A 66142-nucleotide genomic window follows, 5' to 3' on the forward strand; every position below is an offset into this window, starting at 1 on the left:
GAAACTTCTGGCATGGCAATTGAAGAAGAGACAAAAACTAAATATGGTTACAAGCTTAGAGGTTGAAGGAAAGAATATTTACAGACCAAATGAGATTAGAAACTGTTTTCAGAGTTATTTCAGAAGACTTTACGCACAAGGGCCGGTGAATGAAAAAGAGATAGAAGAATTTCTTAAAAAACATGGATTACAAAAAATCTCAGAACAAAGTAAAGTGATTTTGAACCAGAAAATAACTGAGCAAGAAATAGAGGGAGCCATTCAAAATATGCAATTGGGAAAATCTCCAGGACCAGATGGATTGACTTCCAGATACTACAAAGCTTTGAAAGAATGGCTGGTACAACTGCTGAAGGAAGTCTGTAATGAAATTCTAGAGGGGAAGAAGGCACCCGAATTGTGGAAAGAAGCGTATATTACACTTATACCAAAATCTGAGACTGAGAAGAACCAGATTAAGAACTACCGCCCTATATCATTAATGTGGATTACAAAATTTTTGCAGACATTTTGGCAAAAAGACTGAAGAGAGTTTTGGTGGGAGAGATTCACAAAGACCAGGCTGGCTTTCTTCCAGGAAGACATTTATCTGACAATGTGAGAAACATAATAGATATTATGGAATTATTAGAAGCCAATATTAATACTAAGGCAGTATTAATATTTGTGGACGCAGAGAAAGCCTTTGACAATATCTCTTGGAGTTTTATGAAAAAGAATCTCAAAGGAATGGGGGTAGGCCAAGGTTTTGAGAATGGTATAGGTGCAATTTATTCTGAACAAAAAGCAAAATTAATTGTAAATAATGTGGTTACTGAAGAATTTGCTATTGAAAAAGGGACACGACAGGGGTGCCCAATATCCCCATTACTTTTTATATCTGTCTTGGAGGTTTTATTAAACATGATCAGAGGAGACCAGCTGATCAAAGGGATTCAGGTCGGAGCTAAACAATATAAATTGAGAGCGTTTGCAGATGACCTAGTATTAACTTTACAAGAGCCAGACACTAGTACGAAAAGAGTTTTAGAGCTAATACAAATATTTGGTCAAGTAGCAGGTTTTAAGCTGAACAAACAGAAAACGAAAGTATTGGAGAAAAATCTAACAGTTGATGAAAGAGAGAGGTTTCATAGTGAAACCGGATTAATGGTAGCAAAGAAAGTGAAATATCTGGGGATTAATTTGACATCTAAGAATGTGAACTTATTTAAAGACAATTATGAGAAATGCTGGACAGAAGTTAAGAAAGATTTAGAAATATGGTCAAATTTGAGGCTTTCATTGTTAGGCCGAATTGCTGTCATTAAGATGAATGTTTTGCCGAGAATGTTGTTTTTGTTTCAAACATTGCAGATTGTGGATAAAATGGACTGTTTCAAGAGGTGGCAGAAAGATATATCTAGATTTGTCTGGCAGGGCAAAAAGCCCAGAATAAAATTTAAGATATTAACTGATGCAAAAGAAAGAGGGGGGTTTGCCCTGCCAGACTTAAAACTGTATTTTGAATCAGCGGCTTTTTGCTGGCTGAAAAACTGGCTACTTCTTGAGAACACAGACATTTTGGATCTGGAAGGGTTTAACAATAGGTTTGGTTGGCATGCATATATATGGTATGACAAGGTAAAAACTCACAAAGGTTTCAAAAACCATATTGTTAGGAAAGCACTATATAATGTTTGGATTCGGTCTAAAGATTTGTTGGAAAATAAAACCCCTAGGTGGCTGTCACCAATGGAAGCTAAGGAAGTGAGAAAACTTAATATGGAATCTAAATGGCCAAAATACTGGGAAATTATAGAACAAGAGGGGGGGGGAGTGAAACTACAGAGTTATGAGAAATTGAAGTCTAAAGTAAGAGATTGGCTTCATTATTACCAGATAAATGAAGTATTCAAACAAGACAGGAAAATTGGCTTTCAGGTGGAGAGATCAAAATTAGAAACAGAATTGTTAGAACCCAATACTAAGAATTTGTCAAGAATGTACAACTTGCTGCTGAAATGGAATACACAAGATGAAACGGTTAAATCAGCTATGATTAAATGGGCACAAGACATTGGTCATGACATTACGTTTGCTGACTGGGAAGAGTTATGGACCACCGGTATAAAGTTTACGGAATGTAATGCCTTAAGAGAGAATATTATGAAAATGATTTATAGGTGGTACATGACCCCAGTCAAGCTTGCAAAAATCTATCATTTGCCCAATAATAAATGCTGGAAATGCAATGAAACGGAAGGTACTTTCTACCACCTTTGGTGGACATGCCCAAGGATTAAGGTCTTCTGAGAAATGATCTATAATGAAATTAAGAAGGTTCTTAAGTGTACCTTTCATAAGAAACCAGAAGCTTTTCTCCTGGGCATGGTAGGCCAACTGGTGTCAAAGAAAGATAGGACGTTTTTTATGTATGCTACAACAGCAGCAAGAGTTCTTTTAGCAAAGTATTGGAAGACACAGGAACTACCCACTCTGGAAGAGTGGCAGACGAAGGTGATTGACTATATGGGACTGGCTGAGATGACGGGCAGAATCCGTGACCAAGGAAAAGAGACGGTGGAAGAAGACTGGAAGAAATACAAAGTTTATCTTAAGAACTGTTGTAAAATTAATGAGTGCTAAAATGTCATGGGTAAGGTAAAACAGAATTGCAGTGGTAAATGATTGGGTAAGAGAAGAAGAATTAAAGAAAGTGAATTATAAGTTAATTGAAATCAGGGGTTGCTGGAAAATTTTAAAACAGGGATGCAGAAAAGGGAGGCATGGGGAAGTCGGTGAAATAAGGCTTAAGAAAAAGAGGTTATGAAATTATACGTGTCTATATGTTTGTTTGTCTATGTAATGTGTTTAATTCATGTTGGAAAACTAATAAAAAATTTATTTAAAAAAATGAAATTGTGACCGCGCGGCTTAGGGATTTTTTCAAAGAAAGGTTGTTCAAACGTCAAGGGCTAATTCTGTTTCTGATGATAAAAAGCCATCTGTTTCCACCGAAAAAACCTTTCAGGGGATCGTTTGCAACACTTTGGCAGCATTTTTTAGTGATTTGCAGAAAGTCAGATTTTTGCTGAAATTGTGACCGCGCGGCTTAGGGTTTTTTTCAAAAAAAAGTTGTTCAGACGTCGAGGGCTAATTCTGTTTCCGATGATAAAAACCCATCTGTTTACACCGAAAAAGCTTTCAGGAGAACGTTTGCAACAGTTTGGCAGCATTTTTGAGTGAATTGCAGAACGTCAGATTTTTGCTGAAATTGTGACCTCGCGGCTTAGGGATTTTTTCAAAAAAAAGTTGTTCAGACGTCGAGGGCTAATTCTGTTTCCGATGATAAAAACCCATCTGTTTCCACCGAAAAACCTTTCAGGAGATCGTTTGCAACACTTTGGCAGCATTTTTTAGTGATTTTCAGAAAGTCAGATTTTTGCTGAAATTGTGACCGCGCGGATTAGTGATTTTTTCAAAAAAAATTCTTCAGACGTCAAGGGCTAATTCTGTTTCCGATGATAAAAACCCATCTGTTTCCACCAAAAAAGCTTTCGGGGAGCATTTGCAACAGTCTGGCAGCATTTTTGAGAGAATTGCAGAACGTCAGATTTTTGCTGAAATTGTGACCGCGCGGCTTCGGGATTTTTTGAAAAAGATTTTCGGCAAGTTCAGACGTCGAGGGCAAATTCTGTTTCCGATGGAAAAAAACCATCTGTTTCCACCGAAAAAGCTTTCAGGGGAGCATTTGCAACAGTTTGCCAGCATTTTTGAGTGAATTGCAGAATGTCAGATTTATGCTGAAATTGTGACCGCGCGCCTTAGGGATTTTTTTAAAAAAAGTTGTTCAGACGTCAAGGGTTAATTCTGTTTCCGATGAAAAAATACCATCTGTTTCCTCTGAAAAAACTTTCAGGGGAGCATTTGCAACAGTCGGGCACCATTTTTGAGAGAATTGCAGAATGTCAGATTTTTGCTGAAATTGTGACCGCGCGGATTAGGGATTTTTTCCCAAAAAAATTCTTCAGACGTTGAGGGCTAATTCTGTTTCTGATGATAAAAACCCATCTGTTTCCACCGAAAAAGCTTCCATGGGAGCATTTGCAACAGTTTGGCACCATTTTTTAGAAAATTGCAGAATGTCAGATTTTTGCTTAAATTGTGACTGCGTGGCTTAGGGATTTCTTTTCAAAAAAAAGTTGTTCAGACATCGAGGGCTAATTCTGTCTCCAATGAAAAAAATCCATCTGTTTTCACCGAAAAACCTTTCAGGGGAGCATTTGCAACAGTTTGGCAACGTTTTTGAGAGAATTGCAGAACGTTAGATTTTGCTGAAATTGTAACCGCGTGGATTAGGGATTTATTCAAAAAGAAAGTTCTTCAGACGTTGAGGGCTAATTCTGTTTCCGATGATAAAAACCAATCTATTTCCACCGAAAAAGCTATCAGGGGAGCATTTGCAACAGTCTAGCACCATTTTTGAGAGAATTGCAGAATGTCAGATTTTTGCTGAAATTGTGACCGCGCGCCTTAGGGATTTTTTTTTAAAAAAGTTGTTCAGACGTCGAGGGTTAATTCTGTTTCCGATGGAAAAAAACCATCTGTTTCCTCCAAAAAACCTTTCAGGGGAGCATTTGCAACAGCCTGGAAGCATTTTTGAGTGAATTGCAGAATGTCAGATTTATGCTGAAATTGTGACCACGTGCCTGAGGGATTTTTTTTAAAAAAAGTTGTTCAGACGTCAAGGGTTAATTCTGTTTCCGAAGAAAAAAAACCATCTGTTTCCACCGAAAAACCTTTCAGGGGAGCATTTGCAACAGTTTGGCAACGTTTTTGAGAGAATTGCAGAACGTTAGATTTTGATGAAATTGTGACCGCGCGGCTTAGGGATTTTTTGAAGAAAAAGTTTTTCCGCAAGTTCAGACGTCGAGGGCTAATTCTGTTTCCGATGAAAAAAAACCATCTGTTTCCCCCCAAAAAACCTTTCAGGGGAGCATTTGCAACAGTCTGGCACCGTTTTTGAGAGAATTGCAGAACGTCATATTTTTGCTGAAATTGTGACCGCGCGGCTTAGGGATTTCTTTTTTAAAAAAGTTGTTCTCCAAGTTCAGACATCGAGGGCTAATTCTGTTTCCGATGATAAAAACCCATCTGTTTCCACCGAAAAACCTTTCAGGGGATCGTTTGCTACAGTTTGGCATCATTTTTGAGTGAATTGCAGAATGTCAGATTTTAGTTGAAATTGTGACCGCGCTTATTAGAGATTTTTTCAAAAAAAAGTTGTTCAGACGTTGTCAGGGAACTGACATCGGAGCCAGAAGTGGAGGCATGTCTCCAAAGCGATGCCGGAGAAGGGCCAAGCAGGGAGAGTTGGGACTCATCAGCTGGGGAAGGAAATCAGCGTAACACCATGGATAAAGGGGGGCGGATGTGGGAATCAGAGAGAGGGCTCCAGGACTCTTCACTGGAGACCAGCAGGGAGAGCACAGGTCCTCCGCTACCCACACCCACCCTGCGCAGAAGACTTCCGCGCAGGGAAAGTAGGCGTAGGCTTGGCGTCAAATAACTTCTTTGCTGGAAGAAGTTCAAGAAACGCCCACTGACGGATTCTGCCAGCGACTGAACAGCCACGAAGTGAAGGGCTGTCCAGCCAGGAAAGGTTTAACCAGGTTACCTAGCCAGGAGTGGCGGCAACTTCGAATCCTTCGAAAGGCTGAAGAAGGCATTCGCTTCAGAAGAGCAGCTCCTGCATGTGGATCTGCAGAAGCCAATGAGGCTGGAGACCAACGCGTCAGACCGGGCCATCGGAGCAGTACTGTTGCAGCCGGGGCCCCAGCAGAGCTGGAGGCCGTGCGCCTTTTTCTCGAGGAAGCTGAGCAAGTCGGAGCAAAACTACACGGTGTATGACCGCAAACTACTTGCAATTTATGCAGCATTTCGACGATGGAGACATCTGCTAATAGGGGCGCAGCACAAGATCCAGGTGTGTACGGATCACAAGAACTTGGAATACGGGAGGACTGCGCGAGTACTCAACCAGAGACAGATTTGATGGGCACAGGAGTTCTCCAAGTTTTTCTTCGAGATCCGGTACGTGCCGGGAGAGAACGTAAGAGCAGATGCTCTCTCTCGGAAGCCGGAGTACATGGAAGGAGAGGGACCGCCGGAAGTCAGACACGTGTTCCCCGAGAACCGATGGGTGTGTGGGGGAGTGTTGGTTGGGAAACAAGAACTAGCCGGGCTTACTAGAAACGATGAATTCGCTCAAACAAAAATCAGGGAGCTCCGGAACGGAAGGGAAAACCAGGGAGGGTTTGAGGAAAAGGAAGGGGTACTGTACTACAAGGGAGCGCTGTACGTACCGGGGGAGACCTTGAGGGGAAGGGTACTCAAACAACTCCACGACAACCCAACAGCGGGGCATTTTGGTCAACACAAAACCATGTTGCTTGTCACCAGGCAGTTCTGGTGGCCAAGGGTAAGGGAAGATGTACGGGAATATGTACGGGGGTGCGACCGCTGCCAGAGGGCAAAGGGGGAGAGGGCTGCACCCGCAGGGTTACTGGAACCCTTACCCACGCCAGGAAGACCCTGGGAGGTGGTATCCATAGATTTTATGACAGATTTGCCCAAGTCAAGGGGGAAGACAGCAGTCATGGTAGTAGTCGATCTGCTAACAAAAATGTGCCATTTCATAGCTTGCTCGCATGCGGTAACGGCAGAGGAAACAGCCAGGTTGTTTGTAGATCACATCTTCAGGCTGCATGGGGCTCCCTCGAGGGTCATCTCGGATCGCGGGAAACAATTTACTTCCCGGTTCTGGAGGAAGCTCATGGGCTTGCTGCAGGTTGAGGTGGGCTTCTCGACGGTGAGACACCCGGAAACCAACGGGCAAGCAGAAAGAGCGAACAGTATACTCCAGCAATACCTACGCTGCTACGTCAGCGAGAGACAGAACGATTGGGTAGAGAAACTAGCACTGGTCGAATTTGCGTACAATAACGCTGAACATGTGTCCACGGGAATGAGCCCGTTCATGGCCAATTATGGGTGTCACCCCAGGGCCTTCCCGGGGAGGGGGGAGGAAGGGTGGAGCGTACCTGCGGCAGAGCAGTTTGTGGAAGAAATGGAGGGCTTGCACCAGCAACTTAAGATGAACTTGGAATGGGCCAAGGAATTTTACAAGAGGCAGGCGGACAAGCACCGTCGGGAAGGGGAGACCATACGGGTGGGAGACCGGGTGTGGTTGTCAACCCAAGAGTTACCATTTAAGGGAGGGTGTAAGAAGTTGCGGCCAAGGTGGCTGGGACCTTTTGAGGTAACACAGCAGGTGAACCCCGTGGCATTCAAGCTCAAGTTGCCTGACAGCATGAAAATACACCCGGTGTTCCATAGGTTCCTACTCTCACCGTACAGGGAGGGGCGGGAATTCCTGGGGCGAGAGGGAGAAGTCACCACACACCCGCAGGTAGAGTAGAGGGAACACCACAACCAAGCCACGGAAATACTCGATTCAAGGTGGAAAGGGCGCCAGGTGGAGTACTTGGTAGCTTGGGAGGGAGAACCCGAGTCAGAAAACACGTGGGTTCCAGCGGAGGCTATCAATGATGGGTATCTTGTGGAGGAGTTCCACAGCCTGTTCCCAGATAAACCTAAACCACTAGTGAGATTCTGGGAGGAGCAATTTGGAACCACAGATGATGAAGAGGATTTTGTGGGTTTTCCTGCCTCTGAAGAGGAGGGAGGAGAGGCGTCAGAGGAAGAGGAATTGGACTGGGAGGGCCACCCCGCGGGAAGAGATTGGAGCGGGTGGGAAGCGGAGTTTGAATCCTCAGGGGATGGCGACAGCTCCTTCCGGGGATTCCCCACATCGTCGGCCGAGGAAAGGGACGAAGTTGGGTCAAAAGGTCGGGCCGGGGGTGGAGGGGGTCCTGGGGGGGGGGAGGTGGATGTCAGGGAACTGACATCGGTGCCAGAAGTGGAGGCAGGTCTCCCAAGCGATGCCGGAGAAGGGCCAAGCAGGGAGAGAGGGGACTCATCAGCTGGGGAAGGAAATCAGCGTAACACCAGGGATAAAGGGGGGCGGAGGGGGGAATCGGAGAGAGGGCTCCAGGACTCTTCGCCAGAGACCAGCGGGGAGAGCACAGGTCCTCCGCTACCCACACCCACCCTGCGCAGAAGACTTCCGCGCAGGGAAAGTAGGCGTAGACTTGGCGTCAAAGAACTTCTTTGCTGGAAGAAGTTCAAGAAACGCCCACTGACAAATTCTGCTAGCGACTGAACAGCCACGAAGTGAAGGGCTGTCCAGCCAGGAAAGGTTTAACCAGGCTACCTAGCCAGGAGTGGCGGCAACTTACGCACGAGCAACCCCATATAACCATTACAGACGTCGAGGGGTAATTCTGTTTCCGATGATAAAAACCCATCTGTTTCCACCGAAAAAGCTTTCAGGGGAGCATTTGCAACAGTTTGGACCCATTTTTGAGAGAATTGCAGAACGTCAGATTTTTGCTGAAATTGTGACCGCGCGGCTTAGGGATTTTTTGAAAAAAAAGGTTTTCCGCAAGTTCAGACCTCGAGGGCTAATTCTGTTTCCCCAAAAAAAACCTTTCAGGGGAGCATTTGCAACAGTTTGGCAGCATTTTTGAGTGAATTGCAGAACGTCAGATTTTTGCTGAAATTGTGACCGCGCGGCTTAGGGATTTTTTCAAAAAAAAGTTGTTCAGACATCGAGGGCTAATTCTGTTTCCGATGAAAAAAACCCATCTGTTTCCACCGAAAAAGCTTTCAGGGGAGCATTTGCAACAGTTTAGCACCATTTTTGAGAGAATTGCAGAACGTCAGATTTTTGCTGAAATTGTGACCGCGCGGCTTAGGGATTTTTGCAAAAAAAAGTTTTTCCGCAAGTTCAGACCTCGAGGGCTAATTCTGTTTCCCATGAAAAAAGACCATCTGTTTCCCCCAAAAAAACCTTTCAGGGGAGCATTTGCAACAGTTTGGCACCATTTTTGAGAGAATTGCAGAATGTCAGATTTTTGCTGAAATTGTGACCGCGCGGCTTAGGGATTTTTTTTCAAAAAAATGTATTTCCACAAGTTCAGACATCGAGGGCTAATTCTGTTTCTGATGGAAAAAAAATCTGTTTCCACCGAAAAAACTTTCAGGGGATAATTTGCAACAGTTTAGCACCATTTTTGTGAGAATTGCAGACCGTCAGATTTTTACTGAAATTGTGACTGCGCGGCTTCCTTCTTTCACTCTCTTCCAGATTGTGCAAAGTTTCCTCTTTCCTTCCAACTCCTTTTGTCTCATGCTTTTACAATTGTGAGCCCAAAAGGAGGAGGAGGATTTGTATATGGTAAGTGCTTCCAAGTGGGGACTTCGTCTGTGGTAAATCACAAATGGGACCTGCAGTGCGTTCCCACACTTGACCTTCTTTCTCCCAGTCCAGATTTTTTCATACCCTTTCCTTTTTGAAATATACCTAGCATGCCCCCCAACATTTCTCTGAGGACAATAGGGACGCCCCATTCCATAATGGTCATTTTATTCTTTATACCCCACACATCTGACTGGGTTGCCCCAGCCACTCTGGGCGGCATCCAACATATATGAAAACAGAACAAAACATTAAACGTTGTAAAAAACCCTTCACTGTACAGGTTTGCCTTCAGACGCCTCGGGAGTCGGATAACTCCATACCCCCCAACATTTCTCCGTTGAAAGTAGCGAGGCCCTAAGGAAAAGAGATTGACCGTAATCCTTCTAGTTGGTTGATGGGTTTGGCCTAGAGTTGGTTAATTGCTTAATTGGTGAGCTGTGAAATGAAGGGGAGGGTCAGATGCCTTGTCAATCCCAGAATGCCTTGTCAACCAATCAGAGGCAGCTTTGTCAATCCCACCAGCAGGTATAAAAATGGACGACCAGGCCTGCCCAGGCCATAGGCCTGCCCATAGCTGCTGCCGCTCTGCCATGAGTTTGTGGGGAGGACCGCTCCCCCTTGAAGCCCATTTTCCGTCTTGGGCTTGGGGACGGGCCCCATACTCCACCACAGCATATAAGGTTCCAAGGAGGCCTCGGGACATTGCTGCTGCCGCTCTGCCGGTGAGTCTTGGGGAGGACCGTGTTGGAATTCAAGTCTCTATCAGGAGAAGCTGGCAACTCTCCCAGGCACCCGGCTTGATCTCCTGTTGATCTACTCTGGCTGCCCACGTCCCGGCAGTCCCGGCAGACCTTGATAAGCGACCCTCCCCAGCGTGGGAAGAGCAAACCCACTCTTTCCTGCTCCCCGGCAGGGGACAGAGATGGTCAGAAACGTTTTTACATGGCTTTATTTCTGACTCTTCAGCATTACAAAAATCATGTCTGCTCTCTTCCAGCATTGGCAAACAAGTGGCAAAGACTTCCTGTACTTCCTGTACAAGAGCAAGAGGAAGGTCTCAAATTACACTGAGCTAATTCCGGTGCATTGCCCTGTGAACTGACTGTCCCACTGTTTCCCACAGACAGTCCCAACATTCCCATCATGTGATGTTTTCAAGCTAGCAGTTTGCAGCTGCATTGCATCCATATCGTAACAGACCGCTCCCCCTGCAAGCCCATTTTCCACCTTGGGCTTGGGGGCGGGCCCCATACTCCACCACAGCAGATAAGGCTCCAAGGAGGCCTCAGGACATTGCTGCTGCTGCTCTGCCGGTGAGTCTTGGGGAGGACCGCTCCCCCTTGAAGCCCATTTTCCATCTTGGGCCTGGGGACGGGCCCCATACTCACCAGCGCAGCTTATAAAGCTTCAAGGAGGCCTCGGGTGTGTGGGGTGGGGTGGGTGTTTACTTGGGTGTGGGAATTTGTTTAATTTAATTTAATTATGTTGTGTTTGTAACTTTCTGTTTTTTGTTTTTATTGTTTTATTGTTCTGTTGGTTTGTTTTTTGTATAGTTTAATTTTGATTTTAAGAGGTGGGGTCAGGGCTGCCTGGGAGTGGGTCCCAGCAAACAAAATGGCTGGGGCATGTTCCACAGGGGGGGATGCACTGGGACAACCGATCTCAGTGATCATGGGTAGGAGGAGGAGTTAAGCTAAGACCAGACCATGTCATTACCGAGGAGGCAGGTTTAGTCGTTGCTTGAGGACTATCCCTGCCTCCAGGTCTGGTCCTGACCAGATGGATACTGGAATCAGCAAGGGATACCCACACAACCTGAAGGTGCTGCTGTGCAATGCCAGGTCAATGATCCATAAAACCACTGTGATCCATGACTTGATCGTGGATGGAGGATTTGACCTGGCATGTGTAACAGAGACTTGGTTGGATGAAGCAGATGGGCCTGTCCTTGCCGCTGCTTGTCCCCCAGGTTTCTCTTACGTACTGCAACCCAGGCCTTGTGGGCGGGGGGGGGGGGTTGCAGTGATTTTTAGGAAATCATTAGTCTGCACCAGGCATCCTATTGGGAAAACCCAGTTTTCTGAGTGCATGTTCTGGAAGTTGGGCAATAGGGGCAGTACAGGATTCTTATTGGTGTACCGACCTCCCTGCTGCACCAAGGATTCCCTGCCCGAGCTGCTTCAGGTCGTGTCAGATGTTCTCCTGGAGACACCTAGTTTGGTTGTCCTAGGAGATTTTAACATCCATGCCGACACGACCTTACAAGGGGCAGCTCGGGACTTCGTGGAAAGCATGGCCTCCATGGGGCTGTCCCTGAATAAGTTTGGCCCAACTCATGGACATGCCTTGGACCTGGTGTTTACCTCTATGGATGTTGGTGATCTGACACTAAGTAAAAGCGAAATGAAAGAAGTGCCATGGTCAGATCACTTCCTGGTGCAACTGGACTTCTCCGTGACCTTTCCCCTCTGCAGGGAGGTGGGACCGATTCAGATGGTCCGCCCCCGCCACTTAATGGATCCAAATGGTTTCCAAAGAGTGGTAGGGGATGTTTTATCCCATGTTGATGGCCTTTCAGTTCATTCCCTGGTGGCCCGCTGGAATGTGGAGTTAACCAGGGCTATTGACTATTTGGCTCCGAAGCGCCCTCTCCGATTGCATGGAGCCTGGACAGCCCCGTGGTTTTCCCCGGAGCTGAGGGCGATGAAACAATCGTTGAGACGGCTAGAGCGCCGGTGGCGGATAACTCATTCTGAAGCTGACCGGACACGGGTTAGAGCTAACAGTTTGAGGTTGAATTCTGACAAGACAGAAGTACTGTTCTTGGGGGACAGGAGACGGGCAGGTGTGGAGGATTACCTGGTCCTGAATGGGGTAACTGTGCCCCTGAAGGGCCAGGTGCGCAGCCTGGGAGTCATTTTGGACTCGCAGCTGTCCATGGAGGCACATGTCAAATCTGTGTCCAGGGCAGCTGTTTACCAGCTCCATCTGGTACGCAGGCTGAGACCCTACCTGCCTGCGGACTGTCTCGCCAGAGTGGTGCATGGTATCTCCCGCTTGGACTACTGCAATGCGCTCTACGTGGGGCTACCTTTGAAGGTGACCCGGAAACTACAACTAATCCAGAACACGGCAGCTAGATTGCGAGAAGCAAAGCTACAGGGAACCAGGCAGAGGGCCTTCTCAGTAGTGGCGCCCACCCTGTGAAACGCCCTCCCTTCAGATGTCAAAGCGATCAACAATTACCTGACATTCAGAAGACATCTTAAGGCAGCCCTGTCCAGGGAAGTTTTTAATGTGTGATTTTAGTGTATTTTTGGTTTCTATGGAAGCTGCCCAGAGTGGCTGGGGAAACCCAGCCAGATGGGCGGGGTACAAATGAGGGAACCGCCAGAAGGCCCTCGGCGCTGGACCTCAGCGTCCGGGCAGAATGATGGGGGTGGAGACGCTCCTTCAGGTATACTGGGCCGAGGCCGTTTAGGGCTTTAAAGGTCAGCACCAACACTTTGAATTGTGCTCGGAAACGTACTGGGAGCCAATGTAGGTCTTTCAAGACCGGTGTCATATGGTCTCGGCGGCCGCCCCCAGTCACCATGAACTTGAGACAATGATAGGAGACCAAGGGTAGACTTGAGACCTCACAGGCTGAGTCTCTTATTTCAAGGGATTCCTACTGAGATGAAGGGCACTACAACTCCCATCATCTCTGCAGACCCTCCAAGTGTCCCTATTTTCCAGGGACAGTCCCAGACTTACAGAAGCCATCCCGGTTTCTGATTTGATCCCGGAATGTCCCGCTTTTCCTTAGGATGTCCCTATTTTCATCGGAGAAACGTTGAAAGGTATGGAGTTATCTGCCCCAAACCAAGGAGATACGGAAGTATACAAGCTTTAGAATCATAGAATCATAGAATCATAGAGTTGGAAGAGACCACAAGGGCCATCGAGTCCAACCCCCTGCCAAGCAGGAAACACCATCAGAGCACTCCTGACATATGGTTGTCAAGCCTCTGCTTAAAGACCTCCAAAGAAGGAGACTCCACCACACTCCTTGGCAGCAAATTCCACTGTCGAACAGCTCTTACTGTCAGGAAGTTCTTCCTAATGTTTAAGTGGAACCTTCTTTCTTGTAGTTTGGAACCATTGCTCTGTGTCCGCTTCTCTGGAGCAGCAGAAAACAACCTTTCTCCCTCCTCTATGTGACATCCTTTTATATATTTGAACGTGGCTATCATATCACCCCTTAACCTCCTCTTCTCCAGGCTAAACATGCCCAGCTCCCTTAGCCATTCCTCATAAGGCATCGTTTCCAGGCCTTTGACCATTTTGGTTACCCTCCTCTGGACACGTTCCAGTTTGTCAGTGTCCTTCCTGAACTGTGGTGCCCAGAACTGGACACAGTACTCCAGGTGAGGTCTGACCAGAGCAGAATACAGTGGCACTATTACTTCCCTTGATCTAGATGCTATACTCCTATTGATGCAGCCCAGAATTGCATTGGCTTTCTTAGCTGCCGCGTCACACTGTTGGCTCATGTCAAGTTTGTGGTCAACCAAGACTCCTAGATCCTTTTCACATGTACTGTGAAAAGATGGGGGCTTTCCCCAGATTTAGCCGATTTAGAAAAAAAACCCACCTGAACGCTATTTTTATGAGTGATACCTGGACGTATGGCAGTTCAGTACATCTTGAATGGTAAAGGGCCTGAATCTCTGCTGAGGTATTAGCTTATTGGGTCAACACAAGCAATTCTTCTTCTCATCTCTCTGTAAAATGGACCCAGTAGTGACCAACACGAAGGGGTTGATTTAGTATGAACATTCAGCCATCTCCGCCACTAATGAAATGACGTTTTCTTTACTCCTTTATTATATTGCATGTGAAATTGGTAAGGCTGTTATCGTTGGTCCACTTTCCTGGGAGTAAGCCCCACTAAATTCAATAGGACTTCTTTTTTCCCCTTTTTCAAGGCTTTGAGCATTTTTATTTCAGATACAGCTTTTGGAGAGTCCACCAGATTGCTTTACCAGTACTGACCGTACAAATTTACACTAATGTTAAATCATAAAGGGTAAAGGGACCCCTGACAATTTAGGCCAGTCGTGAACGACTCTGGGGTTGTGGCGCTCATCTCGCTTTATTGGCCGAGGGACCTGGTGTTCGTCCTCTTCCGCAGACAGTTTTTCCAGGTCATGTGGCCAGCATGACTAAGCCGCTTCTGGCGAAACCAGAGCAGTGCACGGAAACGCCATTTACCTTCCCGCCTTAGCGGTACCTATTTATCTACTTTCACTTCGTGCTTTCGAACTGCTAGGTTGGCAGGAGCTGGGACCAAGCAACAGCAGCTCACCCTGTCGCGGGGATTCGAACCGCCAACCTTTTGATCGGCAAGCCCAAACGGCACAGTGGTTTAACCCATAGCGCCACCAGCATCCCTCTGTTAAAGCATAATAGCAGCCAATAGAATTTTAGGCTGAATTCAATAGGACTTCTGTTTGAACTGAGCTGAAAATAAATAAGAAATTGTTCTTTTAGAGATAGGGCTAGCTGTGCATTTGATTCCCCCAGTCTTCCTGCTGTTCCGTTTCCAGTCATTGTGGTAGCAGCGAAAATTGCAAGGCAGCGGAATATAACCGGAATACATTTCTGTGTTGTGGTGGTGTGTTTGTTTAACCTATTTTTGAAATAAATTCCATAGGCTAGGATCTTGAAGGCCCCCAGGGAGAGGGGGGGCACACAGGCTAGTGGGCCCCTAGTACCTTTGAGATTCTCTTTTTCAGATCCCTACTTTCCCATCGCCCTCTTCCTGATGTGGATTCAGAAGGGAAGAGGATGGGTGGGTTGCCTGCATCAGTTCCTTCCTGCCATTGAGCCCAGGCAAGGAAAGGAAAGCTGGACTTAACAAACATGTGTTTATATGTGGCTTGCTGTAATTATATATTCTCCCTAATTTTGTGCGCTGCTGCTGGCTACCCTGAGGTCTTCTTTTTTTAAAAAAAGAAAACATTACGGGATTGACTTTGAGAAAGTGAAAGAAATAAACAAACGCTGTAGTCTTCCTCACTGTAGACCTGGGTCCTTGAGGGTGGGAGGAATTGTCTAAATGTCCTCAATCTTTTCCACAGCTCGGTAGGATCTTAAAGTTAAAGCAAAGGTCCGAAACAGCGTTGTCCAGGAGAGCAGGAAAAATATAATACTCTATGCTGTTTCCTCTCCCTGCTGAGATTTAAAAAATGAGAAACAGCAAAACCTGACGTTGTGCAAACAAACGGGTATCTTTGTTTTTTTCAGGAGGGCATTCTTTATAGCGAAGGTAGTCCGAACCCCTCCAGTCGTCTTGGCTTATCAACCAAGGGAGATGCATTCCAGAGAGCTGCTCCCTTTTTATGTCACAGCTGGCTGAATGCCTGCGCTTGCAATTCCGCAGCTTGCAAAAGAACAGCCCCTTTGGCCGCTGCCGCAGCTGCTGGAATGAGAGAATTCCTTCTCCCCTGAGCAAGAACTCCTGCCTCCATTCCTTTGGGACTAGGGTGAGAAAACAAAACATGTGAGTCTCTCTCTCCCCCTCCCTGTTCTTCCTGGGAGCCCAAAGATGACAGGCTGGGCTTGCGAAGCCCACCCTGCACTCTGCTGCTACACCCTCTGGGGACTTTGGAATATCCTCCTCCTGGAAGCATGATTCTTTTGGCCACCAGCGTTCCCACATGTCTCTGAAGGGCTTCAACTCATGGGCCTGCGCTTCCATCGGCCAGATGTTTAGCTCCTCCAAGATGTTCAGCTGGCACCAGTCGTTTTCCATCAGCGCTCCGTGGAAGAAAGGTAAGCGGCTGGAACCAACGGGAGCGTTTTTGTGGGCTTTTGGAGACCGGGGAGAATTTGGGCCAGCAAGTTAGGATGGCAGCGGAAATGTAAGAGGCAGGATTTGGGGCAGAGTGTACTTGGACTTGTGGAGACCATCAACCCTTCGGTGGGTTTCATGGGATTCCAGATGTTGGGCAAACACCACCTGTTCTGAATGCTAAATCTGAATGCAGGAAAACAGAAGAACATAGAAACATAGAATGCAAGCACTATCTTAGGTGGCAGAGCTAAAACCCTCAAATGGTTTACCCAATAAAAGGTGTGGTCTGAAGCACGTTGGGTCTCCTCTTTGGTCATGATCCCTGATTTCAGACCGTGATCTCCCCTTTAAAAATGTTTCACCTGGATTTTCGAATGCTGAGGAAAGTGAAATTCCCGGATTGTTCCCTCGTTGCTTTCCTAGTCACCACAAATTACTCTGACTTTTCCACAGCCCAAGGCTGCCTGCTGGGACATTTCAAACTTGTGTTCAGGGCTTATAACTTGGTCATGAAATCATAAATATACGTGTAAGCAGAAAACTGAGCTAGCGTACCTGGGATCAAGTTTTATTTTAGAATAGAGAGTGGGTTAGAAAAAACAAAATAATTGGAAAAGGAAAAACACACAAACAGATATACTTCATAGTATATATAAGGAGAATATTATAGTTTAGAGGGAAACGTGAGATTCCCAATCCCTTCTTCTGATAGCAACAATGCAGTGTGAAGGAGAATTCTGCAAAGGAGAATCAGTGGGCAGGAACCCCACAATAAACTGGCATCAGTTGTTCAGTTTATTTTAGTTTCTTATAGGACAGCAGCTCTTTCTGCCTGTGAATGGTCTCAGGACCAGAATGTTTTTCCCCCTAGTTTACGGCACAATTCTGAAATCCCGTGGTGATGACATTGGCCACGGCTAGAAAAAATGGTACATTTCCAACTGACTACAGGATACGAGTTAACTCAACTCAATGAACCTTTAAGAATTTAGCAGGGACCAGAGTAAGTGAAGGTACAACTTCGGCCTTCTCATCAGCCTGGGTGTGGGGCACAAATCATTTTTTCCAAATGGGAAAAAAAACACTGAGTCCCAGAGCATTGAGGAGGTCCAGCATAAATGTGTAGATACAACTCGGTCGGCCAGTTGGTGGTACATGGATGTGTTGAGTCATCTATGCATGGGGAGGCAAATTCTGGGTAGAAAGTTTCCTGCATTGCTGAGGGTTAGACTACATGACCCTTGTTGTCCTTTCCAAGTCCACAATGTTATGATTCTGTGAAGGGTGCCACAACCATAGCTGTGCATTTCGTAAATACTCTGGGGCCATGGCCAGTCCAGAGAGGAAGAATCTGAACGGGAAGCAGTATTGCAAGGACCAGATAGCTATTTGAAAATAAAGTCTCCTTCGAGGCTGTGGAGGTGAACTAATCCCCAGTGTAGAAGGCTGTTGGCAAAAGTTAGCATTCTAAACTCCCTTCACGTAATAAGGGCACGCCAGACTGAAGAAATGATGTCCAGCTCTGAGAAGTTCTGGAGGTTGTTTTACACAGGGACAGAAACCGAAATGTGGGGCTGTACTGAGACCAAGAAGAAGAAGGCATGGCTTTCCCCTGTTGCCTCTGCCTCCTTCCTTCTCCTTTTCCTGACGTCTCTCTGGACTGAATAAATCATACCCCCTCTATTCTGCTTTGTTCAGACAGCACCTGGAACCCATTGTATGAGATCCCTTCCAGTTCTTCAATTTTGACAGGGACCTGGCTTCTTTTGCTGTGTAAAGTACCATGCATATTGGCGGCGCTTTATAAATAAGTGGGTAATATTTTCTGTTCCACTTGTCATCCAGATTTAGCGTATTTGTCTTCCATCACATCACATGAATGAAACACAGACCCTCCAAGTGTCCCTATTTTCCAGTGACAGGTCCCATATTTACAGAAGCCGTCTCGGTTTTTGATTCAATCCCAGAATGTCCCGCTTTTCCTTAGGACATCCATATTTTCATCAGAAAAATGTTGGAGGGTGTGGAGTTATGCGACCCCCGAGCCAAGGAGATAAGGGACTCTACAACCTTTAGAAGACATCTGAAGACAGCCCTGTATAGGGAAGCTTTTTAATGTTTAATGTTTTGTTATGTTTTTATATATGTTGGAAGCCACCCAGAGTGGCTGGGCCAACCCTGTCAGATGGGTGGGGGTATACATTGATGATGCTTATGGGATAGTAAAGGTAAAGGGACCCCTGATCATTAGGTCCAGTCATGACTGACTCTGGGGTTGCAGCGCTCATCTCGCTTTATTGGCCGAGGGAGGCTTCCGGGTCATGTGGCCAGCATGACTAAGACGCTTCTGGTGAACCAGAGCAGCACACAGAAATGCCGTTTACCTTCCCGCCGGAGCGGTACCTATTTATCTACTTGCACTTTGACGTGCTTTCGAACTGCTAGGTTGGCAGGAGCAGGGACCAAGCAACGGGAGCTCACCCCGTCACGGGGATTCGAACCGCCAATCTTCTGATCAGCAAGTCCTAGGCTCTGTGGTTTAACCCACAGCACCACCCGTGTCCCACTATGGGATAGGATAGGATGGATGGGATAGGATGTCCCTATTTTCACCAGAGAAATGTTGGAGGGTATGGAAACATCATTAACATTTCTGTTTTACTGTTGGGAGATCAAAGTGTGAAACATGGGGGGTCACTTGCTCAGTGAGTCTACAACGGAGGACCACTTCACACATGGCATGCTTAGGAAGGTGTATGCCTAAAAATGCAATGTTTGTCCATGACAGTTGCTTGCTGGATGGAGCCAGCTCTTCTGTTGGATAAGGTTGACCAGAGGCCTATATGAAGAACCAAGCTGCGGGCCTCTTAGAGCAGCGTTCTCAGGGGTGTCTGATTACTCAGTTCCCTTTTCCACCGCACGAGACAGGAGCCATCTGAGAAGTGGAAAATGTCCATTGTTTCAGAAAGGAAATGGCTATTTTCTTGGAGATGGCGGAAAACGCAGATGTCACCATGTGTTTAAAATAAGACTTCTGAGGTGAAAAGTTTGTGTTGTGTGCTGAGGGAAAGACTACCTATGGTGCCTGGGAAGGAGAAGGCAGAGAACAAAGAACCCAGGAATTAACCCTAATCCTCAAATCCACATTTATAAATACCCAACCTGTTGTCTTTCTCGCAAGTCTTTATCTAATGTTATGAGGTTTTGGAGATAATTGTAGGATCCATTGTGGTCCAAAACAAAAACACCTTGATTTCAAAGTAAATTAAAAACAGTCAATATTATCAACGAAAAAACAAGATTGCCTTCCTGTTTAATATCAGTCACAGAGCTCCCTGACTGAATTCCCCCTCCCCCCCAAAGAAAACACAGCCATGGAAAATGTTCTTTGCACCCACACTGCTCCTTATAGCAGTTTTTCTTCTGTTGATTCTTATCCATGACACATGCAACACTGGTGCAGAGATTCAATCTAGATGTCTAAGTTAGAAATCCGTTCCCTAATGTGCTACCTTTCCACAGACAGGGAGTTTGAGATACGGGAGAATATTCAATACTTGTGACTTCTGTGATGCAATTCCAAGATAAGCGATGCAGAAATTCCACGCATAACCTGGGCCTGTTTTTCCCCTCCACCTTTGTCTTGACTGGCTAGTGAGGAGTTTGGCTGTTAGCATGCGTCAAGATCATTGCCCTGCTCTCTGAATATTTACAGCTGGTCTCTGCATAATATGTCAGCCTGTGGGCAGAGAATCTTACAAATTAAACATTACAGGAGGTCAAGGAAGTCATGAATCTCCCTATAATTGGATTGTATTACATAGCTATGAGATAGCTATGAGATGACCTTAAGGATGGAAATACTCTGAAGTGGTGTAGCTTGTGGGGAACCAGGGTGCATGGCCATGGGCACAAAATTATGAGGGGGCACAACCAGACACCCCCCACGACAGGCTCCCTGCTGAGCTCCTGCCACCTTCCAGAGAGATCTGGATTGGCTCCCAGTACGTTTCCGAGCACAATTCAAAGTGTTGGTGCTGATCTTTAATGCCCTAAACAGCCTCGGTCCAGTATACCTGAAGGAGCGTCTCCACCCCCACCGCCCGCCAGCATTTTAAGATCGCCCCGGGACAGCGGAGAAGTCTCCGCTGTCCCGGGAAGGCAGGCGGGGGGGGGGAGCAAAGACTTTTGCCCCCCGCCGGCCTTCAGAAGAGGTCCAGGACCTCTTCTGAAGGCCAGCGGTGGGCGAAAGTCTTTGTTCCCAATGGCCAGCATTTTAAAAGCGGTCCGGGATAGCGGGAAAGCCCTGCTATCCCGGACCGCTTTTAAAATGCTGGCGGTGGGGAGCAAAGCCTTTCGGCCCCCGCCGGCCTTCCTGGACCTCTTCTGAAGGCCGGCGGGGGGCGAAAGGCTTTGCTCCCCACCGCCAGCATTTAAAAGAGGTCCCCGGAGATTTCCCTATGGGCTTTCTTCTTGCAAAGCAAGCCCATAGGGAAATTCGTCTTGCGGAACGACTCAAAAACGGAAAACTCTTTCGTCTTGCGAGTTTTTCATTTTGCGAGGCGTTCGTCTTGCGAGGCACCACTGTACTGTTTTTAACACTTGATTGGGAGCCGCTCATAGTGGCTAGGGAAACTCAGCCAGATGGGCGGTGTATAAATAATAAATAATATATTATTATTATTATTATTATTATTATTATTATTATTATTATTCCATAGCTGCGGGGGATGGGGGGACAAGCCATACTGAGGCTGGGCCATCAACCTATGGGGCTGAGGTGTGCCGTCTTTCCCAGTGCCTGCAAGCATCTTGCCCCTGGGCTGGCTGAGAGGCGCTGGTTCTCCTGGCCTGTGAAGTGGCGAGGATGCAGCAGGCGGGGACCAGAGAGTGAGGGCACCAGTGGGAGTGGTGGCCAAGGCCCAGGCCAAGGAGAAGGAGGCTGCTTCTGCAGAGATGGAGGCCGAGGCCAAGCCATGGTCACTGCGGGCAGTGCATCCACTCTGCGTTCTTGATGCGGCCATGACTGGCAGGCAATGTTAGGGCATGCAAGGGCAGCCCTGAGCTCTCCCACACCAATGCCCACCAGAATGCCACTCCCACACCCCGCTACCCACAAGGGTTCCAGCCTGGTTGAGGGGGAGGGGGCATAGCTGTCAACCGTCCCTTATTTGGCGGGAAACTCCCTTATCCCAGCGCCGTTTCCCGCTGCTGTCCCTTATTGATGATGTCCCTTAAATTTCCCGGGTTTCAAAGGAAGGAGCTCCTCTCCCTCCCTCCCTGCCGGCCAGAGAGGAGGGAGGCTCCAACTGTGTTGCTTGGCTGCCCAGCCTGCCCCCCTCCAGCCTCCTCTCACCAGGCTCAGCCCCTGGGAGCCCCTCCCTGCTGAGGAGCCTTGAGAGGAGAGCGAGGGCAACCATAGAGAAAGCAGTTCAGAGAGAGGAGGAGGAGGCGGAGGCGGAGATGCGGGCAGGTGTTCCAAGGGTTAACCATAGAGGGGGAAAGCGGGGGAAGGACTGCAAGCACTTCTCCCATAGATTTGTAGTGGTAGACTAGCATAGATGGTCTGATCTGTGGGTTTACCTCAGGTGCTATTTCCCGCCCCCCTTCCTCCCGCCCCGCCTGATGGAACTGAGAGCTGCAGATGGAGCACAAGAGAAAAGATACAGAAGTGCAGCAGCATCTTCGTAGCTTAGACTTCGTTCTGCGCGAAAAGTGGTTGCTGCTTGCAGTTATTTAATTGCAGTGTTTCATCAGCTGGTGTCTTGAGCAGCAACCTCTGGAAATGAAGGGCTAAAAAGCGGCCGTGCTCTCCCAAATTATCTGGTCCCTTTTAACTTTGTGTTTCAGCTGGTTGACTAAAATCCCTTATTTTGGCTGCTGATTTTCGAGGCTGCTGGTCCCTTATTTTCAAATCTGTAAGTTGACAGCTATGGGAGGGGGCTGCCACCACCCACCAAGGAGGAAGGGAGGCAGGAAAGGGCCCAAAGGAGAAGCCCCCCCATGCACCTGCCTCAACCCCAGCTGCCCAGCCCACCAAGGCAGCGCAACATTTGCCCCGCCCCAGGCGCCGGCAACCCACGGTATGCCACTGATACTTTATGGCTGCCCTCTCTTTTTTAGCCAAAAGGACCCCGCGAGCTGACAGCAGTGTCGTTCTGACCAATATGAAGATAATAAGCAACGATAAAAATCAAAGCGAAGGGCTAAGACCAGACCCTCCGACCACCTCCGACTCTGCAGCGGAACCTGGTCCTCCTGAATCAAGCGCCGCCCCAGAGCGTCCAGCAAGTTCAGCCATCACATGTGAGGTGCCAGTGAAAGCCGAGTGTATTACTACGCTCCCTGGCCTTGACACATTAACACCGAAACACCAGGTGCTGAGATTAGCCAAGTTTGAATCGGAAGACTCTGGTGTGGAGCTGCCGAGTGGGGCCAACTCTCCCTCGACACCCAAGGGCTCCGAGAAAAGCTTTGTGCTCCACAGCCGAGATCCTTCTTGTGACTCTGGGGTGCTGAGCGCCTCTTCCTCTCCAGCAGCTGACCACGCAATCGCGAGAGTGTGCAAAGACGCTGTAGATGCTTGTCTGTGCATGTCGGATGGCAAAGGGGCAGCGGGACACCGCGCAGGGCAGTCTCCTGAAGTTTGCTTGGAGGATGGCACTGATTGCCCACAGGGGGGAAATCCTGAACCGTCTTTTTTGGGTGGCAGCCAAGGAGACCGCTTGGAAGAGAAAGCCAGCGGATCCCTCCTCCCCACTAAACCTCCAGAAGAAGAGAAAAGACCTGGTGATGATTACGGAAAAGACAACTTCGAAGAGATGCTCCTGCAGGGGCACCCCCTGAGAAAATACCCCACAAGTGACAGTTTGGATGAGTACATGGACGAGTGCTGTAGGCTGAGTAAGGTAAGATTCCTCTTCGGATGAAATGCCCAGACTTTTCCTCAATTGCCGTATTTTTTGCTCTATAAGACTCACTTTTTCCCTCCTAAAATGTAAGGGGAAATGTGTGTGCGTCTTATGGAGCGAATGCAGGCTGCGCAGCTATCCCAGAAGCCAGAACAGCAAGAGGGATTGCTGCTTTCACTGCGCAGCAATCCCTCTTGCTGTTCTGGCTTCTGAGATTCAGAATATTTTTTTCCTTGTTTTCCTCCTCCAAAAACTAGGTGCGTCTTGTGGTCTGGTGCGTCTTATAGAGCGAAAAATACAGTAGTTGTTGCGGAACAAAAGGCACCTTTTGGGCAAGTGAAATGCCCATTTCCTTGGGTGGTGTTATTTCACTTAACTGCACAATCCTAACCCTCTCTACTCAGAAGTAAGTCCTATTGAATTAAATGGGGTTTACTCCCAGTTGTGGTGTTAGAATTGCAGCTCCTGTGGTTGATTATTGAGTTGTCTGTTCTCTATTCCAGTTTCCACACACTATGTTGGTTTCCTAATAGAGAGGCTGTACGAGTGTGTTTTGTCGTGAGCTGTTTATGTGATTTCTAGCCAGCTGTTTCTGGATGGAGGGCTGGAAGTTCTCCAGAATAACTGCAGAATAATCCACTGAAAGATACCAGTGCAATTGCAATCGGCTTTCCACACTAAGCATTCTTCTAGAACACCTGTTTATTGAGCATTCATCCTGAACTGAGGGCAACCCAGCCAGATGGGCAGGGAATAATAATAATAATAATAATAATAATAATAATAATAATAATAATAATAATATCTGCTTGCATGAAGCTTATGTTCTAGAGCAGTGTTTCCCAGTGTGGGCACACACCCATCAGGAGCAGGGACAGAGCACCAGGAGCTCACCCCGTTGCGGGGATTCAAACCGCCAACCTTCCGATCGGCAAGCCCTAGGCTCTGTGGTTTAACCCACAGCACCACCCGCGTCCAACAAGCAGTTTAGGAAGCAATTAATTAAGGGGCTGCTGGGATGGAGAGCCAAAGAAATAGAAATTTCATTTATGGGGCGGTTTACAGTGTTGAAGTGTTTTGATTAAGTTGAATATGAGGATTAAAAGGAAGGAAACGTCAGGGGAAAGGACTTGTGTATTGGAACAGGAAATCATAGCATCACAGAACTGTAGCATTCGAAGGGACCCTGAGGATCGTCTCCCTGGAATGCAGGAATATGCAGGTGGCCCTTGCAGGAATTGAACCTGAAACCTTGGCATTATCAGCACTACACTCTAACCAACTGAGCTAACCTAAACTTTCCAGGTGGGGCCATTTCATTCAGGCAGAAAGCACTCTGTGAAAGTAAAGGGTGTTGGCATTTTATTACATGTGGCTTCTGGGATGCGGGTGGCACTGTGGTCTAAACCACTGAGCCTCTTGGGCGTGCTGATCTGAAGGTCGGCGGTTTGAATCCCTGCGATGGGGTGAGCTCCCGTTGCTCTGTCCCAGCTCCTACCAACCTAGCAGTCCGAAAGCATGCCAGTGCAAGTAGATAAATAGGTAAACAGCATTTCTGTGTGCTCTGGTTTCTGGTTTCTGTCACAGTGTTCCGTTGTGCCAGAAGCGGTTTAGTCCTGCTGGCCACACGACCCAGAAAGCTGTCTGTGGACAAACGCTGGCTCCCTCGGCCTGAAAGCGAAATGAGTGCCACAACCCCATAGTCACCTTTGACCGGACTTAACCGTCCAGGGGTCCTTTAACATGTGGCTCTAATGTAATGTGCACTTTACCACAAAGTTGGCTCTTGCTTAACTTTTCTGCAATACTTGCTTATTGCCCAGAATTGGTATTGTAAGGTAGTTTCTGTGGATGTTTTATAGATTCATGCGTCAATCCCATCAAGTTAAGTTGCTATCCTGGACTATTCCCCCCCCCCCCCGAATATGGGTTTATTGCCTGGAATGGGTATCAGAACAGTATTTGTAGACATTTTGTGGCTTACATCATGAGTCCCAGTTATATATGAGTAGTGGATTTGGCTGGTTTATTTAGCACAGAAGTTGGTTGTCCCAGGCCATTTTCCTTAAATACAGTCTACTGCATAGAATGGGTTTTGGAACATTGGGTGGTATTCATGCAACGTTTACTCAGAGTAGACTTGTTGAAATTCATAGAGTTTGGCTCATGAATTTCAGTGGGTCTGCTCTGAATAAAACTTAAGTTGGCTAGATTTGATTTCCACGGACGTTTTGTTTCCATGGAAGTCAGTTTCAACTACTCAGGTATGGCATGAATCTGGTTGGTTTCGCTAGCTCAGAAGTTGGCACTCTGGGCTGTTTGGTTCTGGGTGTGAAGTGGTTAATAAAAGTATAATACCAGAATGGTTTCGGGTGTAAAATATTGTGTCCAAATGGGAAGAAGGCTCAGATTGAGGGGACTGGTGGTGGGGCAACGATGAGTGGTCAGAGGGAGAAGAGGGAGAGGACTTGGGAGAAGGATGTGTTGGGAGCTGAAGAGATAACAGGGCTCAGTTGGGAGAGTCTGTGGCAAAGAGAAGCCAGAATAATAATAATAATAATAATAATAATAATAATAATAATAATAAATTTTATTTATATCCCGCCCTCCCCAGCCGAAGCCGGGCTCAGGGCGGCTAACAACAATCAAATAATCAAACAATCAAATAAACCAACATTCTAAAAATATTTCATTATAAAAATTAATTAAAATCAAGTTAATGGCAACCATTAAGCAAAACTCTGTGCAGGTTGCCAGAGGAGGGAGTCAGGCTGCGCCCTGACCAAAGGCCTGATGGAACAACTCTGTCTTGCAGGCCCTGCGGAAAGATGTCAGGTCCCGCAGGGCCCTAGTCTCTTGTGACAGAGCGTTCCACCAGATTGGAGCCGCAGCCGAGAAGGCCCTGGCTCTAGTTGAGGCCAGCCTAACCTCTCTGAGGCCTGGGACCTTCAGGATGTTTTTATTTGCAGACCGTAGGTTTCTTTGTGGGGCATACCAGGAGAGGCGGTCCCGTAGGTACGAGGGTCCTAGGCCGTATAGGGCTTTAAAGGTTAAAACCAGCACCTTAAACCTGATCCTGTACTCCACCGGGAGCCAGTGCAGCTGATATAGCACCGGATGAATGTGGTCTCGCAGCGAAGACCCCATAAGGAGTCTCGCCGCGGCATTCTGCACCCGCTGGAGTTTCTGGGTCAGTCTCAAGGGCAGCCCCACGTAGAGCGAGTTACAATAATCCAGTCTGGAGGTGACCGTCGCATGGATCACAGTGGCTAGGTCAGGGCGAGAGAGATAAGGGGCCAACTGCTTAGCTTGGCGGAGATGAAAAAATGCCGCCTTTGTTATAGCTGTAATCTGCGCCTCCATAGAGAGGGAGGTATCGAAGATTACACCCAAACTCTTAACGGACGGTGCTGGCACTAACTGCACCCCCGCAAGAGATGGGAGTTGCCCCCTCAATCCCATATCGTCCCGTCCCAGCCAGAGGACCTCTGTCTTCGAAGGATTTAACTTCAACCGGCTCCCACGTAACCATCCAGCCACAGCCTCCAGGCATCTGGTCAGTGTGTCTGGGGCCGAGTCAGGGTGGCCATCCATCAACAGATAGAGTTGGGTGTCATCGGCATACTGATGGCAACCCAGCCCAAAACTCCGAACAAGCTGGGCGAGGGGGCGCATAAAGATGTTAAAAAGCATCGGGGAGAGAATCGCACCCTGAGGCACTCCACACACCGAGGAGTGGCGCGATGACAATTCCCCCCCAAGCGCCACCCTCTGTCCCCGACCAGAGAGAAACGAGCGCAGCCATTGGAGGACTGTGTCCTGGATCCCCACGTCGGCAAGGCGGTGGTCTAGGAGTTCGTGATCGACCATGTCAAAGGCTGCTGACAGGTCTAGAAGAATCAGCAGCCCTGACCCGCCTCGATCCAGCTGCCTGCGGAGATCATCTGTTAGGGCGACCAGAGCCGTCTCGGTCCCATGACCAGCGCGGAAGCCGGACTGGAATGGATCGAGAGCCGATGTTTCATCAGAGAATCAGAGGCTGAGATGAGTCAGGCTGCTGAAGAGTCACGGGTTTCTCCCCTTCCTGCTTCAACAAATTCCCTTCCCAGCTGGTGTCCCAGAACCAGAAGGGGCATGAAAAGGGGTGGAGGAGAGTTGGGCTTCATGCAGGTGCCGTCTCAAATTGCTTGGAAAAAGCACTGGACAGGAGGGGGCTCAGGCAGCCGTGGGGAAGCAGGGACTTTCAGTCTCAGCAACTGATTCATGGGAGAAGAGCTACTGCGGATGCGCTGCTGGTGCTCATTAGGCCTGATGCTCAGCCCAGCCTGTGACGATCGCATTCTTACTTCTAAAGAATTGACTCTGATTTTGAGCGATCTTTGTGATTTCCTGCAGGCGTGCTCTGTGGCACAACCCATCTCGCTGTTTTTGAAACAAGTTTTATTTATAAAGGGGCCGTTGCTTTTCCGTTCTGGCACTTCCAGCTTCCCAGTTTGAATTCACAGCGCTGTGAAGTTTCAGTGCAGCACTCCAGCATCACTGCTGGCAAATTTCCAGTTCTAAACATGTTTCTTGATGTAAAAAAATGTGACTCAAAGCTGCACACACACACAAAATGCATAGCTGTGTGATAGTCAGGCCAATGTTTTAGGGTGGCCCTGGGGGCCTTCAGATCTCCTGCTCCTTCCCTCATTTTTAACCTCTCTCTCTCTCTCTCTCTCTCTCTCTCTCTCTCTCTCTCTCTCTAAATTTGCTTGCAGCCCTGCTGGGCATGCTGCAGATCACAGTGCTAGAGAGACCACAGCAAACTAGCCTTTTTAATTTGCATCCATACACATACATTACCATATACACATTTGTGCTGTGGGCTTGTGCCCTGAGTCTTTAAAGTCCCCAGATTGTAGCCAGTGCTGGATTTAGGGCGCTGATCCAAGAGGGTGCAAAATTGAGAAGACCCATTTGGGGGTGCCAAATTTTTGCCTTGCTCAGGGTGGCATATTACCAAAGTCTGCCCCTGGTTGTAGCAGCACAGGCTACACATGCAAATTACAGTCACCTTACCATGGTGCAATTTCCATTTTTTTCTTTTGAAAAGCCCTACATATTACCTTAAAAGGGACACGGGTGGCACTGTCGGTTAAACCACAGAGCCTAGGACTTGCTGATCAGAAGGTCAGCGGTTCGAATCCCCGTGACGGGGTAAGCTCCCGTTGCTCGGTCCCTGCTCCTGCCAACCTAGCAGTTCAAAAGCATGTCAAAGTGCAAGTAGATAAATAGGTACCACTCTGGTGGGAAGGTAAACGGCGTTTCCGTGTGCTGCTCTGGTTCGCCAGAAGCGGCTTAGTCATGCTGGCCACATGACCCGGAAGCTATACACTGGCTCCCTCGGCCAATAAAGCGAGGTGAGCGCCACAACCCCAGAGTCGGCCACGACTGGACCTAACGTTCAGGGGTCCCTTTACCTTTACCTTACGTATTACCTTGCCTATTTTGAATAACTGAAGCACAGTATCAAATTCAGAGAATGGTAGGGAAATATGCTGGGCTTGCGTCTTCTCTGCACCCAAGCCAGTCTCTTGCTGTTCCAAGTCTAGATATTATGTAGATGTTGAACCTCTTCGCCTACATGGGCAACATCTTTTGCATGGTCTTAACTGCATCAACAGGGATGCGGGTGGCGCTGTGGGTTAAACCACAGAGCCTAGGACTTGCCGATCAGAAGGTTGGCGGTTCAAATCCCCGCGACGGGGTGAGCTCCCGTTGCTTGGTCCCTGCTCCTGCCAACCTAGCAGTTCGAAAGCACGTCAAAGTGCAAGTAGATCAATAGGTACTGCTCTGGTGGGAAGGTAAACGGCGTTTCTGTGCATTCCTCTGGTTCGCCAGAAGCGGCTTAGTCATGCTGGCCACATGACCCGGAAGCTGTACGCCAGCTCCCTCAGCCAATAAAGCAAGATGAGCGCCGCAACCCCAGAGTCTGCCACGACTGGACCTAATGGTCAGGGGTCCCTTTACCTTTACTTAACTGCATCAACGGGAGCAGTAAATTTCTGTTTCAGTGGAGCATCTCCCAAGGACTATATAATATTTTATAATAATAATTTATTATTTATACCCCCCTATCTGGCTGGGTTTCCTCTAGTCTTAACCAAGCCACAATCAAGCTGGTTAGGGTTGAGGATTCCTTGCGGATGCCAGTATAGGAGTGGTAGGTAGGTTGCAACGTTTTCTGGAAACATCGTGTGTGTTTGAACCAAAAATACCTAACATTTGTGGGGTGCTTTCTTCCTCATTGTAGGTGAACCAAGGAAATGCCAAGGCCCACAGCTCAGGCCTGGGTTACCTGGAACACATCTGCCAACTTATTGAAAAAATCGGGCAGCTACAGGAGCACAACCTGAGGTTACAGAAGCAAGTCAGCAGCTTGCAGAAGGAGCAGAAAGCAAACCAGCTAACAGAGGTAAGAAGAAAGGGGCACAGGACTCCTTTTCGCCAGGTTGTAGATATGGCTCCCCTGCTATGCCAACTGAACCTCTGCTTCTCCCTGTGCCCACCCAGCCAGAGGGGTGAAACTCTCTGCTCAAAAACAAACATGGCAGGAAAAAAAGACAGAAGGCCCCACCACAGACCATAAATCAGAGATGGTACTAGTGTTTGGGTGTGGTTTTTCCCCTCAGCGGGAGAGAAGTTCTTTACTCCGCGTCTGGGAGTGATGTAAACTTCTGTCGTCCACCAGGTCTTTGCCTGAGTGAGTTCAGGATTTGATGTCAGTGTATGGCCCCATCCCAGCCACGATTCAACCCTTTTTTGTCCTGTTCTCCCGCGATAATTCTGCCAGCAGAACAGCTCTATTACGCCTGGGATGGATCTCAAGATCCTCTGGCATGGGTGCCCTTCCATCGCTTTCTAAATGTCCCTCAGCCAGCAAATCTCTGCAAGCTTGACTCGCAAATTTAATCTGAGCATCGAATCAGTTTGCTGCTTTCTGCTGTTTTGTAGTATTGGAAAGTTACCATAGAATCAAGTTGGAAAGCTCCTGCTGTCACGAAGAGTCATCCAGCTCAGTCTACACAAGCGAGATTATGTGTCTCTGTCAAGGTCACAGATCAGGACAGTGTTGGAGCTGAGAAAAGAATGTAATCTGTCAGCTTCCTCTTGTTTACTTATATCATTATCTCCTTCCTCAGTTTTGTCCTTTTGATGTCCATGCAGCTGGTTTTGTGCTCAGATTGTCTCCTGCCATCTCCCACATCATCTCTTTTGTATTGTTCTAATCCAGGCATGTCCAAAGTCCAGCCAGGGGGCCCAATCCGGTCCGCCGGTCGGTTTAATCCGGCCTCTGTGGCAGTTTATTTTCTGGGTTAAAATCCTAAAAAAACAACTTTTGGGTTAAGCTCAACAACTTCAATCCTAAAAAAAGGTCAACAACTTTGGTTGGCCCACATGCATGTTTACTTCATCAAATATGGACACCTCTGTATCTAATCTATTCTTTTTCTCATCCTTCTGATGTCGTTTTCAGCTGCAAAATCCAGCGATTTTTACCTGTGCTCCCCACATGGGACTTGGTTTTAGGGTCACGGCTATTCTCACAAGTTTTCAGATGGCATGATGTTGTGCATAGTGCCTATAGCGATTTTGTTCTGCAGAGAGTGTAGCACTATGTTGATTAATTTGAGCGGCATTGCCAAAGTCCATAATTACCTGGTTTAGAATATGATTTTGTCCAGCTCATAATGCATGCAAGCATTATGAATCATACAGAAGTTCTTTTCCACTTAGAAAAATGCAAAATAGAATTCTGCAAAATGAACAGAACGTGCTCTTAGCTGAAGTACTTTTTGCGCAATACACTAATCACAGCTCAGACTGAGTTAAGCAAACATCTTTAAACACTGATTTAAATGCCCCTGCAAGCTATGGGGCAAGCCCGGGGAATCTCTGGAGCCAAACGTAGGGAGGGCAGAGGTACAAAAGAGTTGCGTAGTTCTTGAACTTCTCTGACCAAGTGCATGATCTACATTGTAAAGGTAAAAAGGTACCTTTTACCTCTATATTGTTCACAAGGTGCAAACCTACCTAATTCTCACCCAAACCAGTAACTGAATGTAACAGAGCTTTGACGCGATCACTTCTCTCAGTTTTATGATGCAATTCTCTGACCCAAACATGTGCAGAAAAAAGCACATGTTAATTAATATAATATATGCATTAGATGAGATATTGCATGAAAAAATTGCATGTATTAGGAGAAACACACATGAAAACGCATGCAGATTTTTACCTGCTGATTTTTTAAAATAAAAAATTGCAAATTAATGCACAACTGATGGGCAAACTGAACAGAATGATGGAAACAGGAGAGAAACTGAAATGGACAGATTTTGCCTTTTATCTCATGGCTGTACACACTAGCCTCTTTGCTTAGGCCTAAAAGACAGGATCTCTCTGTACTTGTTAGTTCCAGATATCTTATTGTCAGGGATTTTTTTCAGCCGACGTCTGAGGTGGGTGCCATTGCCATTCTAAGAGAACAAGGGAGAAGTTCATGGTGAGCTCTGGCACCTATTTTTCTAGAAAAATAGCACTGCTTATTGTTATAAGTACGCCTTCCTTGTTGTTGTTTAGTCGTTTAGTCGTGTCCGCCTCTTCGTGACCCCATGGACCAGAGCACGCTAGGCTCTGCTGTCTTCCACTGCCTCCCGCAGTTTGGTCAGACTCATGCCGGTAGCTTCGAGAACACTGTCCAACCATCTCGTCCTCTGTCGTCCCCTTCTCCTTGTGCCTTCCATCTTTCCCAACATCAGGGTCTTTTCCAGGGAGTCCTCTCTTCTCATGAGGTGGCCAAAGTATTGGAGCCTCATCTTCAGGATCTGTCCTTCCAGTGAGCACTCAGGGCTGATTTCCTTCAGAGTGGATAGGTTTGATCTTCTTGCAGTCCATGGGACTCTCCAGAGTCTCCCCCAGCACCATAATTCAAAGCATCAATTCTTCGGCGATCAGCCTTCTTTATGGTCCAGCTCTCACTTCCATACATCACTACTGGGAAAACCATAGCTTTAACTATACGGACCTTTGTTGGCAAGGTGATGTCTCTACTATTTAAGATGCTGTCTACTTTTTAAGATGGTTCCCTTACAGCCGTGCAATTCTTATTTTTTTATTTATTTATTTATTGGAAATTTTATTTACAACATAACATAACCCCCCCCCAATACAGAAATCCACCCTCATTAAACGTGAACATGTATTCTCTGCATTTCCCCCATGCTTTTTGAAACTCTTGTCTAACTGCCTCTGTTAATCTAGCCAGTTCAATATACTCTATCAGTTTGTCTTGCCATTCCTTTTTTGTTGGCGCAATTTCTTTTTTCCAATTTTTAGCAATTCCTAAATTGCTAAAAATTCTTGGTTGTAAGCCTGAGGTTTGGCCAGGAGAAGGTTAATGAAAGAAGCAGGGCATCTGGAGATTATCTTGATGGCTCTGGCTGAGTGGCCAAGGAGTTTGCTTCTCTGAAGGAGATGCCTCTCTGTGGAAGGGCTCTCCTGGAATGTGAGAGCCCTTTGAAAATCAGCTCCACCTCTCTCTGTTGTCATCAAGGTATCTCTCTTTGTGTGTGAGATAAGAGAGGCAAAAGCCAAGAGCAACAGGCATGTATTAGCCGTAAATAAAGAAAAATAAAATCTACGCACTAATTTGTAAATATGATACAGAGTCAGAACAAGTTAAGGAATGTAATACATGGTGAAAAAGGGCTCAGGACAACGTCCCAGTGGATATCTGGGGATATATATATATATATATATATATATATATATATATATATATATATTGTAAAAGCACATACAGATTTTGTTTAAAAACGGCAACAAGAGAAAACTGTTTTAAAACAATGAGCAAATAGTATACAGTGGTACCTCGGGTTACATACACTTCAGGTTACATATGCTTCAGGTTACAGACTTCACTAACCCAGAAATAGTGCTTCAGGTTAAGAACTTTGCTTCAGGATGAGAACAGAAATCGTGCTCCGGCGATGTGATGGAAGCGGGAGGCCCCATTAGCTAAAGTGATGCTTCAGGTTAAGAACAGTTTCAGGTTAAGAACGGACCTCCGGAACGAATTAAGTACTTAACCCGAGGTACCACTGTACTGCCCCAGTAAAGATACACACCGTCAATAAAAACGACCCGGCCACTTGTTGGAAGTGTCGGAAAAAGAGAGGGGGCTTTTTTCCACACGTGATGGGAATGTCATATGGCATATGCTAAAGAAATATTGGGGGGAAATAAAAAGTCAACCAAAAAAGTATTTTAAGTTATGTGGAAGGTTCAGTGAGGTGGGAGCATAAAGGATTGGTTTCTTATATGCTGGAAGCAACTAGAATTCTATATTCCATCAGTATCCAGACATTACATACGAAGATAGATTGTTATTAATTTTAAATGTAATATTAATTGGTTTATTGCCATCTTACTTTCCGTTTGTTGAGCTTCTTGTTAAACCAGACATACAGTGGTACCTCTGGTTACGTACTTAATTCGTTCTGGAGGTCCGTTCTTAACCTGAAACTGTTCTTAACCTGAAGCACCACTTTAGCTAATGGGGCCACCACGCCACTGCCGCACGATTTCTGTTCTTATCCTGAAGCAAAGTTCTTAACATGAGGTAATATTTCTGGGTTAGCGGAGTCTTTAACCTGAAGCATCTGTAACCCGAGGTACCACTGTATAATGTTCCGTATTGTAAGTGGTAATATAACATATGCATAACAGTGCATATGAAAATATTGAAGGGATTTTACTGCTCTGAAATGCTTATTATGGATAACTTCACAAAGAAACTGGTATCTGGAGCAGAAATTAGTTACTTAGGAATGTCAAAATCGTATTTTATGTTTGTAGAATGGAACATACAACTGAAGAACTGCAAGAAGGGTCTCCGAAGGGTCTCGGTGTTCTGGGGTGAAGTTTCACTATACAGTATTCCTAGATTATGTTAGGCACGCTTATTTGGCCAAACAGTTCCTAGGGAAGAAGCTGGCCATCTCTCCCATGGAATTCCAGCAATTTGTTTGTGATATCTTGTGGCGCCAAGTTGCATACTCCTGACTAGCTGCAAATTAAACTCAGGCATATCTCCTCTTTCACCTGGCGTAGGAGTGTTTTCTACAGCATTGCTCCTGCGGAGCTGCCAGGATTTTGTTGAGCTCACACCAAGAAGGGAAGAATTTTTTTCCTGGGAAGAGCCGACCGCACAGCCTATTGGTGCAGAACGGAAACATGTCCGACCTCTCAATCATTCCAGAAGGAGGAGGGGGAAGCAGTGACAAAACAAGCAAAGGTAGGTTTCTGTCTTCTGGCCCATTGACCTTAATGTATAATGCACTTGTTATGGAATAGGTCTTAATCGGCGGCCACAGTCGTTCAGCGGGTGAACGCAATAGGACATTATTGAGTAGACATGGGCAACATTAAACAAAGCACATGCTTTTCACCAGATCTGCTCCCAGATAATTCCTTTCTAACACAGCCATCACTTTAACAGGGGCAGTAACAGACCCTCCAAGTGTCCCTGTTCTTCAGGGACAGTCCCAGATTTACAGAAGCTGTCTCAGTTTCTGGTTTGATCCCAGAATGTCCCGCTTTTCCTTAAGACGTCCCTATTTTCATCAGATAAATGTTGGAGACTATGGTAAAGGTAAAGGGACCCCTGACCATTAGGTCGTGTCGTGACCGACTCTGGGGTTACAGCGCTCATCTCGCTTTATTGGCCGAGGGAGCCGGCGTACAGCTTCCAGGTCATGTGACCAGAATGACTAAGCCTCTTCTGGCAAACCAGAGCAGCACATGGAAATGCCGTTTACCTTCCCGCCACAGCGGTACCTATTTATCTACTTGCACTGGTATGCTTTTGAACTGCTAAGTTGGCAGGAGCTGGGACCGAGCAACGGGAGCTTACCCCGTTGCGGGGATTTGAACCACCGACCTTCTGATCGGCAAGTCCTAGGCTCTGTGGTTTAACCCACAACGCCACCGACGTCCCTCCAGTTTTCCTTAGGACATCCCTATTTTCATCGGCAAAATGTTGGAGGGTATGGAGTTCTGGGTACCCGGGACGCGGGTGGCGCTGTGGGTAAAAGCCTCAGCACCTAGGGCTTGCCGATTGAAAGGTCAGCAGTTCGAATCCCCGCGGCGGGGTGCGCTCCCGTTGCTCGGTCCCAGCGCCTGCCAACCTAGCAGTTCAAAAGCACCCCCAGGTGCAAGTAGATAAATAGGGACCGCTTACCAGCGGGAAGGTAAACGGCGTTTCCGTGTGCTGCGCTGGCTCGCCAGATGCAGCTTTGTCACACTGGCCACATGACCCGGAAGTGTCTCCGGACAGCGCTGGCCCCTGGCCTCTTAAGTGAGATGGGCGCACAACCCCAGAGTCTGTCAAGACTGGCCCGTACGGGCAGGGGTACCTTTACCTTTACCTTTTATGGAGTTCTGCAACCCCCGAGCCAAGGAGATAAGTAACTGTACAACCTTTAGAAATCATCTGAAGGCAACCCTGTATAGGGAACGTTTTTTTAAAAAACGATTACTCTTTCATTATATTTTATATATGTTGGAAGCTGCCCAGAGTGGTTGAAGTAACCCAGTCAGATGGGCAGGGTATGAATTATAACTATTATTATTATTATTCATGTCCCTGTTTTCATCAGAGAAAGGTCGGAGGGGAGGCAGTAACTTTGGCCTGGATCTCTGAGTGACCAACACATCATGGCATTCTCTAGCTTAGTCTTTGCATATGCTGTCTATCTCCTTCAGGGCCGGCCCTGCCATTAGACAGAATGAGTTGGCTAGGAAGTGGCAGCAAGGTGTTAACAGCACAGAGCTGAATGTGCCAGGAGGCCTGTCCTGTGCTCCCTAAACCAGTGATGGCCAAATTTGGCCCTCCTGCTGTTTTGGGACTACAATTCCCATCATCCTTGACCATGGGTCCTGTTAGCTAGGGATGATGGGAGTCGTAGTCCCAAAACAGCTGGAGGGCCAAGTTTGGCCATCACTGCCGTAAACTATCCTGCTGCTCTCAGTTGCAGTGGAGAGTGCTTTCTCATCACAAGGACTGAAGTAAGATTCAATACTTCAAGTCTGGTTGGCATTTGCGCATGGAGTGGAAAGCAGGGGGGAGGGGGAGAGACACCATCTTATCCTTTGCCTCAGGCGGTGAGATGTCTTGAACCATTCCAAATCTCCCTTCGCCATTGCACAAGAAGACAACGGCAGCAGACGTACACTTTGTTGTTTAGTTGTTTAGTCGTGTCTGACTCTTCGTGACCCCATGGACCAGAGCACGCCAGGCACTCCTGTCTTCCACTGCCTCCCGCAGTTTAGTCAAACTCATGCTGGTAGCTTCGAGAACACTGTCCAACCATCTCATCCTCTGTCGTCCCCTTCTCCTTCTTTCCATCTTTCCCAACATCAGGGTCTTTCCCAGGGAGTCTTCTCTTCTCATGAGGTGGCCAAAGTCTTGGAGCCTCAGCTTCAGGATCTGTCCTTCTAGCGAGCACTCGGGGCTGATTTCCTTAAGAATGGAGAGGTTAAATCTTCTTGCAGTCCATGGGACTCTCAAGAGTCTCCTCCAGCACCATAATTCAAAAGCATCAATTCTTCGGCAATCAGCCTTCTTTATGGTCCAGCTCTCACTTCCATACATCACTACTGGGAAAACCATAGCTTTAACTATACGGACCTTTGTTGGCAAGGTGATGTCTCTGCTTTTTAAGATGCTGTCTAGGTTTGTCGTTGCTTTTCTCCCAAGAAGCAGGCATCTTTTAATTTTGTGGCTGCTGTCACCATCTGCAGTGATCATGGAGCCCAAGAAAGTAAAATCTCTCACAAACGTACACTAGGCGCTCGCTTTTCTAACTCTGAACAGTTGTAACAGCTGGTAAAAAGCAAGATGACATAAGCTACCTGTTTACATCGGTCAATATTCTGACTGCAGGGAGAGATGTTCGCCTGCATCCGGAAAATAACCAGCTGATAATGGACTTACAGCTGTCGAATGGAAAGAAAAGTGGACAGAATGAGTGCAGGGATGGATACTGTGCGACTGACGGCCAAGCTCAGCTCCTAAAGGAGTCAGCCATGAAAACGGTGAGCGATATATGTTCACGTGGCGTAGGTTTTTGTGGACTGGACCCCACTTTGTCGGACGCACTTTTACAGTGGAAGCTGGTTCTGCAGCAGCTGCTGTTGCACATTCCTACCCATCTTCTCATGCTATCTGCAGAGGAACAGCTCTCATAATAATACTGGATGATATCAAGATAAATTTTGATTACATCCTAACAGGGCAATGCAAAGCTTTGTGCTGGGTGGGGTGGGCAGGGTGGGGGTTAGATTGCACCCTTGACCTGCTTCCCTTAAACAGCTTTGCGCTGCTCATACGGTGGCTGGAAGGCTTTAGAGCGGATTCTAAGGCGTACTCCCAATATTAATTCTATGCTCTCTTCTTTTTATTTCTAGGGCTTTGACATTAGCAGAAATGCCTCGGTAAGTAATCACTTTGGGAAAGCAATTCATACCAAATTTCCCCTTGGATGCTGCTGCTACCATCCCTTGTTTCCTTACTTTTTCCTCCCTCTGCTGAAATGAAGATTGCGCCTGGCTCAGAGCAGGAGCGTTCCTTTGTCATATATATATATATATGGATGCGGGTGGCACTGTGGGTTAAACCACAGAGCCTAGGACTTGCCGATCAGAAGGTTGGCGGTTCTAATCCCCGCAACAGGGTGAGCTCCCGTCTTTCGGTCCCAGCTCCTGCCAATCTAGCAGTTCGAAAGCACAAAGCGCAAGTAGATAAATAGGTACCACTCCGGCGGGAAGGTAAACGGCATTTCTGTGGGCTGCTCTGGTTCACCAGAAGCAGCTTAGTCATTCTGGCCACATGACCTGGAAGCTGTCTGTGGACAAACGTCAGCTCCCTCGGCCAATAAAGCGAGATGAGCGCCGCAACCCCAGAGTTGGTCACGACTGGACCTAATGGTCAGAGATCCCTTTACCTTACACACACACACAAATATATATATATATATATATATATATATATATATATATATATATAACTTTAGAAAGTCACAAGCAATTATGCACTGATATTAATTATGCACTAATAGCATACTGAATATCCTGTTAAGTAGAGTAGGAGGGCAAATTCCTTGTGGATCACACAAAAAACACTGCATATTCCTGCTGTGTGATGGTGCTGCTGGCATGGGGATTATGCCATCTGGCAAGTGGCTCTTGCTTCTGAAGGCAGAATGGAACTCATGTATGACACCACTCCATTTCTCAGATAGGGAATAATAATAATAATAATAATAATTATTATTATTATTATTATTATTATTATTATTATTATTATTATTATTATTTTTTATTTATACCCTGCCCTTCCCAGTTTAAAAACCAGGCTCAGGGCGGCTAACAGCAAATATAAAACATTGATTAAAAATGCGACTTAAAAACAGCATAAAATACAACATAGATAAATACAACATAAAATAGGTAAAAGGTAAAGGGACCCCTGACCATTAGGTCCAGTCGCAGACGACTCTGGGGTTGCGGCCCTCATCTCGCTTTACTGGCCGAGGGAGCCGGTGTACAGCTTCCCGGTCATGTGGCCAGCATGACTAAGCCGCTTCTGGCGAACCAGAGCAGCGCACGGAAATGCCGTTTACCTTCCTGCCGAAGTGGTACCTATTTATCTACTTGCACTTTGACGTGCTTTCGAACTGCTAGGTGGGCAGGAGCAGGGACCGAGCAATGGGAGCTCACTCCGTCGCCAGGATTTGAACCGCCGACCTTCTGATCGGCAAGCCCTAGGCTCTGTGGTTTAACCCACAGCACCACCCGCATCCCTACAACATAAAATACAACAGCATAAATACAACATATCATGAAATATTTTATAATCCGTGTATATAGGCACCTTCTTAAAACTCTTGAACAGGTTAAAAATCAAAAGCACCCAATCAGTATGGTCCTCAGTGCTAGCCTAGTTTCACTGCAGGCTCCTCCAGAGACATGCGAATGGGCAATGCAAGTCCCCTCTTGTTCACTAGTGCCTCTTAAATAACTCAGTTTCTCCAGACGGCCTGCTTACCCAGGACTGATCCTGATTTGCTTGCACTGTTAGAGTATGCCTGGCCTTTATTGAATTTTTGTTCCGATACGCTTCTGACAATAAGCATTCATCCAAATCTGCTTGCAGAGTGTTGACAGGACTTCCTATCCATCATACATTCATTCAATACCTTTCGATGCACTCCCTCATCATTTCCAAACCACAAAGGTAAAGGTAAAGGGACCCCTTGCCATTAGGTCCAGTCATGGCCGACTCTGGGGTTGCGGCACTCATCTCGCTTTATTGGCCAAGGGAGCCAGCGTTTGTCCGGAGACAGCTTCCGGGTCATGTGGCCAGCATGACTAAGCTGCTTCTGGAGAACCAGAGCAGTGCACGGAAACGCCATTTACCTTCCCGCCAGAGAGGTACCTATTTATCTACTTGTACTTTGACATGCTTTCGAACTGCTAGGTTGGCAGGAGCAGGGACCGAGCAACGGGAGCTCACCCCGTCACGGGGATTCGAACCGCCGACCTTCTGATCAGCAAGTCCTAGGCTCTGTGGTTTAACCCACAGCGCCACCCACATCCCTACCACAAAAACCACAAAAGCCTGCTTTAAAAAAAGAAGAAAGTGTGACTGCTGCGCTAGGGTGACATTGTGCTTTAATCGCACAAACCTAAAGTTCCACTATGTGAGCCGATTCCACCTGTTAAATGCTGACAGCCCAGAGGCACCTGCAGCTATTGCATGCTTTTTTCCTGGGCTATTTCTCACGACGCCAGCATATTATCATGGATCATCCTTTTACAGTATACTGGAAGCTGCTGCCGTTGCAAATTATATCCTACGTCTCAAAATAACTGACCGTAAAGAGGCTACTCTGAACCTTTTTTGAGAAAAAGAGATTTCACCTTCCAAGCATGCGCCTTGTGTTTACCAGTTGCGTGGGGATCATGGGCAAGCTTAGGAACTGTTTCCATGTTCACTCGCCTTGTGCTAAAATGGCTTCGCATATTCCGCAGGGTGACAATCTGGCCTGGGGAAGAATGAGAGACCTCCTGAGAAAGAGTAGGGGAAGGAACCAGAGCAGGCTGGGCTTGTCATCAGCTGCCTTGAAAAGGTCATGCCCTCAGCTCTATAGGTAAGCTTCCTAGGGTTGTGGCTACACTCAGGTGTTAACGGGTCACTGTTTCCATGTTTGCGAACTTTCATCCACACTCTCACGAACGCTCGAAGTTTAAGGCCTCCGATATCTATCTTGGTGTTTCCTGCGCTTGAGAAAGTGTGGTTGCCAGTAGGATAAGGGAGGCTGTTGAATGCTGCGAAAAAGATAAAAAATAGAGATGCAGAACAGTTTCACATCCGCAGTAAACTCCGGTGTGGCTGAGATCTAGGATCTGAACATTCATTTGAGGGTGCAAGGGAGATGGGGGGGGGCAGCAAAGATTCTGGGAGGCCCTGTTCTGGACCGCATGCTACTTACTGCACATTGTAGAACTACTGTGGTTTAGTAACTGGACTCCTAAACTTGGACCGATTCAAGAGCGTTGGCTTCAAAGTCCTGTCTGCATATGATGGAGCGAGCTTGTTCTCTTCTGCTCTAGAGGGTAGGACTCGAACCAATAGCTTCAAATTACGAGAAAGGAGATTCCAACTAAACGTCAGGAAGAACTTTCTGACAGTAAGAGCTGTTCAACAGTGGAATGGTCTCCATTGGGAGGTTGTGGACTCTCCTTTGGACGTTTTTAAGCAGAGGCTGGATGGCCACCTGTCATGGATTAGTTGAAATTTCTGCATTGCAGGGGGTTGGATGAGATAGCCCTTGGGGACCCTTCCAACTCTACAACTCTATGGTTCTATGAAATTAGTGATGATGATGATAATAATAATCTTTCTTGTCATTGTACAACCTGTGTACAATGAAATTAAACAAGCCTCCTCCCCCACTCACTCTCTTATCGAACAACACACCACCTCGCAAGTCAATTTTGCTATTTTATTTTCCGTTCAACAGCCGAACAGCCCATGGATAGAAGCTATTTTTTAGTCTGTTGGTATGGCTGTTTATAAGGGACGCATGTGGTGCTGTGGGTTAAACCACAGAGCCTAGGACTTGCTGATCGGAAGGTCGGCGGTTCGAATCCCCGCAACGGGGTGAGCTCCCGTTGCTCAGTCCCTGCTCCTGCCAACCTAGCAGTTCGAAAGCACGTCAAAGTGCAAGTAGATAAATAGGTACCACTTCGGCGGGAAGGTAAACGGCGTTTCCGTGTGCTGCTCTGGTTCGCCAGAAGCGGCTTAGTCATGCTGGCCACATGACCCGGAAGCTGTACGCCGACTCCCTCGGCCAATAAAGCGAGATGAGTGCCGCAACCCCAGAGTCGGTCACGACTGGACCTAATGGTCAGGGGTCCCTTTACCTTTATGGCTGATTATACTTCTAGATCTCCTGCCCGAGGGTAGAAGATTAAAGAGGTGATGGCCGGGGTGTGAGCCATCCCTGAGAATTTTTCTCGCTCTCCTAAGGCAACGATCCCTTGCAATGTCATCTAGCGGACTCGAGGGACAGCCCATGATATCATGTGCTGTATTCCCCACCCTCTGTAGAGACTTTCTGTCCATGGCTGTCAGGGCAGCCTACCACACTGTGATACAATATGAAAGGACACTTTCTATTGTGGACTGGTAAAAGGAGTTCATCAGTTGTGGTTTAACATTATTCTCTCGCAAGACCAGGAGGAAATGGAGTCTCTGTTGGGCCTTTCTTTTCTTTTTTTTTAAATAAATGTTTATTAAAGTTTTACAAATCAAAAAGTTCATCATTTCACATAGATCATTCCATTAAATAAAGCCCACAGAAAAAACAAAAAACAAAAATATATAGCAAAAAAGAAAAATAGAAAAAAGAAAAATCCACCTTTTAAAATTATAAAATTCCATATCCCTCTGTCCTGACCTCCTCACATCTCCCTTTTTTGTGTTCCTCTTTATTCCAATCTAATTCAGCAAGTTCAAACCCTTATTCAAATCATGCTTACAATTATATTTTTCTAATTATGATGTCCCAAGTTTTCGTTGTCTTAGCCCATTCCTCATCTTATATACTAAGACGTAATTTTATTCTGTTCATAACCCCCTTCTCCTTTTTAAAATTCTTCTTTTCATTCACATTTAACCAAATCCCACATGCCCTGTTACCTTCACTTCCCACATCATGTTAACACTCGGACATTTTGCAATGTTTTTGTGAATAGTCCTTAAACTTTTTCCAGGCCTGTTCCATCAGTTCTTCTCCCTGGTCCTGGATTCTGCCAGTCATTTCAGCCATCTCCATATAGTCTCTCTGTTGGGCCTTTCTGACCACCTGAGTTGTGTTGACTTTCCAAGTGAGGTCCTCACTAAGGTAAACTCCCAGGAATTTAAAGGAGGAGACTCTCTCCACACAGCCCCCACCCCCCGATATACAACAGGGCAGAGCCTGGATAAGCTGCTAATTCCACATTGGGCAGCTGACCAATAAAAGTAGAGGGTTATTAACCATTCTTCCTGAACATGAAGGTCAGGTTTGGAGCCCTTCTTGCCACTCTCATCAGGCTGGCTGAGATGAGGGAGATGCCACTGAACCCTTCTCTGAAGGAATTGCATTTGGCTGCTTCAGTTCAGGGTTTCAAATGGGCCTTAAATGTTACCTCTTCCAGGCCGACTTCCTTAATGTGTTATAGACTATGTGACTGTGAGCCATTTCTTCCCTCCCTCCAATACTGAAATCTTGTGGTTTCGCCTAAGTTTACAATGCATAAGTGTTTTCATAGAATTACAGAACTGGAAGGGGCCTCAAGGCTCATCTGGTCCAATCGCTGCAATGCAATAACATGCAGCTGTGGCGCTGTGGGTTAAACCAGAGAGCCTAGGACTTGCCGATCAGAAGGTTGGCGGTTCGAATCCCCACGACAGGGTGAGCTCCCGTTGCTCAGTCCCTGCTCCTGCCCACCTAGCAGTTCGAAAGCACGTCAGAGTGCAAGTAGATAAATAGGTACCACTCCGGCGGGAAGGTAAACGGCGTTTCCGTGCGCCGCTGTGGTTCACCAGAAGCGGCTTAGTCATGCTGGCCACATGACCCGGAAGCTGTACGCCGGCTCCCTCGGCCAATAAAGCGAGATGAGCGCCGCAACCCCAGAGTCGGCCATGACTGGACCTAATGGTCAGGGGTCCCTTTACCTTTATCCCATATGAGGATTGAACCTGCCACCTTGCCATTATCAGCACCACATTCTAACCAGCTGAGCTATCCATGCACTGATTTCTTCTAATAAATGACATTGATTTGCTGTTATCTATCTTGACAGGCTTTCTGCTGTCGTTTGAGGTGTCTATTAAGCTATGTATCTCCTCCATTTTGCAAAGGCACAGCCCTGAATGGTGTCCTAGGAATACTTTAAATCAATATGTAAAATATGAACCATAGCAACGGCAATGATGAGGTTGACAATACTTTTGCCTGTAGCATACATCTCAGTTTATGTTGGTCCATATAAGCCGGGAGCTGCAACCACCCAAATTTTCCAAGTTCTTGTTTGTTTTTCGCTTTCTTGGGGGTTTTTGGCCATGGACAGAGGAAACGGATTATCTTGTTTGCGTACGCAGATGTGTTACGCAACACTGTGAACCCCCCATGTCCCTTTAGCTGGGGATTCTGCCAGAGCCCAGGGTCTTTCCTGAAATGACTGTCGGTGTCTTTTGACTTCCAGTGGGATGAGCAGCTGTCTAATCATTCCGCCTGGGATTCTCCTGTCATGTGCACTTGAATATCAAATGCACCTGGTATTTACACTCCGGACTCCAGTTGCAGCTGTGTAGTCCTTTATTAGCCCCCCCACCCCCAGAGCAGCTTCACAGCTGGAACAGAAAACTGGGTTGGGACAGACAGGCGTCCTGCTATTGTTTGAGCAGCTGAAACAAATACAGAGGCGGAAGAGATCAAAATGGGTGCTGTGAGCAAAAACAGCTGGGGATCAAACGAGCAGATGTGGACATTTCTTGAAATATGGACTGGAAGCCCAGCTTACCTTCCTTTTGAGAAAAGGCAGCTCATAATTTCATTTATGAACAGCAGTTTCACCCTCTGCGTCCCAAACTGCTCTCATTTGTGTACTACATGCAACAGAAAATATTGTTGATCTTCAGCAAAATAAGAGCAGAGTGCCTAAACATCTGCTACTATACATTATCCCTTCACCTCAGTGGAAGAACCATATTATATGTTCAGCAGAAATGAGTGGCAAAAATCCTTAGCTCTCCCATGCTGAGATTTGTAATTTTGACATCATTCGTTTGCTTTAATAATAATAATAATAATTTATTACTTATACCCCGCCCATCTGGCTGAGTTTCCCCAGCCACTCTGGGCAGCTCCCAAGCGAATATTAAAAACACAATACAGCATTAAACATTAAAAACTTCCCTAGACAGGGCTGCCTTCAGATGTCTTTTAAAAGTAAGATAGTTGCTTATTTCCTTGACATCTGATGGGAGGACGTTCCACAGGGCGGGCGCCACTACCAAGAAGGCCCTCTGCCTGGTTCCCTGTAACCTCGCTTCTCGCAGGGAGGGAACCGCCAGAAGGCCCTCGGCGCTGGATCTCATCACGGTGTATAAGCTTCATGTTGTTTGCTGCCTTAAGAGCTTAGTTACAAAAGTCTTAAAACTAAAATAATATTAGGCTGCAGGGTTGGAGTTGTACGTTTAAATAGCCTGCCTTAACTCCCTTATAGCCCCGATAAAAAAACCCCTAGAAATCCCATGATCCACTGTAGAAAATATTTATTCTTTTTACGTACCTCTTGACATACTCAGGAACATCGTTTCCAAAGAGATGTCAAGAAGCCCTTTGCCTTCTCCAAGTGTTTCACTTGTAAAATGGGGGGCGGGGAGAGACCGGCAAGGAGAGTTGGCCAGCAGCAAAGGATGGATGTAATGTTCATGTTTATTTGTTTCTCCCATGCCGGTTTGCTTGTTACCTTAATTCCGACTAGGGATTCATCATGCGAAAGGCTGGGCTGGATGAATCCCTAGCCGGAATTAAGATTGCCGGAAGATATATCAACAACCTCAGATATGCAGATGACACAACATTGATGGCAGAAAGTGAGGAGGAATTAAAGAACCTTTTAATGAGGGTGAAAAAGGAGAGCACAAAATATGTTTTGAAACAACAACATCAAAAAAACAAAGATCATGGCCACTGGTCCCATCACCTCCTGGCAAATAGAAGGGGAAGAAATGGAGGCAGTGAGAGATTTTACTTTCTTGGGCTCCATGATCACTGCAGATGGTGACAGCAGCCGTGAAATTAAAAGACGCCTGCTTCTTGGGAGAAAAGCAATGACAAACCTAGACAGCATCTTAAAAAGCAGAGACATCAACTTGCCAACGAAGATCCGTATAGTTAAAGCTATGGTTTAAGACCCTGATGTTGGGAAAGATGGAGGGCACAAGGAGAAGGGGACAACAGAGGATGAGATGGTTGGACATTGTTCTCGAAGCTACCAGCATGAGTTTGACCAAACTGCAGGAGGCAGTGGAAGACAGAAGTGCCTGGCGTGCTCTGGTCCATGGGGTCACGAAGAGTCGGACACGACTAAACGACTAAACAACAACAACAACAACAGTGGAGCGAGGTTGGGCAGTAGGTTGTTTTTACCCCTGATAACTATTTTTTGAAAGCTTACACAAATGTTTTGAAGAGCAGCTGTTTTGGAGTATGGGTGGAAAATATCTGGTGCCAGGTGTGTCTGTTTTATCATCCAACAACATACGGAAAATTACAGCCGTTATTCCCAGTGCTTTGTATTGACGGTAACTTTTACCTGTCTGTTCAGGCCAGATTCTGCGTGTTTGGATTTGAGGAAAACAGAGAGGAACTCGATGATTGCCTTGGGACAAAGTTCAAGGAATGAAAGCCTTTGGCCTTTCTGACTGGATAGAGGTAAGAGAGCCGGAAAGTGGCTGAACAGAATTCCCCCCTCCATGACACAGTGATGATATATAACCAAGCCTTTGTGGCCATTTTCAACGTCCAAAATGAAGGAAGGGAGCTAGCACTAGCAGACCCTGCTGTCAAAGTTCAAATGCAAGACCTGATCTTTCAAGGACTCCTTGTTCAGATGCACAGAACAAGGTGTTGGAGAAGTTTTGGAAACCAATCAAAATGATTGGGTGAAGGAGGGAGAGAGAGCAGCGAGGAAAAAGGAAGGAAGCAATTACTTTTCTGCCGCAGGCCCCCAACTTTAAAGAAAGTTATTTTGTAGTTATTTGTCAGATAATGGTTGGTTATGTAGGCATAATTGTCTTCTGCAATTTGGTAAAAATGCTGGAGGGAGAACACTTGATTCTACCGACCAATTACGCTTACTTTTGCTTTCTGCATCTTTGTTTCAGAAAGAAAAGCGTTTGAGCTCCGAAGGTTGCGGTGCTGAGACTTGTCAGAAATTGCTTGGTTTATAACCCTTCCAGAATGACTGGGTAAACGGATTCTTTCTGAGAAGCAAGTTGGTTCCTGTGTAATTTAAACTTACGTATCCAGATATAGTTGGCTGCAGTAACTGTATTAAGTTACTTTCTGGGGAATTCCAGAGGGGTAGCCTTATTTAGACTGTTGTACCAAAATCAAACAAAGAAAAGAAATGTACCATGCGCTGTGGAATAGAGCCAATTTCATCCTACATATGTACTCTTAATACCTGGACTTGGTATATCATTTGTTCTAAGCAATGCAGCCAATGGCTGCCAGTTCTCTGGCGTTAACTTCTTCAGACTCGTTCGGTTTTTAGGGGCAAGCAAAATGGGTTCCATCTCAGTTCTACCTTTGCATTGGCCAGATCACGCAGCAACAGCATAAGAGTAGTTTAAAAGTAATGGTGGGAAAAGGAATTTTGCAAGGAAGCAGGAGCCAGTTTATTCCTTTAAGCAAAACTGTGCTCAGTTATTTTGGCTGTGATTAAGAGAGAGGGAAAGTGGCAAGAGAATGTTGTGAAACGGTGGGCATTGTTGCAGGAGAAAATGTGGCTTTGCCCGATATCGCCGCTAAAAGACAAACCAACCTAAATGAGAAGTAAGGGTTATGCAGGAGAGCGGAGAAGTGTTCTGGGAAAGTCCCCCCCCCCCTTAAAGGCTAAAACCTGCATGGGTATTTGACAAAAGGGTGAAATGAAAAGCAGTATCTAGGTGGTGCCCATTGAGAGTCGATGAAACCATGTTACATGCAAGATCTCAACAGCACAGAGGCTTACAGCTAACAGAGAATCCCATTTCACCAGTGGCCAGGATGGGACGGTGGGTTTCAGCAGTGGTAGCACAACCTGAAATGATTAAGATCGCATGTTGCATTGGGCGTCACCATTTGACTTGTAAAAATGTCCTCAGATGGTAAAACAGTCCTTAGCTTTTATATGCACAATTTTTTTTTAATAAAACAAGCCAGCCTCCTCTTCTTTTTATATGGTATGGAAGATGATACATTTTCATAAATATATTTAAAGAATGATATATAGTATGTTTAATTTTGAGGATCAAACTTGATGTGACTTGAGGAGTGAAAAGGTGCCTAGCCTATATTACACACCCTGTAATACAAGATGCTTCACCAAAAAAATCAGGGAAAGATTTCCCTGTAAGATTGACGTTGACTGCATGTACAGAAAAGCCTGTAGAGAAATTGCTAAGCTAGACTATATAATGTGCAGTTGGCCAAGCTATATATCGGGGGCAGCTAACCTTTCTTGACCCAAGTTCTGCATTCGAGGTTCGCCATTCCTCGGGAGTCACAAGACGTATTTTCACATATGCAGACTTCACATTCACACTAAGATTCCAACATTTTTTACTCTGCTTTAAAGGAGCCACAGCAGTTTGGAATGGTGCTCAGAGGAGAAAGATTACTGTTTTCCAATTGCACCATTTCTTCTAACTGAATCTTCCCTCCCTGGGAAAAGTTGAGATTAACCTCCAAGGGATAAAAAGGCAGGTATTTAAATTAGGGAAATGGCTGTTAAGATATTGTCCAGAAAGCTGAAAATCAGCGCACAAATAAAACATGACACCCTGATTGCGAGGAACGTCCGAATCACAGGCACTTTGTCAACAATCTCTGTGGTCCACAAATGTTACCCCGTAGTAACTGGTTAGCACAGAGCAAGGCAAATTGAATTATTTCTACAAGTGGTCCTAGCTAGTGACGAACATTACCGCCCACAGCATCAAGATAGGTTGTCGATACAAACAAGTCACAAATCCGAAACTCTGTGGGGCTCCTATATCAGAAAGCTACCCAGAAAGCCCTGGGTGGGTATAAGAAAATGTATATAAGAATTGGGGTACAATTGGAAGTACACTTCAAAGGAAAGTTCAGTCTGGATCACATCACTATTCAGTATTGCTAAGGGCCTAAGCTGAAATTCACCAGTGTACATTGAGTCACCACCATTTAAAAATTAGGATTTGTTTTTTAAAAAAATAAAATTTCTGGGAGTATTCCTCCATTTAACATTTTTGTATCTTGTGGAACAATGACTGTAATACTGAAAATATCAAGTTTTGGCTTTTTATATAAAGAGTTGTTTAAAAATTAAAAATCCTTGTGCGTTATTTCACTTACTATGAGAAATTATTGTATCACCAGAATTTTCACGTTATACTGAATTGTTATGTTGTTGTTGAGCAAAATTAATACAGAAAATGGAGAAGTCAGATGCTACCCTGAGACAGACTGGCATGAAGAACCTTTCATTTGCATTCAATTCCTAGTACCTTGTGAGTGGCTGGGTGAATCCTGTCCGAAACAATGGAGAGCTGGTGCCACGGAACGTCAACACTGCAAAGCCAGGTGGACCAATCATTAGGCAAACAGGAAATTGCTTTATGCTAACTGGGTTGGAAACTAGACGAGGCAGCAAATCCTCCCCCCAAACTGTTCTTAAGAGCCGTCCACTCCCGAAGTGATGAGATTGTTAATGCAGGAGCTTAGCAGGAGGGTCTCAAAATCTTTTAGCTGCATGTTGCAGATAGAAATCTTTAACCACTGGAAATTTGTAGACCAGCTGAAAAACCCTCACAGCCCTCATTAAGGTAATGAGGCTACTAATGAGTAGTTATGTATAGCTGCCTCTTCATAGTAAGAGGCCCTCTCAAACTAGATACAGTGGTACCTTGGGTTAAGTACTTAATTCGTTCCAGAGGTCCATTTTTTTTTATAAATTTTTTATTGATTTTCCAACATAGATTTTAACACATTACAACTTACAATACAAAGACAAACAAACATATAAACATGTATAATTTCATAACCTTTTTTTCTTAACCCCAATTTCAACGACTTCCCCATGCCTCCCTTTTCTGCATCCCCATTTTAGAATTTTTCAGCAACCCCTAATCTCAATTACTTATAATTCACTTTCTTTAACCTTTTTCTCTTACCCAATCATTTATCGCTGCAAATCTGCTTTGCCTTACCCATGACATTTTAGCACTCATTAATTTTACAACAGTTCTTAAGATAAAGTTTAAATTTCTTCCAGTCTTCTTCCACCGTCTCTTTTCCTTGGTCACGGATTCTGCCCGTCATCTCAGCCAGTCCCATATAGTCAATCACCTTCGTCTGCCACTCTTCCAGCGTGGGTAGTTCCTGTGTCTTCCAATATTTTGCTAAAAGAACTCTTGCTGCTGTTGTAGCATACATAAAAAACGTCCTATCTTTCTTTGACACCAATTGGCCTACCATGCCCAGGAGAAAAGCCTCTGGTTTCTCATGAAAGGTACACTTAAGCACCTTCTTAATTTCATTATAGATCATTTCCCAGAAGACCTTAATCCTTGGGCACGTCCACCAAAGGTGATAGAAAGTACCTTCAGTTTCATTACATTTCCAGCATTTATTATTGGGCAAATGATAAGATTTTTGCAAGCTTGACTGGGGTCATGTACCACCTATACATCATTTTCATAATATTCTCTCTTAAGGCATTACATGCCGTAAACTTTATACCGGTGGTCCATAACTGTTCCCAGTCAGCAAACATAATGTCATGACCAATATCTTGTGCCCATTTAATCATAGCTGATTTAACCGTTTCATCCTGTGTATTCCATTTCAACAGCAAGTTGTACATTCTTGACAAATTCTTAGTATTGGGTTCTAACAATTCTGTTTCTAATTTTGATCTTTCCACCTGGAAGCCCCGGAGGTCCATTCTTAACCTGAAACAGATCTTAACCTGAAGCACTTTAGCTAATGGGGCTTCCCGCTGCTGCCGCACCGCTGGAGCACGATTTCTGTTCTTATCCTGAAGCAAAGTTCTTAACCTGAAGCACTATTTCTCGGTTAGCGGAGTCTGTAACCTGAAGTGTATGTAACCTGAAGTGTATGTAACCCGAGGTACCACTGTAGACATCAACCATGTCTCTCTCCCAAAATATTTGTTGCACAGGCTCGGCATATTCTCAGGAGAGACAAGTGCCGTAATTGAGACTCATCCAAGGAACTGTAGGAGGCAGTGCTGCTGATAGGATTTGCGGAACATATAGGGCAGGCATGGGGGGGGGGTCAGCTCAAAGTTTTTTTTGGGGGGGGGGAGAAGCCGCATTTTTTTACAGGTTTCTATTGAAAAAAAACTTTTTGAGGGGGGGACGGGGCGGGCGGACAAAGAGGTCAAGTCACTCACAAAAATCACAACAGCAGCACAGAGAAAGCTCAGTCTTCCCTTCCAGAGATCATGCAACAATGGATCAGTAGATCGCGATCGGCCTGTTGGACATCCCTGATATAGGGGAAGACCTGGAGTTAGACTTCTAGATTCCAGCCTTTGTAGAAGAACTGGCAATTGAGATTCCAGGGAAGGTATTTGCCAGTGCATTCCTTTATAATTAGCATCCATTGATGCCACAGTGCCACATCTGCCAATACATCTGTGGCAACCATAGAGTAAGCTACGAGACACGATTAGAAAAACAACAACACCCATTTTCCAAAGCAAGCATGGGACTGTGAACGAGGAGAGGGGCCCATTATTACTAGATTGTATCCAGACCTGAGAAATCATGCTAGGATACTAGTCTTGATGTACAGTGGTGCCCCGCAAGACGAAAATAATCCGTTCTGCGGGTGCCTTCGTCTTGCAGGGATTTTCGTCTTGCGGAGTACCTCAGGTTAAGTATTGCGGAGTACCTCAGGTTAAGTATTTATTTCATCTTGCGGAGTACCTCAGGTTAAGTATTTAATTTGACAGATAAGCGGATTAGCGGCTTTTAGCGGCTAAGCGGCAATTTACAGATAAGCAGCTTAGCGCCTTTCAGAAAAGGCAAAAAAAAGGGAGACCACGGGAAAAAATTCATTTTGCGAGACAGCCCCATAGAAAAATTCGTCTTGCGAAGCGGAAAAAATATCGGAAAGCCCTTTCGTCTTGCGCATTTTTCGTTTAGCGGGGCATTCGTCTAGCGGGGTACCACTGTATGATGACAAAATCTAGAGTTCTTCTAAACTGAGAATTATGTTGAGTGTACCAATGTAGATTTCAAATACAAAATTCTAGACATATATGGCCTTGGCACAATGAAAGCATAGTGTTAATTTAATTAATTCATGTCATCTCTCTCTCCTCTCCTGATCACATGACCCCTACTGACCCATTGCCCCATCTTCCCATCCAGTTCTTTGTAACATACTCTCCACTTCTGTATCAAGTTGGTACCCACATGCGGAAGCTACAGATTGCAAGTTACTCCTGTCCCAGTTGTCCGTGTTGAAAAATTGCTGAGTCAGGCAGACTCAAGCTACAGCCAGTTCTCTCCATATCTAACCAGGCTCCAAACAAACAGCAATCTGGAGGAGCCGCATGCATAGTTCTGAGAGTCAACACTCATACGACACTGGATGAAGTGGAAGATAATTCTGTCCCCCCGAGAAAGAGTAAGAAAAGGGCCGCCTTAATTTCCAGGTGTTTATTTCTCAAAAAAGCACGGCGAGAGAAGATGCTTTGCTGCAAGGCCACACCACGTCACCTGCCAACACGGCATACTGGAAACTTCCATGTTCACAAACGAAGCAATTTTCAGAGCACAGAAGGGACTTGCTCAATAGGGAAGGGGGTACAGAACTGCCCGGTTAAGCTACTGCAGGGCCCTGGCTGAAGCCATTAACAGTAGCTTCAACTGATAGTTTTCTGTAAAACGAGTGACAAAAATAGTAAAAAGCAACAGATTCTACAAGAAGGGGGAGATGTCTCAGCCTCAAACAAAGGGGGGGCACCACTGTTCCTTAGAGTGCCCTCATGACTCTCTCCAACGGTAGTTTTGTAGTACAAGTTTTGTAAAGTTCAGTTTTCTTCAGAGGAGAAAGTCATGTGTTCTTGAAGAAAAGTCCTGTCACTCAATGCACTTCTTTCACCGTTTCTCCAGCTTTTTGTACTTTGCTTCTGCGGAAGACAAACACACAGCCATTAGGGAAAGCAAACTCCCTTTCAGTTATGAACCCAGGACCTATGTCACAGCCTCATGTAGTGCCACTTTTACAGAGACTGAACATCCAGAAGCTGTTTTCAGTAGCTAGAACATTGCCTGGGTTCCACTCATCTCTTACAATTTCAAAAAGTTCTCCACAGATGCGAGTATTCTGGCTATTGCAATAATGTGGTTCAGGGTACATTTTACCAATTTGTAGTGTCAGCCATGCCCTGTATTACAGTGGTACCTCAGGTTAAGTATTTAATTCGTTCCGGAGGTCCGTACTTAACTTGAAACTGTTCTTAACCTGAAGCACCACTTTAGCTAATGGGGCCTCCTGCTGCTGCCGGAGCACGATTTCTGTTCTCATCCTGAAGCAAAGTTCTTAACCTGAAGCACTATTTCTGGGTTAGCGGAGTCTGTAACCTGAAGCGTATGTAACCTGAAGCATATGTTACCTGAGGTACCACTGTATTTAAGAAACCTGAGTGGGACGCCCTGGAAATCCATTAGTGCACAACAGCAACCTCCACAGATATATCACGTTCCAAAAGGGTAAAAAAAACTTGTCAAGGTTTATGGAGGGGCTGCAACCCCCCTCCTTGTGGAAAAGGGGTAAAATAGGCACCGTTTCTGCACACTTTCTAGCAATGTCACAAATGTTAGGATATTTCCGTTCCACCTTAAAAGGGAGCAGGATGTTTGTGTCACAGCCTGCGTATTTCCTGTCTCACAGGATGTTTATGTTGTCAGTTGCTTTCGTTTCTTGCTGTTTTGCCTGAGCAGTCGGAGCAGACGGTCATGTCTTCTTTTGTTCTGACCAACGCTGAATAAACTGCAAATATGCTTTCCTGCTGTGCATCTTTTGCTGTGTGAATTCTGCTGATAGAGTGTGCACAAGCCTGAGGCTTCGTGTCGCTGATTGCTGATACTGCGTGACTACGGGAGGTCGATGGATCGTCCGGCACAGAGCTTGGGGGCTCAGATGGACTTTATCTCCCTGGCAGTATCCCAACACTTACCAAGTTTCTTTGAATATGCATCTAGCTTGTATGCGGCCTGTTCCAATGCTGCTACTTGCTCCTCAATCAGATTGATTTGCTCCAGATACGGCTGAAGTCCAGCATCTTGGAGGAAGTGAGAGGTGAGGGTGGGGAAAAAACAATAAGGATTAGTTGCTGACTCACTGAAGGCGTATCACTTGTGTCACCTCTTCGGTCACTAGATTTGTATATTTTCAAAACTGTCAAACTGCAAAATAAAAATAAGAATGGAACGATTACGCAGCTGAGCCCAGGTAGCTGACTATTGTCTACTCTGATGGGAAAAGGCTCTCCAGGCCTCCCCAGTATGGTCACCCAAAATCCTTTTCAATGCCGTATTTACTCGAGTCTAATGCGCCATCAAATGTAACGCACACCTCAATTTTCAATACCTTGAAACAAAAAAGTATTTGCTGGCGCTGAATGCAATGCTCATCGGCAAAAAGTGCATTTATTACAACAATTTGGACTTTTATAACAAGATTACAAAGCTGAAAATGAATGAGCTGCAGCTAAAATCTTATGTTCATTTTTCATATGGTCTCATCGTCATCAGAAGACTGAAAAAAATTAAGCCACGCTTCCCCTGCCCACCCTCCTAATATTCTTCTGTGGGCCTATTCTCCATTCTTCAGAGAGTGGCTGGAAGTGGGAAGACGGAGAAAGATCCCCCTTTCCTTCCACTCTGCAGAAAATTCTCCCTTCATATTACATATACAGCGGTACCTCTGGTTATGTACTTAATTCGTTCCGGAGGTCCATTCTTAACCTGAAACTGTTCTTAACCTGAAGCACCACTTTAGCTAATGGGGCCTCCCGCTGCTGCCACCACGCGATTTCTGTTCCCATCCTGAAGCAAAGTTCTTAACCTGAGGTACTATTTCTGGGTTAGGGGAGTCTGTAACCTGAAGCGTATGTAACCCGAGGTACCACTGTAATTTTACAGCACAAAAACTAACACAAAATACAGGTCTACACAACCTGTCACTCAATGATCCCACTACAAAATTTGCTTAGATTTTAAGCGCCACTGTTAAGAGTTTGAAGTAGGTAACACTTTAAAATGCCCTACTTAAACTACCATAAACTAACCAAAGTCTGCCAGGTTTTGGGAAGAAGCTGGCCGGCTTAGGGAGGGAGGATGCTCTGATGGGTTCAAGAGCCCTTCTGCCTTCCCAAAAGCCAGGCAAGCAGACTTTGGGAAGGAGGCAACAGGGTCTGCCACCTCCTTCCCAAAGCCAAGGAAGCCCCCCACATTGCCCTTTCAAGCCACTGCCGTGTAGTATACAGTGGTACCTCGGGTTACATACGCTTCAGGTTACATACGCTTCAGGTTACAGACTCTGCTAACCCAGAAATAGTACCTCAGGGTAAGAACTTTGCTTCAGGATGAGAACAGAAATTGTGCTCTGGCAGCGCAGCAGCAGCAGGAGGCCCCATTAGCTAAAGTGGTGCTTCAGGTTAAGAACAGTTTCAGGTTAAGAACGGACCTCCGGAACGAATTAAGTACTTAACCCGAGGTACCACTGTATTTCAAATTAAAAGCATATCATACATTAAAAGAACATCACACAAGGCAACAAAAATCTAACCAAAACATGTTGGGTTTAAAAGAAAAAAAGAAAGTTTTTTTGGAAAGCACAAGCTCAAGGAAGGAAGTTTAATCCCCAAATACCTCCCCTTCTCAACCGACACTTGCTGATATTGCTCCAGCTTCCGAGACTCACCAACCATCTTAATAACACTGGGATGTTATTGCCAAGTACAGTCCCCTGCCCCATAACCCTTACATGCCACTAACACCTAAGCCGAAAGACTTTTAAATAAACTCTTACCTGCTTCCCACCCCAATATGACTCCAACATCCCTCGTGCCCACCCATTCAGGATAATACTTAGCAACTTCACTGCACGTTTTGCATTCAGAGAGGACCGCCTGTGCAAACATTTCAGTAATTAATTGCTGCAAGTTTCCCCTCTGCAAAAGTTCTCTGGTGGCGCAGGGTCTTATCTGAATTATTATTATTTATTATATTTCTATACCACGCCCTGTGACTGGACATAGATCCAACCTATAACCCAAACATGTTACAAGACACAAATGAAAGTATCTCTCTACTTACATTTCTGATTCAAATCTTTCAGGTTTCGACTTATGTTTATTGCAATATCTTTCATTTCCAGGTACTTCAAACTAGTCAGTTTGTTCATGTTTTCCAGGAGTTTGTAATCTTCACTAGTGGCTTTAAAATGAAGGAGAGAAAGAGAAGGGGGGAGGAGACACAGCCTTAAAAATGTAAATTATTTACAATATGCCATTTTAACCTCAGTTAAAATTCAATGGAGGAGCACAACAGGCTCACCCCTCTGTCAAGTTGACCACTCTTCTGACTACTTTAAACATGGAATTTAAACCTCAGATCAAATTTGATTGAGCAAATTTGTTGTCTGTTGCTTGGGACAGTAGGACCTAAACCAGTGGATTCAAGTAACAAGAAGGGGAGGTTTAGATTAAACACCAAGAAGAGCTTCTTGGTGGCACCAGCTGTTAACAAACTGCCTCAAAAGAAGGTGAACACTCCTTTGTTCTGTGGTTATCTAACCTCTGCCTCTATCAGGGAACTGTCCAGCGCAAGGGTAGCATCAGAAGGGAGCTGGATTCCTACTCTACGACCACGCTCAATCAAATTTCAGCTTAATAAACCACGCTGATAACAAGCTTTATACCCCCTTTGCTTCTGCTTCATCCCTCCCTTTGTGCAGTTGAGAGGACAAGTCAGGAAGCCAGTTAATTACAACTTCCGCTTATAGTGAATGGCTTCCAAACAAGACAAAATTGAGAAACCAATTGGTTTTATTTTCTGGCTTGCTTGTTTGGAAGCCATTAAGTAAAGGTTCTCAGCTGAAATGTAACCAGACGCCTGGTAAACCGTGGCCGCCTATCTTGTTTCACCACGCAAGCAAAGGTATGAGCAAAAGAACTCTATACGGATGCCTGGGACCCATGCAGATTTCAGCATATTTATGATTTAGGAACTGCAATCCCCCAGACATGCATTCATGACTCATGGGGAGCCAGAAGAAAATTAAGTGTGTTGCATCCAGCACTGTGCAACTAGTATTCTGCTCATGCAATGGGACTTCACCTTTTGCTCTTAATAATAATAATAATAATAATAAATTTTATTTATATCCCGCCCTCCCCAGCCGAAGCCGGGCTCAGGGCGGCTAACAACAATAAAACAATACAAAAGTACAACACAAACAACACTCTAAAATCATTCATTATAAAATTAATTAAATTCAAGCCACTGGCCACCATTGGGCCAGAGCTCTGCGAAGATTGCCGAGGGAGGGAGTCAGGCTGTGCCCTGGCCAAAGGCCTGGCGGAACAGCTCTGTCTTGCAGGCCCTGCGGAAAGATGTCAAGTCCCGCAGGGCCCTAGTCTCTTGTGACAGAGTGTTCCACCAGGTCGGAGCCACAGTCGAAAAAGCCCTGGCTCTAGTTGAGGCCAGCCTAACTTCTCTGTGGCCTGGGACCTTCAAGATGTTTTTATTTGAAGACCGTAAGTTTCTCTGTGGGGCATACCAGGACATCCCCAATCTGCACATCCCCAATCTGCTCAAGGAAAGGACTCTCAACCTCTGGAATGTATTTTGAGGGTATGAGGGGCCTTAGGGGAGAGGAGGGGAAAGTTCCATTGTGCAAGCAGAAGTCTGTTGCACAAGCAGAAAAGCAACTTTCTGGGAGTTTCCTAGCAAAGCCATGCTACATGGATCAACTCTGCTCCTTTGTGAGATATAGTGACATTCCTGGAAAACGTGGGAATCTTAGAGCTGAGCTGGTATATGCGGCTTGGTTTTGAGAATTTCCTTAAGAAACACTGATTCTACTTGGGGGAGGTAGAAGACGCAAGACTCTGGAGCAGGGCTCAGAAAACTTTTTCAGCGGGGGGGGGGCTGTCCACTGTCTCTCAGACCTTGTGGGGGGATGGACTATATTGGGGGGGGGGGAATGCCCCACAAATAACCCAAAGATGCATTTTAAATAAAAGCACACATTCTGCTCATGTAAAAACACCAGGCAGGCCCCACAAATAACCCAGAGGTGCATTTTAAATAAAAGGACACATTCTGCTCATGTAAAAACATGCTGATTCCCAGACCGTCGGCGTACCAGATTTAGAAGGTGATTGGGCCGCAACTGGCCCCCAGGCCTTAGTTTGGCTACCCATGCTCTGGACGTTCTCACTTGGAAGCAAGCCCCAGAGAACTCAGCAGGCCTCTCTGGCATAGAAACACCCCAATGATATTGCAATGTGTTATATTTAATATAAACTTACCTGTCAGTTCACCTGTTAGGTAAATGGCCATTTTGTTGAACATATCCTTGCAAAGTTCATTGATATCTGCCTCGGCTGGTTCTGTTGCTTCTTCTGCTGTTTCGACAGCAGGATCCTCTGTTCAGATTTTTTTATATATAAAAGAAAACAGGGAAACAAGAGGTTAGCCGCTTACCAGCTGTATCCGCTGACGCAAAATCCTTGACATGTAGCACAATACCAACAACATCAAGCAGACTTGTTTAGTTTGCAGCCTCCATCTGGGCAACAGCCTGAAAGGTGCACAGGATATAACGCTGGGGGAAGGCGCCATCACGCCCTCAAACCGGTCCTGGGCGATGTATCAATACACTGCCCAGGTGGTTGTTGTTGTTGGGGGGTTAAATGAAGTGTCAAGAGAACAACAAACACCACTTTGTGTCCTGTGGAGGGGGAAAAAGGTGGGATATAAATGCATTTTTAAAAAAACATATTGCATGATCCAGGCAAGGCTGGGAGAGATCCCCCCCCCCCCGTGTGTATATATGTGTATATATATGTATGTATGTGTGTGTTGTGGCGTTAGAAGAGACCCTAAGGATCATCTAGTCCAACTCCTTGCAATGCAGAAATTTGCAGGGATTATTATTATTATTAATTGAATTTATATACCGCCCTATACCAGGGGGTCTCAGCGCGGTTGACAGAATAAAATCAAGATTTTGTTGGATATAAAACCACAAAACTCATAATAAAAATAAAAACAACCCAATAGCCCCCCCCCAAAAAAAACCCCCACACATTTTAAAAGGGCATAGGACTGAACCCGCAACCTGGGCGTTATCAGCACCGCTGCTGCCAGCCCGTGCAGGCAGTACGTGAGGTAGGTGGGCCCAATGGGTCCGTCTCGGTGCATGGAGCCCCCTCACATACCCCTTGCTGAGGGGACGGTTGGGAACCCCCCCCCTTGGAACCACGTGACCAGAGGCCCCACCCACTCCATCTTACGCTTGGGGCCTTGTCGCCTGGCCTCCGAGGCCTCCTCAGGCGGGACGGCGGCGGCGGCGGCAGCCATTCCAAACCCACCTCCCCCCACACACACACTTCCGCCCTTGGGGGAAAAAACGCCGCAGGTTACTTCCGGTTTCCGCCAGACGCCCTCTCCTTATGCGCCACTTCCGCCGCTCGCTGCGCATGCGTCAGAAACAAGCGCGCCGGGTGGTTCGGAAAGAGGTAGTGTGTGCGCGTGCGTGCGTGCGTCATGTGGCAGAGACCCTGTGCCCGGATTGGCTGAGGTTTCGTCCGTAGAAGACATAATGGTTATTTGTGTAGAGGGAGCTCCTTTATCTTCGGAGCGGGCTTCCGGGTATGCTTGGTGCCATTTCACTCCCCATCACCTGAAGCGGGTTGAAGTTCTCAAATGAGGGGCGTCATCTCAGCTTTTGAGTTTTAAAAGGGGAAACGGGGTTTGCACGCGAATCTCCCGCCGGCCCTCGAGGAAGAGACTCTTCACCTAAGGGTCGTGGGTTCGAGTCCTACCTTAGGCAAAAAAAAATTGGGGTCGGACTAGATGACCCTCGGAACCAGTGCCAGATTTACGTATAAGCTAAACACGCTATACCTTAGGGCCCCACTCTTTTGGGGCCCCCAAAAAATGTAAAAAACCTGGATGTACATTTCCAAAATATAACATAAACAACAAATAAAATAAATAAAACCTACATACAGCAACAGTGCTGTATGTGTTGTGTAGGCGGGATGCGGGTGGCGCTGTGGGTTAAACCACAGAGCCTAGGACTTGCTGATCAGAAGGTCAGTGGTTCTAATCCCCGTGACGGGGTGAGCTCCCGTTGCTCGGTCCCTGCTCCTGCCAACCTAGCAGTTCAAAAGCACGTCAAGTGCAAGTAGATAAATAGGTACCGCTCCAGCAGGAAGGTAAACGGCGTTTCCGTGTGCTGCTCTGGTTTGCCAGAAGCGGCTTAGTCATGCGGGCCACATGACCTGGAAGCTCCCTCGGCCAGTAAAGCGAGATGAGCGCGACAACCCCAGAGTCGTCCACGACTGGACCTAATGGTCAGGGGTCCCTTTACCCTTTACCTAGGATCCTATGATGTAAGCCATGGGCCCCTCTGCTAGCCTGTTCCCTAAGATATCACTGGTTTGCTATTATGATTTCATGTTTTAGCAAGTTTCTAAATTATGTCCTGTCTTCCACTGCCTCCCGCAGTTTGGTCAAACTCATGCTAATAGCTTCGAGAACACTGTCCAGCCATCTCGTCCTCTGTCGTCCCCTTCTCCTTGTGCCCTCCATCTTTCCCAACATCAGGGTCTTTTCCAGGGAGTCTTCTCTTCTCATGAGGTGGCCAAAGTATTGGAGCCTCAGCTTCAGGATCTGTCCTTCCAGTGAGCACTCAGGGCTGATTTCCTTCAGAATGGATAGGTTTGATCTTCTTGCCGTCCATGGGACACTCAAGAGTCTCCTCCAGCACCATAATTCAAAAGCATCCATTCTTCGGCAATCAGCCTTCTTTATGGTCCAGCTCTCACTTCCATACATCACTACTGGAGTGAACCTGATACAGATAGACAAATGGTCTGTTTAGTCCAGGCTTCCTCAACCTTGGCCCTCCAGATGTTTTGGGACTACAATTCCCATCATCCCTGACCATTGGTCCTGCTAGCTAGGGATCATGGGAGTTGTAGGCCAAAAACATCTGGAGGGCCACGGTTGAAGAAGCCTGGTTTAGTCCTTTGAAACCTAACTGCTACCTGAGCTCCTGTAACCAGAGGTTGACTGTAGGGTTTCATATTACACGCTCTCTAAAATCCTTCCTGCCTTCCCTCTTTCACAGCGATCTTCTATGGCGATATCTGCTAGTGCTGTGGCTTAAAACAGATCCCACATTATTTCTGATCGTCGTTCGCGAATTCACAAGAAAGAAAACACACCAGAAAATGATTGAGGATATTCTGCGGAGATGACTGGCAGAATCCGAGACCAGGGAGAAGAGTCGGTGGAAGAAGATTGGAAGAAATTTAAGGACTATTTACAGAAATATTGTAAAATTAATGAATGTTAGAATGATGTTGGATTGAAGTTAAGTGGCTTTAGCAGTAATGTTATTAATATTTATGTAAAAATGGATTGTTAATAGATGGGAATTTGAAGTAAAAATATATTAAGACAAAAGATTAAGATAAGATTAAAAAGGGAAAGGATTTGCTGAATCAATTAATTGAACTGGAACGCAAAAAAGGGAGGTGTGAGGAGGTCAGGGAAACAAGCGAATGAAAGTAAGGATATGGAAAGATTGATTTGTTTTTAATTGTTATTTTATTTTTTCTGTTTTTTGTATCCTTTTTTTCTTTCTTTTTTCTTTCTCTGTTTATTTTTTCTTTTTTTGTATTATTGTAAGTTTCTATGAAACCTAAATAAATATTCTTTTCAAAAAAAAAAAAAGGAAATGATCGAGGACATTCTCGAGTGCCCCCGAGAACGAGGTAGAAAAAATGGAAGGCTCATTTGCAAGAGAAGAAAACCATTGAGAAACTGAAGATTTCAGCACGGTGCTAGGAACCTCATATGGTTTGGATTTGTGAAAGTTGGCTGTGCAATGGTGTCCCATAAAAGTCAGAAATGCACTACATTCCGTTATCAGAGCTAAATATGACCCTCAGTTTGGTTTGTGGATGTGTCTCTCAGGCTTCCTCTAGTCCTCTCTTACTGCATGTTTCCTCAGATTCCTCAGATTCATCTCACGTGTGTCTCAGCAAGCTAGAACAAGTGGAGACTATGTTATAGGTGTTATATATTCCTCAGGAGAACTGCTCGGCTTTAGAATGAGTTCTTTTATCCTTTCTTTTGGTTTAAACCATAACCCGTATTAATGTAAGGTATTATGGGAGGTCCTTACGTAGAATAGCGTGCGAGTTTGTCTTCCTGGGCAATGTTGTGCCCTGGGGCTAGTTTTTATATAAGGTTCTCTTGCAAGGATACAACTTAGGCTGTTGTATGTTGTCCTCACTTGGCAGGTAGTAAAATGATTTGCACACTGCACTTCCTACCAAGGAGAGAGCCTTTGATTTGATTTCTACTTCAGGAGTTTTAGCTGAACCTATAAAGACCTGCTCCCCTAAAGAAAGATCAACAACTTTGGTCTGCCCCCTGCCCCCCACCCCTGATCACTGCCAATTCCCCCCCCCCCAGGAGTAGATTGCAGTCTCTTGGGAGCTGGACGTCACTGGACTAGAGGAAACCTCAGGGACCCTTCCATCTCTATGATTCTCTGAACTAAGCAACTACGTATCTATAATGTCATCTAGGGTGCACACCCAGTTTGGTAATCTGTTGCTGTTATAGAATCATAGAATCATAGAATCATAGAGTTGGAAGAGACCACAAGGGCCATCGAGTCCAACCCCCTGCCAAGCAGGAAACACCATCAGAGCACTCCTGACATATGGTTGTCAAGCCTCTGCTTAAAGACCTCCAAAGAAGGAGACTCCACCACACTCCTTGGCAGCAAATTCCACTGTCAAACAGCTCTTACTGTCAGGAAATTCTTCCTAATGTTTAGGTGGAATCTTCTTTCCTGCAGTTTGGATCCATTGCTCCGTGTCCGCTTCTCTGGAGCAGCAGAAAACAACCTTTCTCCCTCCTCTATGTGACATCCTTTTATATATTTGAACATGGCTATCATATCACCCCTTAACCTCCTCTTAACCTCTTAACAGTACCTCTTAACCTGAAGCTGTTCTTAACCTGAAGCACCACTTTAGCTAATGGCGCCTCCTGCTGCTGCTGCTGCACCGCCAGAGCACGATTTCTGTTCTCATCCTGAAGCAAAGTTCTTAACCCGAGGTACTATTTCTGGGTTAGCAGAGTCTGTAACCTGAAACGTATGTAACCCGAGGTACCACTGTACTAAGCTAGGATCCTATAACAATAGCCAAGTAGGATCCTAGAATGCAACAACTGATTGGCTGGCAGGAAAAGACAAATCAGGCTCCAGGAGGAAGTTAATCAGCCTATTAGGCTGGTAGGATCGTAGAATGCAACAACTGATTGGTTTGCAGGAGAAGACCAATCATGCTCCAGGAGGGAAGCAGAATCAGCCAATCAGACGGGACTCATTGTGTAAATAATGTATATAAAAGTCTGAGGTTTGGGGGGGGGCAATTCAATCACTGTTTTACAAGCTGCAATAAAGAGCATGAAATCACTACAGGACTCTGAGTATATCTCAGTTGTTGTTTTTTTATGACAACTGTCTCTCACCTGTGTGTTTTAAATAATAAAACCTAACCTTTGGGTTAAGTAAACTTATATTAACCACACGCATAAAGGGATTATCCACACTTAAATTTTGCCCCACTCTTTCCAGACAGAAATCTGCACCTTAACACTCCCTGTCCAAGCATTTTTGTTGTTTTGTCCCAAGCTTCCCTCAAAGAAAGCTGCTCTTTAAAGCTGAATTGGAGCAAATGTCAATTTGGGTTTTACGTGTGTTGATATTTGCTCCAAATGAGTTTTAAAGAGTGAATTTTTGAGGGGAAAGCTTAGGAACGGGGAGGGGGGGAGGGTGCTCGGATATGAAGCTTTTAGACCCTCCAAGCGTCCCTATTTACCAGGGACGATTCTGGATTTACAGAAGCCATCCTGGTTTCTGATTTGATCCCAGAATGCCCCGTTTTCCCTTAGGACGTCCCTATTTCCATGGGAGAAATGTTGGAGGGGATGGAGTAGAACGTCTCTGTTTACACTGGAGAAATGTTGAAGGGCATGAGATGGTGTCTGGGAAGAGTGTAGGAAAGGTTAAGTGTGGATAAGCCCTCAGTAAACACACAGGTTAATGATCTCCTGGGCTTATCTCACACAGACACCAATGCCTTTGTCAATAAGCACACGGGAAGCTGGCCTACAGAGAGTCAGATCACTGGCCCGTTTAGGTTGGTGTTGCTCTCACTGACTGGTAGGGCTTTGTTGTAAACAAAAAATGCCCTTTTCCCTTCTGGGGTATCCAAGAGCCCATATAGAGTCCTTACATAGGTTCCCTATTGGTAGGAGAAAACAACAGAGGCCAGCCAGAGAATAGGTAAAGGTAAAGAGACCCCTGACCATTAGGTCCAGTCGTGATCAACTCTGGGGTTGCGGCACTCATCTCGCTTTATTGGCCGAGGGAGCCGGCGTACAGCTTCCGGGTCATGTGGCCACTATGACTAATCCGCTTCTGGCGAACCAGAGCAGCGCACAGAAACGCCGTTTACCTTACCGCCGGAGCGGTACCTATTTATCTACTTGCACTTTGACGTGCTTTCGAACTGCTAGGTTGGCAGGAGCAGGGACCGAGCAACAGGAGCTCACCCCGTCGCAAGGATTCGAACTGCCGACCTTCTGATCAGCAAGTCCTAGGCTCTGTGGTTTAACCCACAGCGCCACCTGTGTCCCTTGGAACCAGAGAATATTGAGAAGCAAAGCAGATAGTAAGCTTGATCTTTATTGATCTATTGCAACAGGGTGCTCCCCTCAACCGCAGGAGGAAAGAGGAACCCAGAACAATGGCGCGCAAGGCCTTATGTGGACTTTTGAAATTGCCACCCTATAGATCAAGACCACCCCCAGAAACATCATACATACATCACAGAAGGGGTGTAACCTAAGACCACCCCTCAGACACATCACACCTACATCACAGAAAAGGCGGTCTAAAACAGAAATTTTAATATTGTTTTTCTCCTGTTGTTGTTTATCTCCTGTCTGGCAGGTTACTTGATTGGAGGCCTGGGGAGCCTGGCCATTCTTTTGTAGTGATAAATACCGTATTTTTTGCTCTATAAGACGCGCCAGACCACAAGACGCACCTAGTTTTTGGAGGAGGAAAACAATAAAAAAAATATTCTGAATCTCAGAAGCCAGAACAGCAAGAGGGATCGCTGCACAGTGAAAGTAGCAATCCCTCTTGCTGTTCTGGCTTCTGGGATAGCTGCGCAGCCTGCATTCGCTCCATAAGACGCACACACATTTCCCATTACTTTTTAGGAGGGAAAAAGTGAGTCTTATAGAGCAAAAAATACGGTACTTAGTTCCTGGGCCAGGTCACAGGCTCACACCCTATTCAAACACAGACATACCCTTAAGACAGGATTTGTGAAGGAAAACACAATGGGGAGGCTTTCCCACTTTGACCATGCAGAGAAACATTTCCTCAGTTTAGGAATCAAAATGGTTTCAGGTCGGTCTTCCTGTGCTGATCTATGTACGTGCAGTTATGAACATTGCCATATATCTAAGACCTCAAAATTCCTATCACAGCTTCTCCAGGATTTTTTACAGGAGTCTTTTCCTAACCCATCTCTGGTACAAGTGGCTGGTGTGGTTGGGTGGAGCAGTCCTTCCAACACTAGTATTACCGTAGCTTCCCTGGTTTGGGCTGCAGGGGAGCCAATCCAGGAAAGCTACGGCAAAGACTCTCCTCCCTGGAAGAGAGGGGAGTGGTTGTGGGCGGGAGCCCGAGCTCCGCCCCTAGCCGGGGGCCTTAGCCCCCGCCCCTCCTCACCTGGCTGGCGCCCACGCCCACCGGAGGCAGCCAACCAGGTGTTTAGCAGCTTAATGCTGCGGCTCCAGCTCCGCCTCCTCCTCAGTCGTCGTCGTCCCGCAGCGAGTCACCCACCCTCCACTCCCATTTAGCTCAGGGTCTAGGTTTTTTGGCCTTGCTATGGACCTTAGGTTGGTCGCCCCGGTTGTCTGGGGGGCCTGGTAGGAATTTTTCCATTTGGCATTAGGCTTTTTGGTTTTTTCGCCTACCTCGTAGCAATCGTCACAACTTTTGTGGTATTGGTGGGTAGGTTAGGCATTGGATTCATGTGTGTCAAGGGCTAGGTGTGGCCATCGCCTATGCTATCTACCGTGGGTTATTCCGTTAAAGGAATCTGGCGGTCGTGTATTCCGTCCGATGCCTGCTTGGCGGGAGGCCATGGCACGACCCTCGGTGACATCAGGGGGTGAGCCAATAGTTGGATTAGCATCAACAGGCTCCACCTACTGTTGAATAAACC

General features: G+C 46.2%; 2 protein-coding genes across 6 annotated transcripts; one reads left to right on the forward strand and one right to left on the reverse strand.

Moving 5' to 3' along the window:
* Positions 1 to 15193: 15193 nt before the first annotated feature.
* LOC128413662 (uncharacterized) lies at positions 15194 to 46218 on the forward strand. 4 transcript variants are annotated; one of them, XM_053387920.1, is made up of 8 exons: positions 15194 to 16186; positions 22332 to 23116; positions 29415 to 29576; positions 34277 to 34460; positions 37110 to 37261; positions 37634 to 37660; positions 40259 to 40377; positions 46112 to 46218. In XM_053387920.1, the coding sequence occupies exons 1-8, from the start codon at positions 16072 to 16074 to the stop codon at positions 46206 to 46208; spliced, it is 1641 nt and encodes a 546-aa protein (XP_053243895.1). In that variant the 5' UTR covers positions 15194 to 16071; the 3' UTR covers positions 46209 to 46218. The 4 variants fall into 4 exon arrangements, with proteins under 4 accessions (XP_053243895.1, XP_053243897.1, XP_053243896.1 ...); XM_053387922.1 differs by lacking the exon at positions 40259 to 40377; XM_053387921.1 differs by lacking the exon at positions 37634 to 37660.
* A 5990-nt stretch (positions 46219 to 52208) lies between these two features.
* BLOC1S2 (biogenesis of lysosomal organelles complex 1 subunit 2) lies at positions 52209 to 59177 on the reverse strand. 2 transcript variants are annotated; one of them, XM_053387925.1, is made up of 5 exons: positions 59096 to 59177; positions 58109 to 58225; positions 55890 to 56009; positions 53747 to 53851; positions 52209 to 52696 (listed from the first exon to the last, which is right to left on the reverse strand). In XM_053387925.1, the coding sequence occupies exons 1-5, from the start codon at positions 59160 to 59162 to the stop codon at positions 52665 to 52667; spliced, it is 441 nt and encodes a 146-aa protein (XP_053243900.1). In that variant the 5' UTR covers positions 59163 to 59177; the 3' UTR covers positions 52209 to 52664. The 2 variants fall into 2 exon arrangements, with proteins under 2 accessions (XP_053243900.1, XP_053243901.1); XM_053387926.1 differs by lacking the exon at positions 59096 to 59177 and adding an exon at positions 58938 to 59027.
* Between the last annotated feature and the right edge of the window lie 6965 nt (positions 59178 to 66142).

Source organism: Podarcis raffonei, chromosome 5 (genome assembly GCF_027172205.1).
Source record: "Podarcis raffonei isolate rPodRaf1 chromosome 5, rPodRaf1.pri, whole genome shotgun sequence".
In the NCBI taxonomy this organism is placed as follows: Eukaryota; Metazoa; Chordata; class Lepidosauria; order Squamata; family Lacertidae; genus Podarcis; species Podarcis raffonei.

Coding starts and splice junctions, on each gene's coding strand:
- LOC128413662 (XM_053387920.1), top strand. CDS start 16,072: ATGTCTCTGAAGGGCTTCAACTCATGGGCCTGCGCTTCCATCGGCCAG. Junction 29,577..34,276: donor AAGCAAACCAGCTAACAGAG/GTAAGAAGAAAG, acceptor CACCTGGCGTAG/GAGTGTTTTCTACAGCATTG. Junction 40,378..46,111: donor TCATGCCCTCAGCTCTATAG/GTAAGCTTCCTA, acceptor CTGTCTGTTCAG/GCCAGATTCTGCGTGTTTGG.
- BLOC1S2 (XM_053387925.1), bottom strand. CDS start 59,162: ATGGCTGCCGCCGCCGCCGCCGTCCCGCCTGAGGAGGCCTCGGAGGCC. Junction 53,852..55,889: donor GAAAGATTTGAATCAGAAAT/GTAAGTAGAGAG, acceptor ACTTCCTCCAAG/ATGCTGGACTTCAGCCGTAT. Junction 52,697..53,746: donor TGCATATTCAAAGAAACTTG/GTAAGTGTTGGG, acceptor TGTCTTCCGCAG/AAGCAAAGTACAAAAAGCTG.